This window comes from Triticum aestivum, chromosome 6D (genome assembly GCF_018294505.1).
Source record: "Triticum aestivum cultivar Chinese Spring chromosome 6D, IWGSC CS RefSeq v2.1, whole genome shotgun sequence".
NCBI classification, from domain to species: Eukaryota; Viridiplantae; Streptophyta; class Magnoliopsida; order Poales; family Poaceae; genus Triticum; species Triticum aestivum.
This window is the reverse complement of record NC_057811.1, coordinates 480,383,831-480,455,919: the sequence shown is the minus strand read 5'-3', so window position 1 is coordinate 480,455,919 and position 72,089 is coordinate 480,383,831. Positions and strand designations below refer to the sequence as shown.

The following is a 72,089-nucleotide window of genomic DNA, read 5'->3' as shown; positions in this document are numbered from 1 at the left end:
TCACCGAGGTCTTTCTTTGAAAACCTCCTTTCAAACACTCCTTTATGCTTTCCAGAAAATTCTACATCATTTCCTCGTCGATATGTCATTCACATATACTTATCAGAAAGGTTGTAGTGCTCCCACTCACTTTCTTGTAAATACAGGCTTCACCACAAGTCTGTATAAAACTATATGCTTTGATCAACTCATCAAAGCGTATATTCCAACTCTGAGATGCTTGCACCAGTCCAAAGATGGATCGCTGGAGCTTTGCACACTTTGTTAGCATCTTTAGGATCGACAAAACCTTTTGGTTGCATCATATACAACTCTTCTTCCAGAAATCCATTCAGGAATGCGGTCTTTACATCCATTTGCCAAATTTCATAATCATAAAATGCAGCAATTGCTAACATGATTCGGACGGACTTAAGCATCGCTACGGGTGAAAATGTCTCATCGTAGTCAACTCCTTGAACTTGTCAAAAACCTTTCGCAACAAGTCGAGCTTTGTAGACAGTAACATTACCATCAGCGTATGTCTTCTTCTTGAAGATCCATTTATTCTCGATGGCTTGCCGATCATCGGGCAAGTCAACCAAAGTCCATACTTTGTTTTCATACATGGATCCCATCTCAGATTTCATGGCCTCAAGCCATTTTGCGGAATCTGGGCTCATCATCGCTTCCTCATAGTTCGTAGGTTCATCATGGTCTAGTAGCATGACCTCCAGAACAGGATTACCATACCACTCTGGTGCGGATCTCACTCTGGTTGACCTACGAGGTTCGGTAGTAACTTGATCTGAAGTTTCATGATCATCATCATTAACTTCCTCTCTGGTTGGTGTAGAAATCATTGGAACTGATTTCTGTGATGAACTACTTTCCAATTCGGGAGAAGGTACAATTATCTTATCAAGTTCTACTTTCCTCCCACTCACTTCTTTCGAGAGAAACTCCTTCTCTAGAAAGGACCCACTTTTAGCAACGAATATCTTGCCTTCGAATCTGTGATAGAAGGTGTACCCAACAGTTTCCTTTGGGTATCCTATGAAGACGCACTTCTCCGATTTGGGTTCGAGCTTATTAGGTTGAAGCTTTTTCACATAAGCATCACAGCCCCAAACTTTAAGAAACGACAACTTTAGTTTCTTGCCAAACCATAGTTCATAAGGTGTCGTCTCAACGGATTTAGATGGTGCCCTATTTAATGTGAATGCAGCTGGCTCTAATGCATAACCCCAAAACGATAGTGGTAAATCGGTAAGAGACATCATAGATCGCACCATATCCAGTAAAGTATGATTACGACATTCGGACACACCATTACGCTGTGGTGTTCCGGGTGGCGTGAGTTGCGAAACTATTCCGCATTGTTTCAAATGAAGACCAAACTCGTAACTCAAATATTCTCCTCCACGATCAGATCGTAGAAACTTTATTTTCTTGTTACGATGATTTTCCACTTCACTCTGAAATTCTTTGAACTTTTCAAATGTTTCAGACTTATGTTTCATTAAGTAGATATACCCATTTCTGCTCAAATCATCTGTGAAGGTCAAAAAATAATGATACCCGCCGCGAGCCTCAATATTCATCGGACCACATACATCAGTATGTATGATTTCCAACAAATCTGTTGCTCGCTCCATTGTTCCGGAGAACGGCGTTTTAGTCATCTTGCCCAAGAGGCATGGTTCGCAAGCATCAAGTGAGTCATAATCAAGTGATTCCAAAAGCCCATCAGCATGGAGTTTATTCATGCGCTTTACACCAATATGACCTAAACGGCAGTGCCATAAATAAGTTGCACTATCATTATTAACTTTGCATCTTTTGGCTTCAATATTATGAATATGTGTATCACTACAATCGAGATCCAACGAACCATTTTCATTGGGTGTATAACCATTGAAGGTTTTATTCATGTAAACAGAATGACAATTATTCTCTAACTTAAATGAATAACCGTATTGCAATAAACATGATCAAATCATATTCATGCTCAACGCAAACACCAAATAACACTTATTTAGGTTCAACACTAATCCTGAAAGTATAGGGAGTGTGCGATGATGATCATATCAATCTTGGAACCACTTCCAACACACATCGTCACTTCATCCTTAACTAGTCTCTATTCATTTTGCGACTCCTGTTTCAAGTTACTACTCTTAGCAACTAAACCAGTATCAAATACTGAGGGGTCGCTATAAACACAGGTAAAGTACACATCAATAACATGTATATCAAATATACTTTTGTTCACTTTGCCATCCTTCTTATCCGCCAATTATTTGGGGGAGTTCCGCTTCCAGTGACCAGTCCTTTTGCAGTAGAAACACTCAGTCTCAGGCTTAGGTCCAAACATGGGCTTCTTCAGTTGAGCAACAACTTGCTTGTCGTTCTTTTCGAAGTTCCCTTTCTATCCCTTTGCCCTTTTCTTGAAACTAGTGGTCTTGTTAACCATCAACACTTGATGCTCTTTCTTGATTTCTACCTTTGCTGATTTCAGCATCGCGAAGAGCTCGGGAATTACTTTTGTCATCCCTTGCATATTATAGTTCATCACGAAGTTCTAGTAACTTGGTGATAGTGACTAGAGAACTTTGTCAATTACTATCTTATCTGGAAGATTAACTCTCACTTGATTCAAGCAATTGTAGTACTCAGACAATCTAAGCACATGCTCACTGGTTGAGCTATTCTCCTCCATCTTATAGGCAAAGTACTGTCAGAGGTCTCATACCTCTTGACATGGGCACAAGTATGAAATACCAATTTCAACTCTTGGAACATCTTACATGTTCCGTGGCGTTCAAAACAATTTTTGAAGTCCCGGTTCTAAGCCGTAAAACATGGTGCACTAAACTATCAAGTAGTCATCATATCGAGCTTGCCAAACATTCATAACGTCTGCATCTGCTCCTGCAATAGTTCTGTCCCCTAGCGGTGCATCAAGGACATAATACTTCTGTGCAGCAATGAGGTTAATCCTCAGATCACGGACCAAGTCCGCATTATTGCTACTAACATTTTTCAACTTAATTTTCTCTAGGAACATATCAAAATATAAACGGGGAGCAATAATGCGAGCTATTGATCTACAACATAGATATGCTAATACTATGAGGACAAAGTTCATGATAAATTTAAGTTCAATTAATCATATTACTTAAGAAGTCCCACTTAGATAGACATCCCTCTAATCATCTAAGTGATCACGTGATCCATATCAACTAAACCATAACCGATCATCACGTGAAATGGAGTAGTTTTCAATGGTGAACATCATTATGTTGATCATATCTACTATATGATTCACGCTCGACCATTCGGTCTCAGTGTTCCGAGGCCATATCTGCATATGCTAGGCTCGTTAAGTTTAACCCGAGTATTCTGTGTGTGCAAAACTGTCTTACACCCGTTGTAGATGAACGTTGAGCTTATCACACCCGATCATCACGTGGTGTCTCGGCACGACGAACTTTGCAACGGTGCATACTCAGGGAGAACACTTTTACCTTGAAATTTAGTGAGAGATCATCTTATAATGCTACTGTCAAACAAAGCAGAATAAGATGCATAAAGGATAAACATCACATGCAATCAATATAAGTGATACGATATGGCCATCATCATCTTGTGCCTTTGATCTCCATCTCCAAAGCACCGTCATGATCACCATCGTCATCGGCGCGACACCTTGATCTCCATCGTAGCATCGTTGTTGTCTCACCAACTATTTCTTCTACGATTATAGCTACCGCTTAGTGATAAAGTAAAGCAATTACAGGGCGATTGCATTGCATACAATAAAGCGACAACCATATGGCTCCTGCCAGTTGCCGATAACTCTGTTATAAAACATGATCATCTCATACAATAAATATAGCATCATACCTTGACCATATCACATCACAACATGCCCTGCAAAAACAAGTTAGACGTCCTCTACTTTGTTGTTGCAAGTTTTACGTGGCTGCTACGGGCTGAGCAAGAACCGTTCTTACCTACGCATCAAAACCACAATGATAGTTTGTCAAGTTGGTGCTGTTTTAACCTTCGCAAGGACCGGGCGTAGCTACACTCGGTTCAACTAAAGTGAGAGAGACAGACACCCGTCGGTCACCTTTAAGCAACGAGTGCTCGCAACAGTGAAACCAGTCTCGCGTAAGCGTACGCGTAATGTCGGTTCGGGCAACTTCATCTCACAATACCGCCGAACCAAAGTATGACATGCTGGTAAGCAGTATGACTTGTATCGCCCACAACTCACTTGTGTTCTACTCGTGCATATTACATCAATGCGTAAAACCAGGCTCGGATGCCACTGTTGGGGAACTAGTAATTTCAAAAAAATTCCTACGCACACGCAAGATCATGGTGATGCATAGCAACGAGAGGGGAGAGTGTGTCCACGTACCCTCGTAGACTGACAACGGAAGCGTTGAAACAATGTAGAGGAAGTAGTCGTACGTCTTCACGATTCGACCGATCCAAGTACCGAACGCACGGCACCTCCGAGTTCTGCACACGTTCAACTCGATGACGTCCCTCGAGCTCCGATCCAGCCGAGTGTTGAGGGAGAGTTTCGTCAGCACGACGGCGTGATAACGATGATGATGTTCTACCGACGCAGGGCTTCGCCTAAGCACCGCTACGATATTATCGAGGTAGATTATGGTGGAGGGGGCACCGCACACGGCTAAGAGATCAATGATCAATTGTGTGTTTATGGGGTGCCCCCTGCCCCCGTATATAAAGGAGCAAAGGGGGGAGAGGCGGCCGGCCAGGAGGAGGCGCGCCAGGAGGAGTCCTACTCCCACTGGGAGTAGGACTCCCTCCCTTCCTTGTTGGATTAGGAGAAGGGGGGAAGGAGGAGAGAGAGAGGAAGGAAAGGGGGGCGCCGCCCCCCCTCCCTGTCCAATTCGGACTAGAGGGGGAGGGGGCGCGCGGCCTGCCCTGGCCGCCTCTCCTCTTCTCCAGTAAGGCCCATGTAGGCCCATTAATCCCCCGGGGGGTTCCGGTAACTCCCGGTACTCCGGTAAAATCCTGATTTCACCTGGAACACTTCCGATATCCAAATATAGGCTTCCAATACATCGATCTTTATGTCTCGACCATTTCGAGACTCCTCGTCATGTCCGTGATCACATCCGGGACTCCGAACAACCTTAGGTACATCAAAATACATAAACTCATAATAACCGTCATCAAACTTTAAGCGTGCGGACCCTACGGGTTCGAGAACTATGTAGACATGACCGAGACACGTCTCCGTTCAATAACCAATAGCGGAACCTGGATGCTCATATTGGCTCCTACATATTCTACGAAGATCTTTATCGGTCAAACCGCTTAACAACATACGTTTGTTCCCTTTGTCATCGGTATGTTACTTGCCCAAGATTCGATCGTCGGTATCTCAATACCTAGTTCAATCTCGTTACCGGCAAGTCTCTTTACTCGTTCCGTAATACATCATCCCGCAACTAACTCATTAGTTGCAATGCTTGCAAGGCTTATAGTGATGTGCATTACCGAGTGGGCCCAGAGATACCTCTCCGACAATCGGAGTGACAAATCCTAATCTCGAAATACGCCAACCCAACAAGTACCTTTGGAGACACCTATAGAGAACCTTTATAATCACCCAGTTACGTTGTGACGTTTGGTAGCACACAAAGTGTTCCTCCGATAAACGGGAGTTGCATAATCTCATAGTCATAGGAACATGTATAAGTCATGAAGAAAGCAATAGCAGAATACTAAACGATCGTGTGCTAAGCTAACGGAATGGGTCAAGTCAATCACATCATTCTCCTAATGATGTGATGCCGTTAATCAAATGACAACTCATGTCTATGGCTAGGAAACATAACCATCTTTGATCAACGAGCTAGTCAAGTAGAGGCATACTAGTGACACTCTGTTTGTCTATGTATTCACACAAGTATTATGTTTCCGGTTAATACAATTCTAGCATGAATAATAAACATTTATCATGATATAAGGAAATAAATAATAACTTTATTATTGCCTCTAGGGCATATTTCCTTCAATACGTTGGAGACGTATCATCGCACAATACATATAAATTTCCTCTAGATCAATATCAAGAAATTTCTCAAGGTTATATTCTGGAATATGCTTAGTTATACGTTTGATTTCTTCATAACCCAAAAGCAAACTAAGTTCGTTATGATGTGCAAGGGAAATCAAGTCATCACAATTTTTGGACACGATTCGATCATGAAACAATTTGCATTGGAGATTTAAATGACCGCATTCATTGCAAAGTTCACAAGTATGGCTAAGAAAATTTAAATTTTCAGAACAAACATCTAGCCTCTCTTGCAACCATTTAGTTTCTAAATACTTATGCCTCTTGCAAAATCTATCTTCCGTATTTGGTGTGTACTTGCAAACTCTATGCACTCCACAAAAGTTGACATGCTTATAAGAGACATTTTTATGATGACTAGCGCAATCATCATTAGTACTGTGGATATTCAAAGAGTTCATACTAACAACATTGCAATCATGCTCATCATTCAAATATCTAGTGCCAAACATTCAATTGCATTCTTCTTCTAACACTTGAGCACAATTATCGGAAGCCTATTTTCACGGAAGGCATTAAAAAGATGAAGCATATGAGGCACCCTCAATTCCCTTTTTTGTAATTTTATTTTATAGACTAAACTAGTGATAAAACAAGAAACTAAAAGATTCAATTACAAGATCTAAAGATATACCTTCAAGCACTCACCTCCCCGGCAACGGCGCCAGAAAAGAGCTTCGTTGACGGGGTGTTAGTGCCGCTTTCCTCGCCTCCCCGGCAACGGCGCCAGAAAAGAGCTTGATGTCTACTACACAACCTTCTTCTTGTAGATGTTGTTGGGCCTCCAAGTGCAGAGGTTAGGACAGTAGCAAATTTCCCTCAAGTGGATGACCTAAGGTTTATCAATCCGTGGGAGGCATAGGATGAAGATGGTCTCTCCCAAGCAACCCTGCAACCAAATAACAAAGAGTCTCTAATACAATGGTAAATTGTATAGGTGCACTAGTTCGGCGAAGAGATGGTGATACAAGTGCAATATGGATGATAGATATAGGTTTTTGTAATCTGAAATTATAAAAAAAAGCAAGGTAACAAGTAATAAAAGTGAGCGAAAACGGTAATGCAATGCTAGGAAACAAGGCCCAAGGTTCATGCTTTCACTAGTGCAAGTTCTCTCAACAATAATAACATAACTGGATCATATAACTATCCCTCCACATGCAACAAAGAGTCACTACAAAGTCACTAATAGCGGAGAACAGACGAAGAGATTATTGTAGGGTACGAAACCACCTCAAAGTTATCCTTTCTGATCAATCTATTCAAGAGTCCGTAGTAAAATAACATGAAGCTATTCTTTCTGTTCGATCTATCCTAGAGTTCGTACTAGAATAACACCTTAAGATACAAATCAACCAAAACCCTAATGTCACCTAGATACTCCAATGTCACCACAAGTATCCGTGGGTATGATTATACGACATGCATCACGCAATCTCAGATTCATCTATTCAAACCAACACAAAGTACTTCAAAGAGTGCCCCAAAGTTTCTACTGGAGAGTCAAGACGAAAACGTGTGCCAACCCCTATGCATAAGTCCACAAGGTCACTGAACCCGCAAGTTGATCACCAAAACATACATCAAGTAGATCACGTAAATATCCCATTGTCACCACAGATAAGCACATGCAAGCCATATATCAAGTGCTCTAAAATCCTTAAAGACTCAATCCGATAAGATAACTTCAAAGGGAAAACTCAATCCATTACAAGAGAGTAGAGGGGGAGAAACATCATAAAATCCAACTATAATAGCAAAGCTCGTGATACATCAAGATCGTGTTGAATCAAGAACAAGAGAGAGAGAGAGATCAAACACATAGCTACTGGTACATACCCTCAGCCCCGAGGGTGAACTACTCCCTCCTCGTCATGGAGAGCGCCGGGATGATGAAGATGGCCACCGGTGATGGATCCCCCCTCCGGCAGGGTGCCGGAACAGGGTCCCGATTGGTTTTTGGTGGCTACAGAGGCTTGCGGCGGCGGAACTCCCGATCTAGGTTTCTTTCTGGGGTGTTTTGTATTTATAGGAATTTTTGTCGTCGGTCTCACGTCAGGGGGGTCTCCGAGTCATCCACAAGGCAGTGGGCGCACCCAGGGGGTAGGGTGCACCCTCCACCCTCGTGGACGGCTCGGGACTATTCTGGCCCAACTCTTTTACTTCGGGGGCTTCTTTTGGTCCATAAAAAATCATCAAAAATTGGCACGTCAATTGGAATCCGTTTGGTATTCATTTTCTGTAAAACTCAAAAACAAGGAAAAAACAGAAACTGGCACTGGGCTCTAGGTTAATAGGTTAGTCCCAAAAATTATATAAAACAGCATATAAATGCATATAAAACATCCAAGATGGATAATATAATAGCATGGAACAAACAAAAATTATATATACATTGGAACTCCCACTTAGATAAATTAAAGTTCAATTAATCATATTACTTAAAACTCCCACTTAGATAGTCATCCCTCTTGTCATCTAAATGATCACGTGATCCATATGAACTAAACCATGTCCGATCATCACGTTAGATGGAGTAGTTTTCAATGGTGAACACCTCTATGTTGATCATATCTACTATATGATTCACGTAGAACCTTTCGATCTCAGTGTTCCGAGGCCATATCTGCATATGCTAGGTTCTTCAAGTTTAACCCGAGTATTCTGCACGTGCAACACTGGCTTGCACCCGTTGTATGTGAACGTAGAGCTTATCACACCCGATCATCACATGGTGTCTCGGCACGACTAACTGTCGCAACGGTGCATACTCAGGGAGAACACTTGTACCTTGAAATTTAGTGAGGGATCATCTTATAATGCTACCGCCGTACTAAGAAAAATAAGATGCATAAAAGATAAACATCACATGCAATCAAAATATGTGACATGATATGACCATCATCATCTTGTGCCTTTGATCTCCATCTCCAAAGCACCGTCATGATCTCCATCGTCACCGGCTTGACACCTTGATCTCCATCGTAGCATCGTTGTCGTCTCGCCAACTATTGCTTCTACAACTATCGCTGCCGCATAGTGATAAAGTAAAACAATTACATGGCGATTGCATTTCATACAATAAAGCGACAACCATAAGGCTCCTTGCCAGTTGCCGATAACTTTTACAAAACATGATCATCTCATACAATAACGTATATCACATCATGCCTTGACCATATCACATCACAACATGCCCTGCAAAAACAAGTTAGACGTCCTCTACTTTTTTGTTGCAAGTTTTACGTGGCTGCTACGGGCTTCTACCAAGAACTGTTCTTACCTACGCATCAAAACCACAATGATTTTTTGTCAAGTGTGCTGTTTTAACCTTCAACAAGGACCGGCCGTAGTCAAACTCGGTTCAACTAAAGTTGGAGAAACAGACACCCGCTAGCCACCTGTGTGCGAAGCACATCGGTAGAACCAGTCTCATGAACGCAGTCATGTAATGTCGGTCCGGGCCGCTTCATCCAACAATACCGCAGAATCAAAGTAAGATGTTGGTGGTAAGCAGCATGACTATTATCGCCAACAACTCTTTGTGTTCTACTCGTGCATATCATCTACGCATAGACCTGTCTCGGATACCACTGTTGGGGAACGTAGCATGCAATTTCAAAAAAATTCCTACGATCAAGCAAGATCTATCTAGGAGATGCATAGCAACGAGAAGGGGAGAGTGTGTCCACATATCCTCGTAGACTGAAAGCGGAAGTGTTATGTTAAAGCGGTTGATGTATTCGAACGTCTTCACGATCCAACCGATCCAAGTACCGAACGTACGGCACCTCCGAGTTCTGCACACGTTCAGCTCGATGACGTCCCTCGAACTCTTGATCCAGCAGAGGGTCGAGGGAGAGTTTCGTCAGCATGATGGCATGGTGACGGTGATGGTGATGTGATCCGCGCAGGGCTTCGCCTAAGCACTCTGACGCTATGACCGAAGGAGCAAACTGTGGAGAGAGATGCCGCTCATGGCTTGGAACAATTGTTGTGTCTCCAAGGGGTGCCCTGCCCACGTATATAAAGGAGGGAGAGGGAGGAGGCCGGCCCTAGGGGGCGCACCTTAAGGGGGGAGTCCTACTAGGACTCCTAGTCCTAGTAGTATTCAGGCCCCCCTTCCTTTCCTTCTCATGGAGGGGGAAAGGGGGAAAGGAGAGGGAGTAGGAGAAGGAAAGGGGGGTGGCGCCCCCTTCCCTAATCCAATTCAGCCTCCTCCCTTGTGGGGGGCGCACCAGCCCCTTGTGGGCTGGTTAGCCTGAAGGAAATATGCCCTAGAGGCAATAATAAAGTTATTATTTATTTCCTTATATCATGATAAATGTTTATTATTCATGCTAGAATTGTATTAACCGGAAACATAATACTTGTGTGAATACATAGACAAACAGAGTGTCACTAGTATGCCTCTACTTGACTAGCTCGTTGATCAAAGATGGTTATGTTTCCTAGCCATTGACATGAGTTGTCATTTGATTAACGGGATCACATCATTAGGAGAATGATGTGATTGACTTGACCCATTCTGTTAGCTTAGCACACGATCGTTTAGTATTCTGCTACTGCTTTCTTCATGACTTATACATGTTCCTATGACTATGAGATTATGCAACTCCCGTTTACCGGAGGAACACTTTGTGTGCTACCAAATGTCACAACGTAACTGGGTGATTATAAAGGTGCTCTACATGTGTTTCCAAAGGTACTTGTTGGGTTGGCGTATTTCGAGATTAGGATTTGTCACTCCGATTGTCGGAGAGGTATCTCTGGGCCCACTCGGTAATGCACATCACTATAAGCCTTGCAAGCATTGCAACTAATGAGTTAGTTGCGGGATGATGTATTACGGAACGAGTAAAGAGACTTGCCGGTAACGAGATTGAACTAGGTATTGAGATACCGACGATCGAATCTCGGGCAAGTAACATACCGATGACAAAGGGAACAAACGTATGTTGTTATGCGGTTTGACCGATAAAGATCTTCATAGAATATGTAGGAGCCAATATGAGCATCCAGGTTCCGCTATTGGTTATTGACCGGAGACGTGTCTCGGTCATGTCTACATAGTTCTCGAACCCGTAGGGTCCACATGCTTAAAGTTCGATGACGGTTATTATGAGTTTATGTATTTTGATGTATGGAAGGTTGTTCGGAGTCTCGGATGTGATCACGGACATGACGAGGAGTCTCGAAATGGTCAAGACATAAAGATCGATATATTGGAAGCCTATATTTGGATATCGGAAGTGTTTCGGGCGAAATCGGGATTTTACCGGAGTACCGGGGGTTACTGGAACCCCCCCCCCCCAAGGGATTAATGGGCCTACATGGGCCTTAGTGGAGAAGAGGAGAGGCGGCCAGGGCAGGCCGCGCGCCCCCTCCCCCTCTAGTACGAATTGGACAAGGAGGGGGGCACCCCCTTTCCTTCCTCTCTCTCTCCTCCTTCCCCCTTCTCCTAATCCAACAAGGAAGGGAGGGAGTCCTACTCCCGGTGGGAGTAGGACTCCTCCTGGGGCGCCTCCTCCTGGCCGGCCGCCTCTCCCCCGTTTGCTCCTTTATATACGGGGGCAGGGGGCACCCCATAGACACACAATTGATCATTGATCTCTTAACCGTGTGCGGTGCCCCCTCCACCATAATCCACCTCGATAATATCGTAGCGGTGCTTAGGCGAAGCCCTGCGTCGGTAGAACATCATCATCGTCACCATGCCGTCGTGCTGACGAAACTCTCCCTCAACACTCGGCTGGATCGGAGCTCGAGGGACGTCATCAAGTTGAACGTGTGCATAACTCGGAGGTGCCGTGCGTTCGGTACTTGGATCGGTCGGATCGTGAAGACGTATGACTACTTCCTCTACGTTGTGTCATGTCGGTCTATGAGGGTACGTGGACACACTCTCCCCTCTCGTTGCTATGCATCACCATGATCTTGCGTGTGCGTAGGAATTTTTTTGAAATTACTACGTTCCCCAACAGTGGCATCCGAGCCTGGTTTTATGCGTTGATGTAATATGCACGAGTAGAACACAAGTGAGTTGTGGGCGATACAAGTCATACTGCTTACCAGCATGTCATACTTTGGTTCGGCGGTAATGTGAGATGAAGCGGCCCGGACCGACATTACGCGTACGCTTACGCGAGACTGGTTTCACCGTTGCGAGCACTCGTTGCTTAAAGGTGACCAGCGGGTGTCTTTCTCTCTCACTTTAGTTGAACCGAGGGTGGCTACGCCCGGTCCTTGTGAAGGTTAAACAGCACTAACTTGACAAACTATCGTTGTGGTTTTGATGTGTAGGTAAGAACGGTTCTTGCTCAGCCCGTAGCTGCCACGTAAAACTTGCAACAATAAAGTAGATGACGTCTAACTTGTTTTTGCAGGGCATGTTGTGATGTGATATGGTCAAGGCATGATGCTATATTTTATTGTATGAGATGATCATGTTTTTGCAACCGAGTTATCGGCAACTGGCAGGAACCATATGGTTGTCGCTTTATTGTATGCAATGCAATCACCCTGTAATGCTTTACTTTATCACTAAGCGGTAGCGATAGTCGTGGAAGCATAAGTTGGCGAGACGACAATGATGCTACGATGGAGATCAAGGTGTCGCGCCGGTGACGATGGTGATCATGACGGTGCTTCGGAGATGGAGATCACAGGCACAAGATGATGATGGCCATATCATATCACTTATATTGATTGCATGTGATGTTTATCTTTTATGCATCTTATATTGCTTTGATTGATGGTAGCATTATAAGATGATCTCTCACTAAATTATCAAGGTATAAGTGTTCTCCCTGAGTATGCACCGTTGCGAAAGTTCTTCGTGCTGAGACACCACATTACGATCGGGTGTGATAGGCTCTACGTTCAAATACAACGGGTGCAAAACAGATGCGCACGCGGCATACTCAGGTTAAACTTGACGAGCCTAGCATATAACATATATGGCCTCGGAACACTGAGACCGAAAGGTCGAGCATGAATCATATAGTAGATATGATCAACATAGTGATGTTCACCATTGAAACTACTCCATCTCACGTGATGATCGGACATGGTTTAGTTGATTTGGATCACGTGATCACTTAGAGGATTAGAGGGATGTCTATCTAAGTGGGAGTTCTTAAATAATATGATTAAATTGAACTTAAATTTATCATGAACTTAGTACCTGATAGTATCTTGCTTGTCTATGTTGTTGTAGATAGATGGCCCGTGCTGTTGTTCCATTGAATTTTAATGCGTTCCTTGGGAAAGCAAAGTTGAAAGATGATGGTAGCAATTACACGGAATGGGTCCGTAACTTGAGGATTATCCTCATTGCTGCACAGAAGAATTACGTCCTGGAAGCACCGCTGGGTGCCAGGCCTGCTGCAGGAGCAACACCAGATGTTATGAACGTCTGGCAGAGCAAAGCTGATGACTACTCGATAGTTCAGTGTGCCATGCTTTACGGCTTAGAACCGGGTCTTCAACGATGTTTTGAACGTCATGGAGCATATGAGGTTTTCCAGGAGTTGAAGTTAATATTTCAAGCAAATGCCCGGATTGAGTGATATGAAGTCTCCAATAAGTTCTATAGTTGCAAGATGGAGGAGAATAGTTCTGTCAGTGAGCATATACTCAAAATGTCTGGGTATAATAATCACTTGATTCAGCTGGGAGTTAATCTTCCAGATGATAGCATCATTGACAGAATTCTCCAATCACTGCCACCAAGCTACAAGAGCTTTGTGATGAACTATAATATGCAAGGGATGGAAAAGACTATTCCCGAGCTCTTCGCAATGCTAAAGGCTGCGGAGGTAGAAATCAAAAAGGAGCATCAAGTGTTGATGGTTAACAAAACCACCAGTTTCAAGAAAAAGGGCAAAGGGAAGAAGAAAGGGAACTTCAAGAAGAACAGCAAACAAGTTGCTGCTCAGGAGAAGAAACCCAAGTCTGGACCTAAGCCCGAGACTGAGTGCTTCTACTGCAAGCAGACTGGTCACTGGAAGCGGAACTGCCCCAAGTATTTGGCGGATAAGAAGGATGGCAAGGTGAACAAAGGTATATGTGATATACATGTTATTGATGTGTACCTTACTAATGCTCGCAGTAGCACCTGGGTATTTGATACTGGTTCTGTTGCTAATATTTGCAACTCGCAACAGGGACTACGGATTAAGCGAAGATTGGCTAAGGACGAGGTGACGATGCGCGTGGGAAATGGTTCCAAAGTCGATGTGATCGCGGTCGGCACGCTACCTCTACATCTACCTTTGGGATTAGTTTTAGACCTAAATAATTGTTATTTGGTGCCAGCGTTGAGCATGAACATTATATCTGGATCTTGTTTGATGCGATACGGTTATTCATTTAAATCAGAGAATAATGGTTGTTCTATTTATATGAGTAATATATTTTATGGTCATGCACCCTTGAAGAGTGATCTATCTTTGTTGAATATCGATAGTAGTGATACACATATTCATAATATTGAAACCAAAAGATGCAGAGTTGATAATGATAGTGCAACTTATTTGTGGCACTGCCGTTTGGGTCATATCGGTGTAAAGCGCATGAAGAAATTCCATACTGATGGACTTTTGGAACCACTTGATTATGAATCACTTGGTACTTGCGAACCGTGCCTCATGGGCAAGATGACTAAAACGCCGTTCTCCGGAACTATGGGGCGAGCAACTGATTTGTTGGAAATCATACATACTGATGTATGTGGTCCAATGAATGTTGAGGCTCGCGGCGGGTATCGTTATTTTCTCACCTTCACAGATGATTTGAGCAGACATGGGTATATCTACTTGATGAAGCATAAGTCTGAAACATTTGAAAAGTTCAAAGAATTTCAGAGTGAAGTTGAAAATCATCGTAACAAGAAAATAAAGTTTCTACGATCTGATCTAGGAGGAGAATATTTGAGTTACGAGTTTGGTCTTCATTTGAAACAATGCGGAATAGTTTCGCAACTCACGCCACCCGGAACACCACAGCGTAATGGTGTGTCGGAACGTCGTAATCGTACTTTACTAGATATGGTGCGATCTATGATGTCTCTTACTAATTTACCGCTATCATTTTGGGGATATGCTCTAGAGACTGCTGCATTCATGTTAAATAGGGCACCATCTAAATCCGTTGAGACGACGCCTTATGAACTGTGGTTTGGCAAGAAACCAAAGTTGTCGTTTCTTAAAGTTTGGGGCTGTGATGCTTATGTGAAAAAGCTTCAACCTGATAAGCTCGAACCCAAATCGGAGAAATGTGTCTTCATAGGATACCCAAAAGAGACTGTTGGGTACACCTTCTATCACAGATCCGAAGGCAAGACTTTTGGTGCTAAGTTTGGATCCTTTCTAGAGAAGGAGTTTCTCTCGAAAGAAGTGAGTGGGAGGAAAGTAGAACTTGATGAGATAACTGTATCTACTCCCTTATTGGAAAGTAGTTCATCACAGAAATCTGTTCCTGTGACCCCTACACCAATTAGTGAGGAAGTTAATGATGATGATCATGAAACTTCAGATCAAGTTGTTACTGAACCTCGTAGGTCAACCAGAGTAAGATCCGCACCAGAGTGGTACGGTAATCCTATTCTGGAGGTTATGTTACTAGACCATGACGAACCTACGAATTATGAAGAAGCGATGGTGAGCCCAGACTCCGAAAAATGGCTTGAGGCCATGAAATCTGAGATGGGATCCATGTATGAGAACAAAGTGTGGACTTTGGTTGACCTGCCCGATGATCGGCAAGCAATTGAGAATAAATGGATCTTCAAGAAGAAGACTGACGCGGACGGTAATGTTACTGTCTATAAAGCTCGACTTGTTGCAAAAGGTTTTCGACAAGTTCAAGGGATTGACTACGATGAGACTTTCTCACCCGTAGAGATGCTTAAGTCTGTCCGAATCATGTTAGCAATTGCCGCATTTTATGATTATGAAATTCGGCAAATGGATGTCAAAACTGCATTCCTGAATGGATTTCTGGAAGAAGAGTTGTATATGATGTAACCAGAAGGTTTTATCGATCCAAAGGGAGCTAACAAAGTGTGCAAGCTCCAGCAATCCATTTATGGACTGGTGCAAGCCTCTCGGAGTTGGAATAAACGTTTTGATAGTGTGATCAAAGCATATGGTTTTATACGGACTTTTGGAGAAGCCTGTATTTACAAGAAAGTGAGTGGGAGCTCTGTAGCATTTCTGATATTACATGTGGATGACATATTGTTGATCGGAAATGATATAGAATTTCTGGATAGCATAAAGGGATATTTGAACAAGAGTTTTTCAATGAAAGACCTCGGTGAAGCTGCTTATATATTGGGCATCAAGATCTATAGAGATAGATCAAGACGCTTAATTGGACTTTCACAAAGCACATACCTTGACAAAGTTTTGAAGAAGTTCAAAATGGATCAAGCAAAGAAAGGGTTCTTGCATGTGTTACAAGATGTGAAGTTGAGTAAGACTCAATGCCCGACCACTGCAGAAGATAGAGAGAAGATGAAAGATGTTCCCTATGCTTCAGCCATAGGCTCTATCATGTATTCAATGCTATGTACCAGACCTGATGTGTACCTTGCTATTTGTTTAGTAGGAGGTACCAAAGTAATCCAGGAGTGGATCACTGGACAGCGGTCAAGAACATCCTGAAATACCTGAAAAGGACTAAGGATATGTTTCTCGTTTATGGAGGTGACAAAGAGCTCATCGTAAACGGTTACGTCGATGCAAGCTTTGACACTGATCCGGACGATTTTAAATCGCAAACCGGATACGTATTTATATTGAACGGTGGAGCTGTCAGTTGGACAAGTTCTAAGCAAAGCGTTGTGGCGGGATCTACGTGTGAAGCGGAGTACATAGCTGCTTCGGAAGCAGCAAATGAAGGAGTCTGGATGAAGGAGTTCATATCCGATCTAGGAGTCATGCCTAGTGCATCGGGTCCAATGAAAATCTTTTGTGACAATACTGGTGCAATTGTCTTGGCAAAGGAATCCAGATTTCACAAGAGAACCAAGCACATCAAGAGACGCTTCAACTCCATCAGGGATCAAGTCCAGGTGGGAGACATAGAAATTTGCAAGATACATACGGATCTGAATATTGCAGACCCGTTGACTAAGCCTCTTCCACGAGCAAAACATGATCAGCACCAAGGCTCCATGGGTGTTAGAATCATTACTGTGTAATCTAGATTATTGACTGAAGGAAATATGCCCTAGAGGCAATAATAAAGTTATTATTTATTTCCTTATATCATGATAAATGTTTATTATTCATGCTAGAATTGTATTAACCGGAAACATAATACTTATGTGAATACATAGACAAACAGAGTGTCACTAGTATGCCTCTACTTGACTAGCTCGTTGATCAAAGATGGTTATGTTTCCTAGCCATTGACATGAGTTGTCATTTGATTAACGGGATCACATCATTAGGAGAATGATGTGATTGACTTGACCCATTCCGTTAGCTTAGCACACGATCGTTTAGTATTCTGCTATTGCTTTCTTCATGACTTATACATGTTCCTATGACTATGAGATTATGCAACTCCCGTTTACCGGAGGAACACTTTGTGTGCTACCAAACGTCACAACGTAACTGGGTGATTATAAAGGTGCTCTACAGGTGTCTCCAAAGGTACTTGTTGGGTTGGCGTATTTCGAGATTAGGATTTGTCACTCCGATTGTCGGAGAGGTATCTCTGGGCCCACTCGGTAATGCAAATCACTATAAGCCTTGCAAGCATTGCAACTAATGAGTTAGTTGCGGGATGATGTATTACAGAACGAGTAAAGAGACTTGCCGGTAACGAGATTTAACTAGGTATTGAGATACCGACGATTGAATCTCGGGCAAGTAACATACCGATGACAAAGGGAACAAACGTATGTTGTTATGCGGTTTGACCAATAAAGATCATCGTAGAATATGTAGGAGCAAATATGAGCATCCAGGTTCCGCTATTGGTTATTGACCGGAGACGTGTCTCGGTCATGTCTACATAGTTCTCGAACCCGTAGGGTCCGCACGCTTAAAGTTCGATGACGGTTATTACGAGTTTATGTATTTTGATGTACGGAAGGTTGTTCGGAGTCTCGGATGTGATCACGGACATGAAGAGGAGTTCGAAATGGTCGAGACATAAAGATCGATATATTGGAAGCCTATATTTGGATATCGGAAGTGTTCCGGGTGAAATCGGGATTTTACCGGAGTACCGGGGGTTACCGGAACCCCCCCCCCCCCCGGGGGATTAATGGGCCTACATGGGCCTTAGTGGAGAAGAGGAGAGGCGGCCAGGGTAGGCCGCGCGCCCCCTCCCCCTCTAGTCCGAATTGGACAAGGAGGGGGGGCGGCGCCCCCCTTTCCTTCCTCTCTCTCTCCTCTCCTTCCCCCCTTCTCCTAATCCAACAAGGAAGGGAGGGAGTCCTACTCCCGGTGGGAGTAGGACTCCTCCTGGCGCGCCTCCTCCTGGCCGGCTGCCTCTCCCCCCTTTGCTCCTTTATATACGGGGGCAGGGGGGCACCCCATAGACACACAATTTTCATTGATCTCTTAACCGTGTGCGGTGCCCCCCTCCACCATAATCCACCTCGATAATATCGTAGCGGTGCTTAGGCGAAGCCCTGCGTCGGTAGAACATCATCATCATCACCACGCCGTCGTGCTGACGAAACTCTCCCTCAACACTCGGCTAGATCGGATCTCGAGGGACGTCATCGAGTTGAACGTGTGCAGAACTCGGAGGTGCCGTGCGTTCGGTACTTGGATCGGTCGGGTCGTGAAGACGTACGACTACTTCCTCTACGTTGTGTCAACGCTTCCGTTGTCGGTCTACGAGGGTACGTGGACACACTCTCCCCTCTCGTTGCTATGCATCACCATGATCTTGCGTAGGAATTTTTTTGAAATTACTACGTTCCCCAACATAGCCTCCCTCCTATGGCCCATATGGCCCATATCTTTCCCCGGGGGGTTCCGGTAACCCCTTCGGTACTCCGGTATGTACCTGATACACTCCGGAACCCTTCCGGTGTCCGAATACTACCTTCCAATATATCAATCTTTAACTCTCGACCATTTCGAGACTCCTCGTCATGTACGTGATCTCATCCGGGACTCTGAACAAACTTCGGTCACCAAAACACATAACGCATAATACAAATCGTCATCGAACATTAAGCGTGCGGACCCTACAGATTCGAGAACTATGTAGACATGACCGAGACACATCTCCGGTCAATAACCAATAGCGGAACCTGGATGCTCATATTGGTTCCTACATAATCTACGAAGATCTTTATCGGTCAAACCGCAATGACAACATACGTCATTCCCTTTGTCATTGGTATGTTACTTGCCCGAGATTCGATCGTCGGTATCCTTATACCTAGTTCAATCTCATTACTGGCAAGTCTCTTTACTCATTCCGTAATGCTTCATCCCACAACTAACTCATTAGTCACATTGCTTGTAAGGCTTATAGTGATGTGCATTACCGAGAGGGCCCAGAGATACCTCTCCGATACTCGGTGTGACAAATCCTAATATCGATCTATGCCAACCCAACAAACACCTTCGGAGACACCTGTAGAGCATCTTTATAATCACCCAGTTACATTGTGAAGTTTAATAGCACACAAGGTGTTCCTCAGGTATTCGGGAGTTGCATAATCTCATAGTCAAAGGAATATGTATAAGTCATGAAGAAAGCAATAGCAATAAAACTTAACGATCATTATGCTAAGGTAACGAATGGGTCTTGTCCATCACATCATTCTCCTAATGATGTGATCCCGTTCATCAAATGACAACACATGTCTATGGTTAGGAAACTTAACCATCTTTGATTAACGAGCTAGTCAAGTAGAGGCATACTAGGGACACTTTGTTTTGTCTATGTATTCACACATGTATCAAGTTTACGGTTAATACAATTCTAGCATGAATAATAAACATTTATCATGATATAAGGAAATATAAAATAACAACTTTATTATTGCCTCTAGGGCATATTTCCTTCAACCTTGACCTTGTCAGGAGAGTTTTGGTCCTCTCCATCATCTACCACGGCCTTTGTCATTAGGCACTTGTGAGCGTTGCCCTTGTAGTCTTTCATATAGTTGTAGGTGACAGCATCACCACTCTTGTTGACTAGCCTCAAAGTGTTTTGAGAATCTTGAGCTACTCCGGCAACACCACTAACATCATCCGGATCGGATTCTTCATGTGCAACCATTGCTTTCCCATCTCTCTTCTTGAGCTTGGAGTTCAAAGGATTTGGCAACTTATTCTTGGGAAAGGTCTTGGGAAACCTTGGTTTATCTTCTCTCTTCTCATAAGGGAAATTGTGGGAGAAGTGGTTGGTTTCTTCACAGTTGTAGCATTTTCTCACTTTCTTCTTCTGGAATCTTCCCTTGAATTTTCCCGCGCTAAACTTCTTAACAAAGAGGGCAATGTCTTCATATGAAGGGCTCCCATCGGAGTCAATCTCATCACCATCTTCATCATCTTCTTCTTCTTCACTTTGCTCTTCTTCACATACATGCTTGGCCTTCAATGCAAGATTGATCTTTGATGTTGAGGTACCATGCATGGCAAGATTTTTGTAGCATTTTCCTTTGACTCTTCAAATAGTTGGAAGTGGATATGATGTCATCCGGAGTCATTTACTTGAATCCATGGTGTTGTCTTATGTCCCACACCATTTGGTGATGATATGGAGCAAGAGCATGAAGCAACTTGTCCACCAGAAATCGCTTAGTCAAGTTGAATCCATCTTGTGTCTTGTCACACTCAGAAGACTCGATGTCAGCGGTGAGAGTCATGAGACGCTCAAGGAGCTGCTTGGGAGATTCACCTTTCTCCATACAAAAGTTTTGCAATTGACCCTTGGCAATTTCATATTGAGCAAGCCGGAGGGTGGAGGTACCGGTCTGGTCCTCACAATGCTATCCCATAATTCATGGCACTTGTGATGTGTATGTATGGTCTCCTTTGCTTGTCAATCATACCTATCCTTATGCACATGGTTGTTGTGTCGTTGAGATTATTGTCATATATCTCTCTTGGTGTAAAATTCTTTGGGTCAACAGCTTCGTAACCATACTCCAAGATCTCCAACATCTCATCATTTCCATATCGAAGATGATCCTGCATAGAAACTCTCCACAAAGCAAAATCGGTAGTGTCATCAAGTAATGGAGGTTTGCCTTGAGGGTTATACTTTGGTTTCTCTATTTGAGGTCTTGCATAAAGCCAAGGAACACTGGAGTGTTCATTACTAGGAGGTTGTTGGCCAAGTGAAGGAGTAGGCACGGTTGTCCTCGAGGCCGCACCACCCGAAAGTGGTGCAAGCATCGTGGTTAATGTGGCTAATCTCATTTGGACCCAAGGCCTCAAGAGAAGCATCATGATCCTACTTTTGCTTAGCAAGGGCCCGTTCCAGATCCTTGAAAGTAAAGGACTTGGATTCTGTGGAAGCCGCGCCCTTATCCTTCGGATCCGCGACAAGGGGAGTCCCATCGGGGTTCATCTCGCTCTAGGGCGGTTAAGCCACAAGAATAGAGAACGAGGCTCTGATGCCAATTGAAAGGATCGAGATGGACCTAGAGGGGGTGAATAGGTACAATTACAAATTTTAATTGTTACTTAGCAATTTTAGGCAATAATGTGGGATATGAAAGTGAGCCTAACAATTGCAAGTGTGATGCTAAGAGCTAAGCAAGGTAAACAAGTAACACTAGTAGGTGAGTAAGCAAGCACAACATGATATAAGCAAAGACTAAGAGACAAGTAACCACAAGTAGGAAGTTAGGGTTAGGGATAACCGCAACTCCGAGAGACGAGGATGTATGCCGATGTTCACTTCCTTGGAGGAAAGTTGCATCACCGTTAGAGAGGTGGATGTTACCACGAAGGCACACCAACGCCACGAAGGCTCACCCTATTCTCCCTTTGAGACAACACCGCGAAGGCGTTTCTCAACCACTAGTGGTAGACCTTGGGGTGGTCTCCAAACCCTCACAAACTTTCCGGGGGTAATCACAATGGTTGATTCCTCTCCGAATGACTCCTACCGCCTAGGAGTATCCAACCTCCAAGAGTAACAAGAATGATGGGGAAAAGCTCAAGACTTGCTCAAATCCTGAATTCCTTTCGTGCAAAGAAGGGGTAGGAGTGGATCTATCACTTGCTTGGACAACTTCTCACAAATGCTATCAAATCCCCTTGGGATCTAAGATTTGGCGTAGGACAGTGAGAGAGAGAGTGAAAAGTGTTCTTGAGGATGTTTAAAGTGAATGGTCAACTCTCCCACGGGATAGGTGAGAGATATTTATAGTATGCCTCAATAAGTGGCCGTTGGGACCAAATGAGTACAACAGCGTCAGACGTCCGATACACACCGGACGACTGAGGGCTCGGCGGACACCGAATGTCCGGCAGGGACCGGACGTCCGATGTTTTGGCACGGTATAGAAAGTACCGGACGTCCAGTGGACGCCGGACAACCGATGATTTTGTACTGATCAGGAGGAGTCGGACGTCCAGTGGAAACCAAAAATCCGATGTTTTGGTTCTGGAAAGGAGGTACCGGACGTCTAGTGAATACCGGTCGTCCGACACGCGTCGGTCGTCCGACGGAACCAAGGCACAGAAGATGAGATCCTAAAGAGGATCATTTGAGCAAGATTTTAGCGAGACCCCATGTTCCCCTCTTAATAGTGCGGGATCCCTATACTCAAGAGCAAGCATAAAAAGGTGCCTAAGCCAGTAGACTTGTTTCTTCGTTCTTGAGGAAGATAAATATTTCCAAAGTCATAATCCATACACATGATTCTGAGGGGACTAAAACCTGAGATATACTTGACAAACTTTGTTAGTCCCCTATGAGTATATTGTTATCAACATCAAAATATGATTAAGGGCATGATTGCACTTTCACAACTGGCGCTTGACCTTTCTTTGTCCCAGTTGCAAGTCAGACCTCGACTCCCAACTAGGATCCGACCTTTTTTCCAATTACAAGTCCACCTTCGACTTGCAACTGGGGTTCATCTTTCTTTCTAGTTGCTAATCAATCCTCGACTTGCAACAGGAGGCCGACCTTTCTTTGTCCCAGTTGCAATCTCACTCTTGACTCATAACTGGAACCTGACATTTTTTGTCACAGTTGCAAGTTCACCATCAACTCGCAACTGGGGTCTGACCTTTGTTTTCCTAGTTGCAAGTCCACCCTCGAGTCGCAATTGAGGCCCAACCTTTTTTATCCCGGGTACAATTCCACTCTCGACTCGCAACTAGGCCCCAGGATCTTTTTGTCCTAATTGCAATCCACCCTCGACTTGCAACTGGTGTTCGGCCTTTTTTGGTCCCATTCGAGGTCCACACTAAATTTGTAACCGAGGCCCAACCTTTTTTTGTCCTAGTTGCAAGTCTACTCTCGCCTCATAAATTGGGCCAAACATTTTTGTGTCCAAGTTGCAAGTCCACCCTCGACTCGCAACTGTGGCCCAAACTTTTTTGTCTGAGTTGCATTTCCATCCTCGACTTGCAACTATGGTCCATCCTTTTTTGTCCGAGTTGCAAGTCCACCCTCGATTTGCAACCAGGGCTCAAGATTTTTAGTCCTAGTTGCAAGTCCACCCTTGATTCGTAACTGAGGTCCAACTTTGTTTTGTCTCGATTGGAAGTCCACCATCGACTTGCAACTGGAGTCTGACTTTCTTTTGTCCCAGTTGCAAGTCCTCTGTCAACTCGCAACTATGGCTCGACCTTTTCTTGTCCTAGCTGCATGTCCACCCTTGACTCACAACTAGGCCGCAACCTTTTTTGTCCCAGTTGCAAGTCCACCATCGAGCCACAACTGGGGCCCGGCCTTTTTTCCCGGTTGCAATTCCATTCGACTCGCAACTTGCCCCGACAATTTTTTGTCCTAATTGCAAGTCCACCTTAGACTCTCAACTAGGGTCTGACCTTTTTGTGTCCCAGTTGGAAGTCCACCCTCGATTCCTAATTGGGGCCCAACTTTTTTATCCTAATTGCAAGTCCACTCTCGACTCGTAAATGGGGCCAAACCTTTTTTGTACAAGTTGCAAATCCACCCTCGACTCGCAAGTGGAGCCCAACCTTTTTTGTCCGAGTTGCAAGTCCATCCTCGACTCGCAACTGGGGCCCAACCTTTTTTGTCTGAGTTGCAAGTCTACCCTCGACTCGCAATTAGGGCACAACCTTTTTTGCCCGAGTTGCAAGTCCACCCTCGACTTGCAACTGGGGCCTGAGTTTTTTAGTCCCAATTACAAGTTCACCCTCGATTCTCAACTGGTACCCGACCTTTTTTTGTCCCAATTGCAAGTCCACCGTCAACTCACAACTGGGGCTCGACCTTTTCTTGTCCCAATTACAAGTCCACCCTCGACTCACAACTGGGGCCCAACCTTTTTTGTTCGAGTTGCAATTCCAACCTCGACTCGCAATTGGGACTGGGGCTCGACCTTTTCTTGTCCCAGTTACAAGTCCACCCTCGACTCGCAACTGGGGCCCAACCTTTTTTGTTCGAGTTGCAATTCCAACCTCGACTCGCAATTGGGACTGGGGCTCGACCTTTTTTAGTGCCAATTGCAGGTCTACCCTCGACTCGCCACTAGGTGTCCGACCTTTTTTTGTCCTAGTTGCAAGCCAACCATCGGCTCGTAACTGGGCAAACCTTTTCTTTTTGTCCAAGATGAAAATTCACCATTGACATGCAACGAGACCATTGATATTTTTTTTGCCACAGTTACAGGTCAACCCTTGACTCGCAGCTGGGCATGATGTTTTTGACCCAATTGCAAGTCCACCATCTCGCTAATAAAACAACAAGGACATTCAGGGGGAGGGGGGCTTATAGCAATCACTAAGCGTAGCGGGCTGACTATGTTTGTGTTGTTAGTGAGTGGTTTTTGGGAAGCAAACATGGATTACAGGAGCAATATGGGTTTGGGGATCCGATTTAAGGAGTCTTTCTCGCGGTTTGGATGGTTGCAACCCTTTTTTCTCTTCTTATTTATCTATTTTCTCTATTTGGTTTTCTCTTTTTTTTTTCATGTTCGCTTTTTCATTGTTTTGTTTTTTCTACTTTTCCTTTCCTTTCACTTTTATAAAATTTCTTAACCTTTTTCAAAATTATGAATTTTTTTGAAATCATGATTTTTTTAAATTTATAGACATATTTTCTGAATCCGTGAACAAATTTTGAATCATGAATATAGTTTTTCTAATCCATAAACATTTTTTAATGCACAATCAATTGTTTAGTACGTGTTTTAAAATAATCTAGTGTAGTTTAAAAAATCTTCATTGTGTATGGTTAAAAAGTTTATCGTATATAAAAAGGTTCACTGTATTGCAAAAAAATAGTGTGTATTCCGAAAACGATCTTCATATATCAAAGGATTGTTCACAGTATATTAGAACATTTTTGGTATTCGTTAACACTTTTATATTTTGAATTTTTTTATGTAAATTCGTGAACATGTTTTTTTAAATATGTTTTGACCAAACTTTGTTCCTTACTGAAAATTAATTATATAAATATAAAATTGAAAAATGCAAAAACCAACAGGAAAAAAATGAGATGTACTTGTAAATGTGTAATGATCAGACATACTAGCATCAGTTTTTCCACATTTTAGAAAAAAGCGCTATCAGATTTTTTTCTATGGGCAGCTAGTAACCAGTTCTTTTTAGGGGAACTAGAGACCGGATTTACTTATAGGCCGGCCGCACAGGAAGTGCGAGCTGGTTTTTAGTTTTGGGCATTGACAAATTAAAATCAAACAAACAAGAAAAACAATGCAAAAATGTGGTGGCGCTGACATTATAATTAGACGTGAGGTATTATCTCACATTTAGATGTGACATAGACAGGCCCTTTGAATATCTAGCTTTTCGTTCATTTCAGCCACCTTTTGTTCATCTTTAATATTCCCTCCGTCCCAAAATTCTTGTCTTAGATTTATCTACTCCCTCCGTTCCGATTTACTCGTCGTGGTTTTAGTTCAAATTTGAACTAAAACCACGACGAGTAAATCGGAACGGAGGGAGTAGGTACGGATGTATCTAACACTAAAATGCGAATAGATACATCTATGTAGACAAATTTAAGACAAGAATTTTGGGACGGAGGGAGTATGTTCCTCATTGGATGTAGAGTAAAAAGTACCAGTAATACAACAGTATTTCTGTGAGTAAATTGTTTTTTATACACATCAAGAGAAATGTACACACTCCTTATATCCCAAGAGTGACAAATTGGATAAAATGACCCCTCAAGTACTACTCATTTGCGACTTTCCACCTTTAAGAATCTGTGGAAGTTTGTTCGGATAGTGGAGTATTAGTATTAACAAATATCCTTATATTCAATTGCTACCTCAGAGAATGCAATGACCATTAAGAAATGCACATCAACTCAACTCATGTTTTGACAACTAAGTGGCGTGGTCTCAAACTCTTCACAGAGACCAAGTGTTATAGCCTATTCTTTACATGGGATGCCCAAGAATTGGAGAGCGGTGAATTTGACTAGCAACCTAAACTACCAAGCAATTCGACCAGGCAGGCACTCCACAGGAGTCTCAGTATCCTCTTTGTATTAGGTCAATTTGGAGCTTTGTCCTTCCAGCAGATCAGGGAAATATCCGCCACCACTTGCTCTCACGTTTCTTCTGCTGCTGCTGCTTCTGCTCCTCAATCGCCCTGTAAGATGGTGAAGTAATGGCCATTCAGTTCACAGAAGAACAGGTGTGTGTAACAAATAGCTGATCCTAGATAGGCAGATTTTTAAAATCCAGATAGGCATTCTAAGCTCGCAATCTGATATACTCAAGGTCAATGTCCTAATTTTGCATGAGATTGGTGTAGTTCTCAAAGAAGCATGATGCCTTAATAAGGGAGTAGTACCAAAGGCCCTACATTCTTTACATAAATGGCCAGAACAGCATATGCAACCGCCATGACAGTCCACAGCAAATGCCACACAAAAGAGAGATTCACTCGTATAGTTACACTGATGATCCTGCAGTACAAATGTACAACGTAACCATGTGCTTACCTCTGCACTTGTTTGCATCGCTCATAGAACTCTTTAACAACATCCTTCCCTTGATAAGAAGCAACCACTTCATGAAGATCAGCAGGCCTTACAACATCAAGAGCTGTAATATAAAGGTTAGCGCCGTTAACATTTAAGCACTTTGAGGTCAGACTCAGAAAACAACAAAGATACCTATAACCACATGGTAATGCCGTAATACAGGAGATGTTTTTTTAGGGAATACAGGAGATGTGTTGGTACACTTACACTCAAGAAATGGACTCAGATCCCGCAGTTCAGTGTCATTAGTTTCAAGTTTCCATGGTTTGATATCCAGACAATTTTCAGGTTGCAGGAAAGATTCAAGAGCATGCGCACTTATGTACAGAACTCGTGCAGGATTTCTGTTCAACCTTGACAGATCCTGGTAGCATGACAACAAATATTAAAATGAGAAATATCATACAGTAATAAAATGGAAGGCTAGGTGATGGGTCACATATCAAATAATTGACCCAATGAATAAATAAACAGATAAATACACAATTAAATGGTTCACTTTTCTTGAAATGCCCAACAATGAAAATTATCTACAATAAAAGCGTCGATCTTAATTTACAATAGAAAGAATACTATAATACTATTAGGAGCACATACCTTGAGAAATGATTCAAAGGAGATGATTAGTATAAAACAGCACAAATTGAATGATACTCACTATTAATGACAATGTTTTATTCTTTATTATGGAGTATGTTTATTCCTCAAATAGTAAAAGCCAGGTAGTCTCCATACCCGAAAGTGTATACCCTTCCGGTACTTAGTTGCAGGCCTTGATAATTTGTGTATACGTCCTGTTTGGTCGATCCTTTTAACCACATCCTCCACATCCTACAAATGAAAATGTAGACATTAGGGTATTACATAACAGTCTACCTGAAGGATTAAGTTAAAAACAACTTACCTTCTGCAGTTGATCAGAATATACAACAACTTCATACAGGGTTGACATACGTTGCAAAAAAGCATCAACTCCTGGTCTCTTGAATGTCTTCAAGCCTGTCTCAGGCTTCACACAGAGAGAAAAGCATTACATTGATATTCCTGAATTGCACAAATAGGAAAATACAAAGAGTATAAAAATTTAAAAGGCAAATTATGCATTATCCTATATGATGGAACTAATAGCAACATGGGCAAGATGAGTTGAGTTCAACCCTCAGCCTGCTATGTTATCATAAGGCAATGGAAAAACTCATGAACATGTTACTCCCTCCGTCCCATAATATAAGAGCGTTTTTGACACTATACTAGTGTCAAAAAGGGTATAGTGTCAAAAACGTTCTTATATTATGGGACGGAGGAAGTACATGCCTAGACACAACCAAGCAAATGAGCCATTGTTGTTCACGCGTACGGTAGCACAACAGATACTATTCTCATCGTATCAAATAAAGAGATATAAATCCTATTTATAAAGTTACACATAAATAGTTAGGAAAATAATAGATGGAGATAAGATTAGTTTTCCTTCAATTAGAGATGGCTTCATATTGCGCTGCACTTGTTAGCACATTATCTGACAGTAAGGAAAATAAGCTGCTCGTTGCCTCCAATATGGACTTGGAAGTCCTTTTTTATAATGTAAATATCAGTCCATATATGATAGTACCACATTGGCATCAAATCCTAAGACTGGGTTATATTCTTGGAAAAAATCAACAATCAAATAACATGACTATACCTCCCAATCAGAATATACGAGGGTCTCATTAAGATCAAGAACAAGGGTAAAGACACGCCGCTCCTGCGGATCTAAGTCTGGCAACAGTTTTTCCATGCCCTGTCAGACAAATATTTGGCGTGGTCATTGACATTTGCTAAAAATACAACTGTAAGATAAAAAAAATGAAAATATTGTAATTCGTTACTAACCAAAACATGATCTTCAATTCCGCCCCTAAGATCCAAGTAAAGCTCTATTGATTTAACAGGAACTGCAGTACCAAAATACACATTACTAGCATTAAGTGTCTAGTCATAGTAGTGAATGACCTTTGTGAATAATTAAATTTTGGGATATGCAAAGGAAAAGATGACAAGAATTGCCTAATAATTGTAGAATGACACCTATTTAGGAAGAAATTGTGAAAAGCTAAAACAGCATCTATTGTGGAACAGAGGGAATAACAGCATAGCCATATTCAATTCCAATCTTCGTTGCATTCACTGAGGACAATTTTTTTTAATTTATTACTTACTATAATCTTTGTCGGATCACTGTTCAATCAAGTGTTTGGAACGTGTACAAAAGCATCAACCGAGGGAAGGAGTGAGAGGAGGTAGAAAACAAACAGCAAGAGAGTAAAATTTATAATATGGCAATCTTGCCGTCCAAAAGGAAAAAATATTTCAAGTAAGTAGAAAAGAAGAAGGCAAGTATAATAACAGTAATGAAAGAAGGAAGATGCCATAGCTTGTACCTTTCATAGCTGTTTCGTAAGCCCTAGCCCGAAATTTCTGCACAAACAAAACACAGACACTCTAGTATTAGACATAGTTTGCCACACAACAAGGCTGCTAGCTGAAATCAAGTGTCAATTTCCAATGGCCTGTTTAATTTAACATGACCTGAAATTATTGTAACCTAATATAAAAACGTTTTTGACACTAGTGTAGTGTTAAAAACGTTCTTATATTTTGGGACGGAGGGAGTATATTTGAGAAGAGGAAGACCAACTTTGTGGGTAACCATTGTAACCTAATCAGCAAGTACACATCCAGTCAATGTGCATGCTAGCATCACCATCTAGTCATAAAGCGCATCCAGTTCTTAGTTACGCCTAGTCAAGAGTCAAGTCAAGCTTAACTTTCAGGAAAGTTAACGCACATTTCCATGCTCGTCGACCAAACAAATTGCATCAGCATAACATGCAATTAGTCATGCAAATGTGCAATGGTTTCAAATAAACTCACACATAAGGAACCTAAACATGCCACATCCAACTGACAACAAGTATGAATCAATATGAATGAAGGTTCACATTAAAACATGGAAAATTAGTTGTGCAGAGGTTCGTTCTATGGATCCAAGGAAACTTGCATATCAGGAAACTACAGGAACAGTCAACACATCTAGTCAATATGCATGTGGATATCACCATCGATCTACAAGTTAGGCAAAATTTACAACAAACAGAGCTGCCAATAGGCCAATCAGGTACACCATTGCCCCTAGCGATAGCGAACCTACTCCAGCAAGCATGGCATGACATTGGGTAATTACCTCGAATTCTGACGCGTCCTCCGCGATGGGGATCGGGGTGGTCATCTCCTTCCTGAACTCCAGGGTCTTCTGCTCGACCTCGGCCAGCGAGTAGGCTGAAACAAACGGGAAGGACAAACAAGGCAGGGTCAAGCAAAAAGCAGAACGCGGATGCAAACCTAAACCCCTGAAAGGAAGCGCCATAGAAAAGATCAGGGCCGCGGGAACCGCACCGTGGGTGGCGTAGCCGAGTAAATAGCATAAAACTACCACTTTTCGTCCTATTATTCCAAAAAACTACCACATTTTTTTTGTGACTGATAACTACCGAACCGGCGTCGGCTGTTTCAAAAAACCCAAAACGATTTTAGAGTTTGGTTTCATTTCGGCTAACCGAGACAAATATCGAGCCTACCGAACTTAATTAGTTCGGTTATTAAAACTAAAAACTAAAATTATATATAGAAGTATAAAAAATAAAAATTCAGTTATTTTGGTTTCGTTTTCGTTCGATGTTCGATCCCTCGGTTTTTATGCCCATGCCTAAAAGAAAGGAGGTGTGTGGTACTTTTGCTTATGTGTCACACCATTACCAAACATTGTTGTCCTAAAATAAATATAGTTTATATTGAACTTTTATATTTTATATAATTTTTTATCATGCTACATTTTAATGAGTATATATATTTCTATTTCTTAGTTGGCACAACTAACACATAAAAATGATGAAAATTATCATTTGTACTGCTATTTGTATTTTAATATATATCACTGAAAAGTAGACTTAAATTGTGCAAAAATTAAGTTTTATTTTGTTTCTTTACTTTTCCGATTATCTTGAAATTGGAATCTCTTAAATGAAGAATAAAATGAATAAAATTGCATGCCTTTTTGACTTTATATTCAACAATTGGATTCGTAACATAGTGAACATCCTTCGATATTTTTTTAGATATTTGTCAAAAAGTATGGACTAACATATATCTTAATAGTGGTTCTAGTGTATTATTAGGTAAGAAAATTTATAAGAAGTTCTAGAGTATAAATTAAACTACTGGCATGATGTTTTACCAAAAATGTATGTATGAATTTAGAGTACAAATTGAATTTAGAATTTTTCTGAATAATAGTGTTTCTAGTGAATTATTAGAGTATAAATTAAACTACTAGCATCAGCCACTGGTTGAGTAGCCGAGAGACCTGAGCGGACTCTTTCGATCACACCTCCTAGAGGTTAAGGATGAGCAATTCAGAAAAAACTTGGTGATACCCGTTTTTTAATCTCTTCGGGAGAGGATGGCTCATGGCCCGACTATGGGCATATCATCAAATTCTGTGTGGCGATCTACGACGCATGGGCTTGAGTGGATCAAGTTTCTGTGTCACTATCCTTTGTGCGGAACGCCCGATCCGATCAGATACCTTTCATGAACCAAGTTTGTGTAGCTATGCATTCAATTTTTCTTGGGAACCCGACTCGTGCCACGGGGGATGCCCTGGGTGCTCCTTGCTCTACACAGAACGAATATGTGATGAGTGTCACTTCACTCGGTTTCCATTGGGTGCTGTGCACTCGGATTATCATCATGTTGAACGCATGGATTTTCTGACTCTGAACTGGCTTGGCAGTCGAATCAGAGCGAACTCCTCGACCTGGCTGAACACTTCAGCCGACTGGAAGGAGAATCGTCCAAAGTCATCATTGCAATTCTTTTTGAGCTGTCACGTCAAAAAATTTGGCGTGTTGTTAGACTCCTTCCTGATTGGGTTGTGATAGCAGACTCCTCGGCTTCTGTGATCTGACTGACGAGAAATCCGATAGTCTCTTTGCATGTTGTTGGGTTTAAATGTTGAATGTATGGATTCCCACGCTTGTGATTGATGTTTTGGCTTCCCCTTATTAAATGTTATATACTCAGAAACAAATTTTTTAAGTCATGAACTCTTTTTCAAATACATGAACATTTTTTTGTAAATACAAGAATACTTTTTTTAGTTGAATGAACATTTTTTTTAAATGCATGAACACGTGTTTCTAACTATATGAACATTCTTCAAACCCATGAACACTTTTCAGAAAATACAAGAAGACATATTTCTAACTAGATGAACATTTTTCGAAAGCATGGACATCTTAAAAAAAAATTCATGTACATTTTACAAAATGCTCGAACATATTTTTAAAATACCATGAACATATTTTCGGCAATGCGCACGACATCTTAGTTACAAGGCAGTAACAAAATACAATTTTTTTGTCGTGGCCGCAGATAGTCACAATTCCTAAAACATTGTTATTTTTTCCGGCGGATATGCCCACCACCAAATCGGAATCGGCGGCTAGCCGGCGGGGGTCGAAGAGGAGGCGGCGCTCCCCGTCCGGTCCAGATGGATGGCCACAAGCGAGAGGTGGGGAGAAGGGCGCCGGAGGAGCCGCGGCCTCGGAGCAGAACGCCGCCGCTCGACTGATTAAGGCTAGGGTTTCAGTCAATCAGCCGGCCCCGCCGCCCAAGCTCAACGCCGGCGCGGACAGGATCAGCGCTCTCCCCGACCACCTCCTCCTCGAGATCCTCGAGCGCCTTGACCTGCGCGAGGCCGTCCGCGCCGGGGCGCTCTCGAGACGGTGGCGGCGCCTCCCCAAGCACCTCTCGCGCGTGGACCTCGACGTCGCTCACTTCCAGGGCGCGACGCCGCTCGAGGCCATGGACGCGTTCACGGGTGCGGCGCGGTCGCTGCTCGCCGTGGTTCCCCTCCCCGAGAGTGGCGCCCTCAGGTCCCTCATCCTCGGCTTCTTCATGCCTTCCCCACCTCACCTGAGCACCATAGGCCGCCTCGTCCAGGACGTCGTGAGCTTGGGCCAGACCGAATGCCTTGAGTTTCGCACGTCCCTGCCGCCCCCCGAGCCGCTGCTCGATGAGATTGCGCGGCAGTTCATGTCCTTCTGCCGCGCCTACCCGGTCGCCTTCTCTTGGCTCACGAGTCTTGCACTCGAGCGCCTTGTATTTGACCATTCTGACATCACCGAGCTCATTAGCGCTTGCGGTAGGCTCAGGCACCTCAACCCGTGTGCCTTCAGACTAGTTGATCCGCACTCCGCGCTCTAGATCGACGTGCCATGCTCTGGGATCCAGGAGCACCTGCGTTGGGTGCATGCGGATCGAGCTCATTTCTGTCCCTAAACTTAGGAAAGTTTGGTTCCAATATTGGCTCTCCCATAACCCTCCACTGAGCTTTGGCTATGTTCCTGAGCTTCGCGATGTAAGACTCTCTTGTAAAGCCCAGGCATGGCAGGAGCCATTCGTGCTGAGCGAGTGCCTGTCAAGGAGTGCCAGCAACCTGTCGACACTTACTCTCACTTTCGGGTGCCAAATGGTACAATCATTTCTGCGCACCACTTAAATATCTTCTGCATCTACATTCCATATGTTCTTCTCTACCAATTTTAGTTGTGCATTTATGTTCTTGCTGCAGATTTGGATTCAGCCAGAACATCCGAAGAAGCTCACTGCTATGTTCAGAAACCTGACCTCTGTGTTTCTTTGGGATATCTTCAATGAGTGTGATCTGAACTGGACACTGTTTATCCTTGAAGCTGCACCTGCCCTAGAGAATATTGCAGTTAGTGTTACTTAACCTTCTTTAATTCAGTCCAGATCTTAGCATGTCATGACTTATTCTACAATTTAGAATGATATGTTTTTCGGATATTCAACATTAAAAACATACCAGCAAGTGATCTAATTCTCAACTACTCACCAAGTTATCACAAATACTTACAAGCCACACTGTAATTTTGCAGCAAGACAAACAAAAAAACTGGATTGTATCTCATGTTAAGAGTTCTCCAAAAATTTGTCTTATGTTTTTTTTTTTGAAAAGGAGGGAAGCCTTGGCCTCGGCATCGAGTGATGCACATAGCCCTCTTGATGAAAATTCTTTATTACAAAGTACCTTGGTCGAAGAAAATACGAGGAATATAGTTGTAATTTCATAAGGACTCCGAAGCATATCTCCGTCGTACTTTACCTAGGATTTTATTCATGCATATTTCTCCAAAACTCTATAGGGCAATAAACTTATATTTAATTGCAATTGTTGTTACCTTGTCCTTCATGGGTTGTTGGCGTGTTTAATTAACATGGGTTATTTACATTCTATGTCCTTGCTTGAAGTTATCTCGACATTCATGTATTGAGACACCCAAGAATAGTGCCAAGAATACCAACATGGTGTGGGAGCCATCCAAGGATTTGAAGCACCTGAACTTGAAGGTGCTGGTGATCTGCGGGTGCGAGGATGAAGACAACGTGACAAACTATGTAAGGCTTGTCATGGAACGAGCTGTGGGGCTGTTGTTAATCCAGCTGCGTGGTGAATTCTCATGCATGGTCTGCAACGCCACCAACCTTGACAGATCCAAGGCGGAGAAAGCTAGCAGGCACCGGATTAAGGAGCGACTCACGCATGGATCATCCTCATCTGTGGAGATAATAATCTGATATGGTCAGGGAATGGTAGTCTCATAACGCTCACAGCTTGCAGGAGCTAGAGCAATGACTGCGTGAGGCACATCCAGTAGTGATTCTGATTTCTAGTTATTGATAGCTTAAGAATACTTGATTGGTGTGGACCTTGCGGTGTAGCTAAATTATGTGTGCTGTAATCTGGTCGCATGGTTCTCTCTTTCAGTTTACCGAGTAACTAATTGCCTATTTGTCTACCTAGTATATGATGATTTGTTTGACCTGGGATATTCAAATTCTTGACTTGTTTTTCTTTACAGGAAAAATTCTTGACTTGTTGAAGCTCTCTATTTTTCAGAACGCGTCTTTGCCACCTTGTCTGGACCCAGATTGTGGTCTTTGGGAAACATTCTGGTGGTAGACTTTGCTTTCTGAATTTGTCTTCGTCACTATGACCGAATCAATGGAAGCGAAGGTGGACTGCGATGACGGTGTAGGAAAGGGAAATTGTGAACCTTTTTGTTTCCAGTCTTATATACTCACAAACTCCATGTTGTATGCTCATTTCAGCCAGGAGGGTGTCATTCAAATTCTTGATGGGTTCTCTGCTTGGAATGTGACTGAATGAAAAGGGTGCAAATTAATTAATCGAGTTCTGCTCTTTTATATCTGATGAGTGGAAGCCTGTCGCAATGCTCATGGGAAATGGAAGACAGTAATCTACAGCTTGGTTCAACGTATTGTTACATTCGGCCAGAGATACACAACAAGAGGTCCATGGTGCGAATTTTCGTCAATGTGAGGTTTAACCAGGCCTGGAGATGGTATTTGATGGATGGCACTCTTCTTTTTGCACGCCTCGAAGAAATTTGCAGCTCTAGCAGGAACTTGTACCACATCAATATGCCAACCTGCGCCAGCGGAAAAGAAATCTCTGCTAATTGATTTTAAGATGATCAGAGGTTTTACACTACCTACATTACATTACAGGGGAGGCAAATTTGGCTAGACTGTCTAGAGCCAACTATTGAAACATAACTAAGCTCCCAGCTTGTATGTAAAAATTTGTCAAGCAAAATTTCTTGTGCTTTCCGGAACAAATAAAGCCATCTAAGAGAGTAAAGGTGAAGCATAACAAAGTCCAAATCATTCAAGAGAAAGTTGTCATGAATATGCTCCCTCCGTCCCGAGTTACTTGTTACGAAAATGGATAAAGATCATCTACAACTAAAAATACGTCTAGATATATTCATTTCTGCGACATGTAATTCTGGACAAAGGGAGTATACGTTTAGCTAATAACAAATGAAACTTTGTTACCAACAACAAAATGACTACCAATGACATGTGTGCGGTTCAGAACCAGTTGCTCTTGCAGGGGGTTTGGCAGCTTTAGAATGAAAATGGTGCGATGGGGAGTAATTGATACTTTATTTTGCCAGGAATTTTCGACTATATAATGTTGGCTATAGATAATGTGGCAACAAGATATAGCCATCAGTTGGCTCTATTATTGTCCTTGCTCTTATATGCATGTGGATGGGCTTCCACTGTTGCTTCCATGTTTCATTATTATTTTTATGACCTTTCATTGTTTCTTATTCCTATATGTGGTTATGTGATTGGTAGAATGCTGATTTCGGTGTCCACCACTAGTCTCCTTTCATTCAGCGCAAGTTTTTCATGAGGCTAGTGAACTGAGGTGAGGTGTAATGTTCCACATTTGTAAACTTGTGTACTACATATTCCGAGAGCTCCATGAATGTATTGATTCACCGAATAATGGTACGCCAATAAAGCCAAATTGCCAACCGTGATACGTTTTTATGTGTAGATGTGCTGGATAGAAAAGGTGTAAACAACTGTGCCGTTCAAGAAAAAAAAGTGTAAACGGATCGAGCAGCATGCAGCAAGAGTGCGCTGGAAAAAGTGTTGCGTACGTGGTTTCCGTTGAAAGAATCATGTCATGCAGTTGCCATTCATGTACCCTCAAAAAAAAAAAGTTGCCATTCATGAACTATCGCTCGGTCGTTGGAAGCCCATGATCCCCATTAGTTTGTCATGCGAGACGCATGCATCAACCCACTGTTCTATCTAGCTCGACATAAGCCAGCGAATTGATGGCAGCTTCGAATTGAGTCTCATGTGTCCTAGACAACTCTTTATTTATCATTTCTATAAAAAAAATGGTGTTTCGTTCTTGGACATGGAGTTTAGGATTGTACTCCATGTATCTTTACCAAGAAAATTTTAAAAAATGTGAAGAAAAAACATTTGATGTGAGCGCCAAAAAAAACAGCACTCTGAAAAAAGCTCATTTTTAAACATTTTGGTGCGTACATCTTTTTTACCCAAAGCATCATGAATGTGATCTCTTCACTAAAATGTATACGCGGGGAGAACACTCAAGAATGTCTAACATTTTTTTTAGATTTATTCGGACATGGAGTTTAGGGATTGTACTCCAGGTATAAAATAGTGTCTCTTATGTAGTACTCCCTTCGTTCCTAAATGTAAGTCTTTTTAGATATTTCAAATGGACTACAACATACGGATGTATGTAGACATATTTTACAGTGTAGATTCACTCATTTTGCTCCGTATGTAGTCACTTGTTGGAATATCTAAAAAGACTTATATTTAGGAACGGAGGGAGTATAAAATAGTTCCCTAGTAAATAAAGGAGTACAATCCCATGCAACTCTTTATTTACTATTTCTATAAAATAGTGTCTCTTATGATTTTTTTATGAGTTGTTGGCTATGTGCACTTTGTTATCTAAAGGCCAGGCATTCATTCGTTGCGGTTATATCATTTCAATACAACATCTGAATGAAAATACCCTTTACCAAAAAAAAATTCAGGGTTTAGACTACAATGAACATCATGCCAGGAGCGGTTAAGGCCTACAATATAGATGGAAAACTGTCCTAGTCTAGGCACACTAAATCGTAGCTCAACATAAACAACAAGGAGATATTTCGCGGAAGATAAAACACACGAGGAGATAATGTATGCATGATATAAAAAAAGGGAGATAATGTACCACGTGAGGCGTGACTCACCCTTCCAATAAAAATGAAACCACTTTAGAGCTTAGCTTTCAGCAATATAATGCCATCCACGTTCTGGCTGCAGTCTATACACAGAATGGAAGTCCGCACAGAAATAAACACATCACTTGTCATTACCTACTACGTGCATTACCAACATCAGGGGATCTGGACTGTAGTAGCAACCGTGTCAAAGAAAAATTTCAACCATGTTTACAATTTTTTTGTACAAGCAGGTAGTGTTTTGTCAAGGCTGGTCTAAGAAAAAAAAGGTGTAAACACATAAAAACTCACCTTCCTCTAACAAGCTAACATTCTTGGAACCGTTTCCTGTCGCGACAGAAAGGAGGCGACAGTTTTTCCGGATCCAAGGTGCCCGCCGAGGATTCAGCCGCTCCCCTTCCTCTCTGATTGTCGTCTTGGCGTTGCAAGGGGGAGGGAGCCCTAGTTTCTCATTCGGGCGTGTGTTGTAGTCCTAGGTTTCTATGTTTTCGAGTTTCCTTCGTTAGTGTCATGATGGGCCTGATGCCAATGGTGCTCATAGGAATAATTGTCTTTCCAGCCCGTGCTCCTGCTCGTCGGAGGTGTTGCTGGCGCCAACGAGAGGCTTGTGGAGTCCAAGCTGTTGGAGCAACTTCGATCTGGCATTGTGTCTTGGCGTGATGGCGGGGATGTGCTGCTCTTGGAGTGCGGCGATAAATGACTGCTACGGATTTGTGGAAGACGGTGGATGATCCGGTCATCTGTAGAAGGGTGGGTTGGTGTTGGCCCCGGATCCGGCGTTGAAGAGGCTCAGAGGGCTCCTCCGACCGATGTTCCTTATCGGGCTAGATCCAACCTTCCAGGGTTGGCGGCTATCGTGGTTCGTTAACATCGCAAAGTGTGGGCCAACTTTTGGTGCTCTCCTTCTCCGGCAGCGGCGAAGGTCGTGGGTGCTTGATAGTTGCAACAAGGGCGGTATGTAGCAATACAACCGCTTGTATCCTCCTTGTTTTCTGTTGCATGTATGTGTTTCACCTCTGTATCGTTACTATTATGAATACAAGTATTGTATGCCTACGGGTGTACATCTTCAAAAAGAAAAGAAAAAAGGCGTAAACAGTTGTGCTATTTTTTTGTTAAAAAGCTTTAAACAGTTTTTTTGAGTGGAATTTCTTTAAATAGTTTTTTAGGGTTTTTTTAAAACAGTTGAGCAGCATGAAACAGAGCGAGTGAGCATGCAGTACAAAACTGTGTTTTCCTTTTTTTTTTTTTGAGGAACTTTTTTTTAAGGGGGAAACCAAGTTTTATTCATCAAAAACCACAAATTGTGGGATACATCTTGGATCAAGAGGTTGGCCAAACCAAACGTGGCGCCCCGGACCCAAAGAAAGCGATGACTTGGCTAGACTATGTGCCTCCATATTGGATGCACAAGACTCAAAAATGAAATTACATTGGAAAGAGTTTGCTAGTATTTTTATTTCGCTAATGACAGCTCCAGTGCTGCCCCTACATCCCTTATTGATATCACTGATAACTTGCTTGGAATCGGATGAAATCACAAAATTCTATAGTTGGAGATCTGCCGCCAGTGCCAAACCCTCTCGGCAAGCGATCGCTTCCAGAGCTTCAGGGTCGTCCAGACCTGCAATCACCAGGGATGAGCTGCCAAGATACACGCCGGATTCGTCTCTGCAGACCGCCGCTGCTGTCCCCCTACTACCCTTGCGGACACCAGCATCCACATTAATCTTTGCATGGCCTTGAGGAGGAGCTATCGGCCTTCCGCTCCTGATCGCTACACCAGCACCAGTCACCTGGGGTGGTTTGACCTTCAGCATATCTAGTTCGTCAATAAATCTGGTGATGAAACTGTGTGTAGAGTGAGGACTTTGAAAGATCCCTTCATGAATCGCCTTCCGTCTCGCTGCCCAGATCGCCCAAAGCGTAACCGAGAGCTTCACAAAGAGCTCATGTGACATTGACTCCATCAAAGTGAACAGCCATTGTTTGGCGTTTGGTTCGGTTGTAGCTGCAAGATTTTCAGTGAGCTCCACATCCATCAGTGACCAGATGCATCTGGACATTGAGCACTCTATTAGGGAGTGCCTCCATGAATCGTGAGCACCACAGATGCCGCAAGCACTTGAGCCACTCATATGTCTGTGTGCCCTCACATCGTTGGTAGGGATTGAGTGTTTGGACAATCGCTAGAGAAACATCCTCACCTTGCCCGGCACTTGAGTTTGCCAAAGTTTCTTCCAGGCTCCCTCCTCTCTGGACGTGCTAGAAGGTCCCGCCATGCTTTCCAGCCATGCCTCTCTTCTAGCTCTTGTCGCCACCAGCATACGGTAGGCTGATTTAACAGAGAAATTTCCATTCTTTTTGTAATGCCAGCTCCAGAAATCCGGAACATTCATGGTGCACAGCGGAATTGCCATTATTACCCGAACGTCCATTGGCATAAAAACTTCCGACACCCTCTGTCTGTCCCATTGGGCTGACGTGGCATCTATGAGCTCTGAGACAAGTTCCGGTGGGTTCTGTGAGATGCACCCATACGGTCTCATCATTTCCTCGCGTGGCAGCCAGTTTTCTTCCCAGATTCTTGTCGTTCCCCCATTGCCTATTCTTTTGATCAAACCCAGCTTAAGGGTATCCCGCCCCTCGATCAAGCTCCTCCATATTTGGCTTGGGTGATTCCCCAAATTAGCATCAAGAACCGAAGTGTTTGGGTAGTAGATGCTTTTCAGTAGACGAGCACTTAGGGAGTCAGGGAATTGCAGCAGACGCCATGCCTGCTTGGCCAGCATAGCCATATTGAAAAGTTTGAAATCCTTAAACCCCAAACCCCCCATACCTTTGGGTTGTGTCATAGTCTTCCAGGAGACCCAGTGTGGCTTGCGCTTACCATCTTTACTTCCCCACCAGAATGTCCTGATAAGCATATTGAGATGCTCACATAAACCCCGTGGAAGCTTAAAGCACGACATTGAGAAAACCGGGACCGCCTGTGTCACAGACTTTACAAGTATCTCCTTTCCTGCTGAAGACATAGTATTTTCAATCCAACCTTGAACTTTGGCCCATAGACGATCCTTTAGGTACTTGAAGGCTCCATTCTTTGAGCTCCCCACATCAGATGGCATCCCCAAGTATTTTTCATTTAGAGTCTCATTCGATACACCCAATAGATTCTTGATCTCCAGCCTTAAGGTTTCAGGGACCCCCTTGCTGAAAAAGATAGAAGATTTACTATGGTTAACTAGTTGGCCCGTAGCCTGGCAATACATGTCCAGCACTAGGTTCACCTAAGTAGCGGCCATACCATTAGCCTTAAAAAACAGCAGGCTGTCATCTGCGAATAACAAGTGGTTAACTGATGGCGCCGACGGTGCCACCTGCAGGCCACTCAAATTTGATGACTCGTCTCTAGATTTTAGGAGGCATGAAAGGCCCTCTGCTGCTATTAAGAATAGGTATGGGGATATTGGGTCCCCTTGTCTGATTCCCCGTGTAGGAGTAAATTCCTCAAGCTTCTTACCGTTAAACTGGACAGAGAACTTCACTGTTGTTACCAGGCCCATGACGATATTTATCCATCTTTATGTGAAGCCTAGTTTCACCATAATTACCCTGAGATATTCCCACTCAACCCTATCATAGGCTTTCGCCATGTCAAGTTTCAAAGCGCAAGACTGGTGCTTTTTTGCTTTATTTCTCTTCATGAAATGTAGACATTCATACGCCGTGATGATGTTGTCTGTAATCAGTCTCCCTGGCACAAAGGTTGACTACTCTTAGGAAATTATATCCGAAAGTACTAACTTGAGCCGATTTGAGATCACCTTAGAGGCAATTTTATATAAAACGTTGCACAAACTTATCGGCCGGAACTGAGTTAGCAATGTAGGATTTTTTACCTTTGGGATCAATACTAGGATTGTATCATTAATGCTGGCTGCTGACTCATTACCTTCAACAATCCTCAAAACTGCTCTTGTGACATCATCTCCGCAAATCTCCCAATGGCGCTGGAAAAAGTGTGCTGGGAACCCATCCGGGCCGGGCGACTTCGTAGGAAACATCTGAAAAAGAGCCGTCTTGACTTCCTTGTCAGTATAAGGGGCATTAAGAATCTCATTCATACCCTGAGTCACCTTGCGCGGTACCGTCGAAATCACTTGGTCCATGTTCTGTACACCTTCAGAGGTGTATAGCGTTTTATAAAAGGAAGTCGTTAAGGCTTTCATCTCTAGTATATCTTCTGTCAGCTGGCCATCTTCCCTCTGGAGTGCTTTTATCTTGTTCTTCCTCCTTCGACGACTGGCTCTAAGGTGAAAGAAATAAGTGTTTTTATCCCCGTGCATTAGCCACTCTAATCTAGCTCTTTGGCACCACAAAATCTCTTCACGATGATATAATTCAACCAGTGTTTCAGTTATTTTTAATTCCTCATGATTGGGGCCGGATCTTCCTGGGGCTGCGCGCATCTCCTGTAGCCTGCGGAGCAGTCCCGCAATCTGCAGCCGCACATTCCCGAAATGATTGTGATCCCACTGAGACAGGTCGCCTGAGACACGCGTCAACTTTTGCCAAACTGAGTCCACCGAATCCCTTGCTGCTGCTGTCCCCATCCGGACGCAATTACTGCTGCATGCGAATCATCTCTCTCCCAGCAGAGCTCGTACTTAAATGGTCTCGGTCCGCGTGCACATGCATGCACGTCGCGGAAACTAAGTAGCAATGGGACGTGATCGGAAGTGGTAGCTATTTTATGTTCCACTGTTGCATCTGGGAAAGCCATCAACCACTCCGGATTTGCTACCCCTCTGTCCAGCCGGACTCTGGTGTACGTTCCACCTGTCACCATTCGCTCAAAAGTCCACTTGTTTCCTCTGTACCCCAAATCAGTAAGGCCACAAGTATCAAGAGCATCACGAAACAAATCCATCTGTGCTTGGCTTCTGGCTCCCACTCCATCATGTTCATGTGCATGTAAAACCTCGTTGAAATCTCCCATAACCACCCATGGCAGATTATGTGCTCCCACAATTCTGGTCAGCATGTTCCAAGTTTTGTATCGTTCATTTACCTGTGCCTCACTATAAACAAACGTAACTCTAGTTTTGACGTCCACCATCTCTTCAACGGATACATCGATGTGATACTCAGAGTAACCAAGAATTTCTAGCTTTATTTCCTCATTCCAAAAGATACATAGTCCTCCACTCCTACCCGAACCGCTCACTGCGAAATTTTTACTATAACCTAGTGTCCCTGCTAAATTCTCTACTCGAGAGCCCTCTAACTGTGTTTCAACAATACAAGCTATAGAGGGGGCAAATTGCCTCGTGAGATCACGAAGCTCTCGAACTGTCGCGGGTTTGCCAGCCCCGCGGCAGTTCCAACACAGGAGACTCATTGCGCCTGGCGCGACCCCACTTGGGGGCCCGCCAAACGCGCATCAGGGTTCTTGGTAGGAGCTGAACTCTTTGGTGTAGAAGTCTCGTTTGCACTTGAGCTGGGTTTGGTCCTCTTCGACTCCTGTTTCGAGGAGGGACTTACTGGCACTTTCGGTGGTGGAAGCATTGGGGCTTTGTTCGTCGTGACAGGTGTAGGGGGAAGCTGTGGTTTATGAATAGGCTGCACCAGAGCCCCCCTCTTCCTGTTTTGATCAGCATCTTCCATCATGACATCACGTTCGTGATCCTCTTCTTCCATGTTATCTCCCAATTCCATACTGTTATATTGGGTGGCGCCACGGCCCCGACCACCACTAGAGCGACCTCGGCCCCTTCCACTCCGGTTTCCTCTGCTTTTGCCAGGGCCTTGACCAGGTCCTTTGAACCATGAAGCTTTCAGGTCCTTGAAGACCAGCGCATTCTGTGGCCATACGCCGTCTCCACACTCCTTGAAAAGATGCCCTAAATAGCCACATACCGCACACCAGTCCGGCAGCCTTTCAAATTTTACCCTGAAGATTACACGCTGCATACCTTCCTTCTTCTTGATCACCAGTGAAACGGCATTCTTCAAGGGTTTAGTCACGTCAATCCTCACGCGAACGCGTGCAAAATTCCCTTCAAAGTCCTGAGATTTTGGTTCGGCGTATATGAATTCTCCCACCGTGGCTGAGAGCGCTTTGATCTTTGGATAAAATCCATCGGGCAGGTCATGGATTTGCATCCATATTTCTATTTTTGTGAGATCAATCAGGGAGGGCTTTGTGAAACCATCATAAGGAGTAATGACCACCGCTTTTCCCTTGAACGTCCAAGGGCCATCTTGCATTACCCGTTCCCAGTCGCCTAGGCACAAGAATTGCAGCGTGTACAGATTGTCTTCCAGCGGTCTGATTTTCACCTCCTTGGCCAGATCCCAAGCAACCCTCATGTTCTTGAAAAACCAATATTGGCTGTACGTTTTCTTTGTATGAACCCTAGCAAGGGCCATCCATCTGGTTGATTCTTCAGGGAGTTCCTCCTCCTCAACCACGACATCTTGCAAGTCTCCTTCCTTCAATCCGAGCTCCGCCATCATTGCTTCCAGATCAGCATCTGCCACGCCCGTGGGCGCGCCGTCCTCCTTAGATCTCTTGCCTGAAGAAGCTGGTTCCGCAGGCGGTATTGTCCCCATCACTTCCTCCGATCCCGCCATCGTCGAGGCCCACGAGCCCCAGATCACCGGCGAGGGGAGGGAGGCAGCGTAGATCAGGTTCTCTACGGTGGGGGGTGAAGAAATCGCCGCCGCCGCCGAGAGGAAGCAAAACCCTAACGAGAGGGGAGTCTAGATAGCTTGTTTGGAGACGACGTTTTTTTGAGGAACTGCGTTTTCCTGAGAGCTGCGTGGAATGTCAGGCCCGTAACCCTGGCTGGATTGGGCCGAGCTGAGCCGAATCACCAAAGAAAGCCCTTGGGCCCTGGTCCAGGTGCCGCTGCGCGTTAGGATTGCCTAAAAAAAACTGCGCGAGAGGAAGGAAGGAGGTTTGTCGACAGGAGCAGAACGGCGGGGTACGGAGACGCCGCATCTCCGACGGGAGGAGGAGAAATATTGGCGCAACCTTCTTCCTCCCCCCGCCCCCCCCCCCCCTCCCGGCCTCACATTTGGAGCCAGTACGGGCTCACGACGGGCGGCAGATATGGACGGGGAGCTGGCCAAGACGGGCCGCCACGCCACGCCGTCCGGGCGGAGCGCGGGAGCGAGAGCTTCTCAAAGGTGCGTGCTCTACATGCCAATTGAGCCATACAACCTATGCCCTTTGGCCTTTGTTACGGGATCTCGAGGCGGGGTGTCCTCGGTTGGTGCCCATGAGCAGTGAGCTAGAGTGGGCACAAGGTGTTTGTGAAAATGCTAGTGGCATATTTTACAATTTTTCACAAACCAGTTTATCCTTTCAAGTTTGAAAGGAATCTTTAAGGTGCTTCTGTGCTCCTCTAAAAGCTTATTTCAACATATTTCAAAGAGTAGCACTACGTAGTTGATCAATGTCTCGTTCAAGTGGCGTGTGGTATTTATCGAAAACCCAAAAAAGAGGCGACACATAACCTTGGTATTGATAAGGGTTCACATTCTCCTACATAAGTTTCTCATTTCTGGACCGATGGCACTTGCTTAGTTAAGGGTTATATTGTATACTTTAAGCATTCTGGATCAGTGCTACAGGATGTCTTTTCTTCTAGGTAAGCATTGTGTATATTTTGATGCAATAAAGTGACGTATCAGATAACTTTCACTTTTTCTTACTTCCATACTTGTACTTAAAAAAAGTTCCATAGTAACCAAGACACAAATTGCATGCAAAATTAAGAAATACAGAGTCCTACTAAGGATACCAAAAAAAAAAGCTTAACTTGCCTTCTTTTGTGCATACAAAATTCTTGGTGAGAAGGGTCTTTAATAAGAACATTTCGACCTCTCCCATTTTGCCGTGGGAGCTACTGGAGTTGAAATACATTATCTATATTAAAACAAAGCTTCTTGTTCTTCAATACAAATACCAGTTTCTTATCCGGTATACAGTTGTAAAAAGTGCCTAAAAATATGCAGAAATTGGACTGCTAGGTGCTAGCGTCCCTCCAGTACTGTAATGCTCATGTTATTTGCAGACTTTGCAGTATTTTCTGCTGCTCCATCAGTACCATAGTTATCTTCTGCAAAATACATGGGCTCTTTTGGAGTTGGAAGGGATATATCTCCATTTTCCAGGAAGGACACGATTGATGACACTAGTGGCCGCGCATTTGGTCTGCCTTGAACACATAAGAGTCCGATATGGATGCACCGTGAAGTTTCATTAAGTGAGCAGCTCCCCACAATTGACGAGTCAACAAAATCCTGTGTGTTCCCATCCTTCCATAAGCTCCATGCCTGCATCCATTCTTTACCCTTTCAAGATGCATATATTTTCTATACTTGCAGAAATTCGAACATGTCATTTTACTTACATAGGCTATAATGCTGCTGAAGTCTGCTTTTAGGTGCACAGAGCTGATCTTTGAGCCACTCACAATCTCCAGTAGTAAAACTCCAAAGCTATATACATCAGACTTGACAGAAAACACTCCTTTCAAAACATATTCAGGGGACATGTAACCGCTGTTTGAACACAGAACAAAATTTTGGTCAAGCACAAGAATAATGCATAAAGATAATTCATGCAGTATATCTCTTACTATGTGCCAACGACACGGTTGGTATTTTCTTGCTGCTGATTGCCACCAAATATCCTTGCCATACCAAAATCAGATATCTTAGGGCTCATTTCGGCATCTAATAATATGTTGCTTGCTTTGAGATCCCTGTGAATTATCTTCAGCCTTGAATCTTGATGAAGATAAAGAAGTCCTCTAGCTACCCCTTTGATTATCTCGAATCTCATCGGCCAATCAAGCATTGATTTTCTTGTGGCATCTGCTACCATAGCATCAATTGAGGGATAATATCAGCCATTCTGGTTGATTTCATTACTTACTGAAATTTGTCAAGACGTAAGCAGAACATACCGAAAAGCATGGCGTCTAGACTCTTGTTAGGTAAATATTCATATATCAATAGTTTCTCATCTCCATGGATGCAGAAACCTAGAAGTCTAACCAAGTTTTGGTGCTGCAACTTCGCAATGAGTATTACTTCATTTCTGAACTCCATTACCCCCTGGCCAGAACCCTTACTAAGCCTTTTCACAGCAATTTTTGTACCATCTTCTAATGTCCCCTGAGCACTTGATACTTTTAGTTCAAACAAGAGGGAAACACAGTTATGTTGCTCTATAAGAGAAAATTTCATGTTACCTTGTAAACATTGCCAAAACCTCCATGTCCAAGCATGTTGGAGTTAGAGAAATTGTTTGTTGCAAGTACAATTTCTTTGAAGCTTATAAAAGGATACTTTAAGTTTCCATCGTGAAGTTCAACAGAAGTGCTCGAAGTTCCTGACATCACCTTCTTCAAATTTTTCTTGTTTTTTTGTTTGCCTACCAGGAACATTGATTGCAAACATTATAATAAAGGGACATAGCACATAGAAATATGGAATAACATTGCCCTGCGCAAACATGCTTGGGGGAAATATACGAGAAAAATATGGAACTGTGTTCTACCTCCCAAGTTGCAGATCCAAACAAGCCACACACATATGACTATGAGCAAACTTGACACGACTGGCAGTGTAATTTTTAAAACAATGCTCTTCCGCTTTTTATCTGCCAAAATTCAATCTGTAAGCAAACATAATTTAAAGATTTGCTAAATAGTTAGTTTCACAAGCCAAATATTTCTTACAAGTATGAACTACATGCACATTGTTTCAATTCTCAAGCAATCTATTTCTCACATGAACAATTGCATCACGAGTATGGTAACATTTGGGACATACAAAATGTCTGCCTGATACTTAACACTAAACGCACACAACATGTTTTGTTGAACTGGATGGAGTGGTTGTCATGCCCTATTCTTTTATACACTATAATCAGATGGCATATACAACTTATGCCAGAACGCGAAGGTTTCCTTTTATAGGTATGTATAGAAATGGATTCTATGAACTATTACGAGCAACTACATTTTCTATTAATAGGAAATATACCCTCTGTTCCTAAATATAAGACATTTTGGCAGTTTAAATTGAACTGCCACAACGTCTTATATTTATAAACAGAGGTAGTAGATTGTACACCAAATTCAAGTCCAATGAAATAGGACTCGAACCAGGGTTGTGGGACTGTACACTGACTCTCCCGCCAATATGAGCTAGGCTCACTTCCTATACATTGGCTGAGATTGGATATATATATACACTCTGTAATAACTGTGTTGGCGGCTGGCAAAATGTTTCTGGACACCTCAATGTTTGAAACATGTATTAGAAGCTGTTCATTAATAAATGTTTCAGATGGAAGTGCTTTACATGCTAACTAACTTTATAAACATTATCTGGAATATTGTGAACCACTGCATGCTCATATTTTCATGCTGCATCCAGTGGCTCCTAATCTGCACCCTCCAATTGAATAAGCTATTGTCTTTTTGTATAAAAAAGATTGTAGTGATTCACACACTGCATATATGTTACACCAAACTGTTCTATCATAATGGCATTATAAAGTCTTTACCCTCTAATATTTGCCCGCCACTACTAACTTAAACCTATCTTGTACTCACATTGTACATATAACTCTAGAGGATATTACTGGAGCTCCACTGGGCCCGGAAATAGAGGAGTATATCTAACAGCACAAGCAGAGAAACAGAAACAGTAAACTGTACCACTCAATCCATTAACCCGGATATAGAGGGTTTCCCCTTGTCCAATGAGCTTCTCCATGTCGATCAAATCTCTGGTCCATAATAGGCACCTAGTTTCATCCCCATTGATAGCATCAATGCTCATATTGGTGTAAGTAAAGGCCGTGCAGGAGCAGTTGCTGGTGCATTCTGCTATGCATTCATCTAAGCTTCTATTCTTGACATACAAGAACTGGCTGGGAATCTTCATGGTTGACATATTTAAGAAGCCATCCCCTTGACCACATGTAATTGCTTCCATTCGGTGACATCCCTGTGAAAACCTGCTGGCCGTCCAGTCTTGTTTGTTGTTTGGCTCAAAGCCATCAAGACACTTGCATGTCACAATAGGCTGCGTGTTGTCGCAGTAACCAAATGGACCACAATAACCAAATTTGTTGCATTCGTGGTTAGGTCCTGACCACAGGTCAGTCCATTTGGACATGTTGCTATTCCAGACTCGTGTTTTTATCTTGCCTGAGTAGTCAATCTTCATTTGCACTAATGCGACACTTGGTGGCGGCAGTCCAAAGGAAGCGTAGACCTCATCATCAATAGTAAGCAGTCTATAGTAAATTGTGGACTTGATACTCTCGACATACTGTCCAATTACCAAATTGTTGTTCCATATTGAACCTCGCAGGTATGGGGTTGAGCCATTCCATATAAAACGCTGTCGAAACTCATCAGGGTCTGCACCAGATGAGAAGTTGCCTGGGGACGGGTCTTGGGGGCTTCTCCAAGAGATGAGCCGTTTTAGTGCATGCGTCTTGTGGGTGATCGTGAGGTTCATACCTGGAAGGAGAGTGTCGGTCGGGTAATCAAAGCTTTGCCATAAGATGGTGCCATGTGATGACTGAAGGATAAAATTCCCATTGTTATCAAGCATGGCTTTTCCACCAGTTGCCTCTGACGATGAATTTCCTGCAGCGCTGATGTTTGTCGTCCAGAGAAGCGTACCTTTGGTGTCTGACAAGGCGAGATTGGATCCGCTTGTGAACGCGAGTGTTGCAGAAGAAGGATCAGTTATGGGCATAGCACGGTTGGCAACCCACACAAAGTTGCCTTCGGGTATGTTCTTGTACCATATGCCGACGTAGTAATGTTTTGTGCTGGAGCTGGACAGGGAGAAGAATCCCAGGGCAAAAGTGCCGTCATCGGAGGTGATGGTGCTTCCAACAGAAAGCGGCTTGTCGGGAAGAAGGTGGCTGCCGGATGATGCACAGAACGGGAATAACCAAAATGACCAACAAACAAGCCAGATGATTGTGTGTAGGGGAAGGGGATCCATTGCTGTAGTGAACTGTAGAACTGGGGTATGGAAGCAAAGAAGTGGATGAGTTGCCTTGGACAATGCACATCAGAACTGAGGCAGAGCCAGTCAAGCATTTTATTTGCGCTCCTTTTTCCACAGGAAGCTACTGGGAAAGTGGGAATCTTGGAAGTAGTCAAAGAGAGATGTTTCTAGGAAGTTTGAAAATGTTGGGTTGGTTGCTATCATCTGGACTATCATGGACTACCTTTCTCAGCAAACAGAATAGCCATTTACTTTTCTTTTCGGTGTGACTGCTGGTTTTGTTGTTTGAATGTGCTGATCACTACAATTTTACTTGGAATAAACCCCTTGTCGGTTTTGATATGTTACCTTAGATGTTTTTTGAAAGAAACTTATCTTTTGTGCGTATACATATGAGATCATGGGTCTTTACGTCAGACATCAGTGGTGCAGAAAATTCTGTGGTCTTTCCTTTGGACTTGCTTTACCTAATGTTTGACCATGTGAGTTATAACTGGATAAGTTAAAAACATGGACATATCACCTCATAAAGAAGCGCATTTTCTGTTCTTTCGGGCTTCAGAAGAACACCATTGGACCCTGACCGAATGTACAAAGGAACCATGTGCTTGTTGCTTAAAAATTACATTAGGATGTGAGGTCAAACACTATGGGTGGAATAACGTATATAACCCTGTTCCCTGCGATTATATGATTTGCCAGCTACGCGATTGAGTGTGCAGTCCTGCCCGCATTTGCGCCCCTGGCTTTGCAAGGAAAATGTAATTTTTAGCTGTCGTGTGCAACTGCATATCTGTAAAGAGCGTATCACCTGTTTAGTGTCTACTCATGCTACTCATTATGTTACTGCAGATATTCACGGTGCATTTCTTCCATTGTAAATGTATTACTAATGGAGGTGAAAGCTCGACCATATACTCATTGAGATGGCAAGGCTGGAGAAGCTCTATAAAATGCACACATGTATAGGGGGGTGGGGCATAAATACTAATTTTGAGCTGTACTAAGGGGGTTACTACTGGAGCTCCACTGGACCCGCAAAATAGAGGCTATATCTACTAGCGCAAGCAGAGAAACAGAAACAGAAACAGTAAACTGTACCACTGAATCCATTAACCCGGATGTAGAGGTTTTCCCCTTCTCCCATGAGCTTCTCTGTGTCAATCAAATCTCCAATCCATAATAGGCACCTAGTTTCATCCCCATTGATAACCTTGGTGCTCATATTGGCATAAGCATACGCCGTGCAGGAGCAGTTGCTGGTGCAATCTGCTATGCAGTCATCTAAGCTTCTATTCTTGACATGCACAAACTGATCGGGAACCTTCATGCTTGACATATTTAAGAAGCCATCCCCTTGACCACATCGTAGTGCTTCCATCCGGTGGCATCCCTGTGAAAACCTGCGGGCCGTCCAGTCCTGTTTGTTGTTTGGCTCAAAGCCATCAAGACACTTGCATGTCACAATAGGCTGTGTGTTGTCACAGTAACCAAATGGACCACAGTAACCATATTTGTTGCATTCCTGGTTAGGTTCTGACTGCAGGTCAGTCCATTTGGACACGTTGCTATTCCAGGTTCGTATCTTCATCTTGCCGGAGCAGTCCATCTTCACTAGCACTAATGAGGAGACACTTGGTGCTGGTACTCCAAAGGAAATGTAGACCTCATCATCAACAGTTTGCAGTGTAAAGTAAATTGTGGACTTTATACTCCCGATATACTGCCCGACTACCAAAAAGTTATTCCATACTGGACTTCGCCTGTATGGTGTTGAGCCATTCCATACAAAACGCTGCAGAAACTCATCAGGGTGTGCACCATATGTGAAGTTGCCTGGGGATGGGTCTTGGGGGTTTCTCCAAGAGATGAGCTGTTGTAGTGCATGCGTCTTGTGGGTGATCCTGAAGTTCATACCTGGAAGGAGAGTGTCGGTCGGGTAATCGAAGCTTTGCCATAAGATGATGCCCTGTGACCGAAGGATAAAATTCCCATTGTTATAAAGTGTGGCTTTTCCAGCAGTTGCCTCTGATGATGAATTTCCTGCAGCGCTGATGTTTGTCGTCCATAGAAGCTGGCCGTTGGTGTCTGACAAGGCGAGATCAGATCCGTTTGTGAAGGCAAGTGTTGCAGAAGAAGGATCAGTGACCGGCATAGCACGGTTGGCAACCCACACAACGTTGTCTTCGGGTATGTTCTTGTACCATATGCCGATGTAGTACTGTTTTGTGCCAGAGCTGGAGGGGGAGAAGAATCCCAGGGCAAAAGTGCCATCGTTGGAGGTGATGGTGCTACCAGCAGAAAGTGGCTTGCCGGGAAGAAGGTGTCTGCTGGATGATGCACATAATGGCAATAGGGAAAATGACCAACAAACAAGGCAGATGACTGTGTGTATGGGAATGGTGGGATCCATTGCTGTAACGAACTATGGAACTGGGATATGGAAGCAAATAAGTGGATGAGTTGCCTTGGGCAAGGTAGATTAGAACTCCGGGAAGAAGCAGAGTCAGTCAAGCATTTTACTTGTGGTCCTTTTCCCATAGGAAGTTTCTGGGAGTCTTTGAAGCAGTCAAGGATAGATATTTCTAGGAAGCTTGAAATGCTGGTTTGTGGTTGTTATCATCTGGGCCATGATAGACTAGCCTTTCTCAATAATGAGATTAGCCATCTACCTTTCTTTTAGATGTGACTGCTGGGTTTTCTTCTTTGAATGTGCTGATTACTACAGGTTTAGTTGGATTCCATGTTTTTATGAACTGAACAAACTCATATGTTTATGAACAGAACAAACTCATATAATTCTAGTTGTTTCAATTTTGGTATTTTTACCTTGGATGTTTTTTTTTTGAAATGAACCAATCTTTTGTGCATATACATATGAGATTGTAGGTAAATGTGAACATCAGTAGTGCAGAAAATTCCATGGTCTTCCCATTGGACATGCATCACCTATTGTTTGACCATGTAACTGGAGAAGCTAAAAACATGGACAGATCAGCTCATTAGGAAGCACACATCTTATTTTCTTTTGGGTTTCAGAAGAACACCATTAGGCCCTGACTAGATTTAGAAAGGGACCTTGTTGCTTAAAAATGTGAGGTCAAACTCTCTGGGCACTCGTTCTGGTCTCTGCAATTATAGGAGTTTGCTAGCTATCCATTTCAGCTTGCAGTCGTGCCCACGTTTGCGCCCCCAGCTTTGCAAGAAAACGGATTTTTTAGCTGTCTGAATAGTGTTTAGTGTCTCCTCATTTATCTGAAAAGAGTGTATCACCTGAAAAGGATTTTTTTAGCTGTCTATGCATTTATGTTATTGCAGATGCTCACACTGCATATCTTTCATCATAAAGGTATAACTCAGAAATGATTTTTGCGCTGGAGGAGGTGATAGCACAACCACCTACTCGCTAAGATGACAAGGCTGCGTCAGGACCCAAGTATGTGTTCTCTGAAGAATTCAACACTGCATCGTCGATTCAGTTAAGTTTGAACGAGACAACTCTGGTGCTTCTCCTGTCCCCGTACCGCTTCGCTAGTTATGAAGACTCAGATGGCGTCCGATCAGCACCTAACGGCTGCGAGAGCGTCCTGTGTCGCTGTTGGCTTTCCGGCGAGCCTTCAGAGAGCCAACTACTCCATTTTGCTTTTCCTTCTTTTTCCTCCAAGTTGTAAGGCTATAAAGTCATTTCAGTTATTGTTTCTGAATCTTGATCTTCAGACCAACTCGGGTCTGACAGGCTGGAGCAACTCTGTATTTCCATGCATGGGTAGCACTGCAGCAACTCAGAGATCTATTATTTACAGAGTTGTTTCAGTGGATATTCTTATGCTCAGACTGATCAGGACATCAATCTGCAAGTGATTATCTGACGTTGTTTTGCTGAGGCATATGAGTGTAGATAGCATCGTTGTTCTAACAATACACATGTATTTATGTGTGGCAGATAGTTGACTTCAGTTTGCAGAGAAGTTGGAAGCCGACTTCAGGACTTACATAGCATGTGGCATAGCTGACTCTCTAGCTGCAGTGATTGTTCTTGGCAAGGGGCATGAGTTTACTGCTGACCGGTAAGTCGTTTTGTACCCCTTGTGTACTCAGTGTAGGATCTTCCAAATTATGCATGTGTTCAACATTGTTGTATACTATATTTTGTATATGAAAATTTACAGAGAGTAAATACTCTCCGTAGCTCGTGCTTTGTGTCCCCTTTCTCGTAGTCACCTTCGATTCCGGTGACGGCACAAGGTGCGGCAGCTGGTGCTTGCGGCGACGCTGCTGGGGCCAGTGGGTGGAGTGGCACGGTCGCCGACGGAGAAGCAGCGACATCCGCAGCGGCTGGCGCAAAGTCTTCGAGGTGATGAACGACATTGCTGGTCTGAACTTCTGTATTAGCCGAAGCATCAAGTAACAACTGTCATCTGTTCTAGGCAATTAATTACGATATATGTTCAGCAGATTACCGGAGTTCAGTATCCTCTGCTGCCAGTAAAATTTCCGATGAATTCCTGTGGACTGCTTTGAAATTTCACTTGAATTTGGGACCTGTTTCGGTGTGAAATTTAACAAAATATAATCTACTTAATGCAGGAAATTTCATGGGCCTCAGTTTTTTACTAGCTTCAGTGTTGAGTATAACAGCTCGTGCTACAGTAAAAGAGTTCAGAGTATAGAGGTGACAAAACTACAACTCTGAAACCTGACATCAGCAGAAGAGTTCAGAGTATAGAGGTGACAAAACTACAACTCTGAAACCTGACATCATATCTCTCTGAACCCAGCTGTTTCAACTTAACCTAATGCATGATCTATCAAGTTGTAATATTCAAAACTCAAAAGAAACCAAGTCGTGTTTCTAGTCGTGCTTTGAGAACACTGCAACGCCTCGGCTGTTTCTGATCCTCAACCCAAAGGAGGACGTAGAACGCTCGTCCCACGAGCACACCAGGCCTTCCCTGGATGCCGGTTTCCAATTTTCCAACTTGGATGTGAATTCGGTAGGACCACTCACTGGTCGCTGATGAGTATACAGACGCATACACATACCCTAGACTGTCGCCATCCACGTATTTCTTGTCGTTCTCAAAGACAATAAGAGCCACAAAAAATGAGGCCGAGTTGCTGGCGTCATGGTTGCAACCTTCCGTTGCACAGAGCACCGTGGCGGAATATCTGACCCATAGTCAGGGTCTAAGATGTCAGGATCTGGTAACTATGTCCGGCTCCCCGACGCGGGATCCCATACAACCATCTTGAATCTCTCCTCTTTCTCTTCCTCATCTACCTCGTCTACAACACACGCAACAAGAACGCGGCCATGGCAGCAGCCGAGGACATAAGTGTCCTGGCGATTGGGCTCGTTGTGAGGGCGGAAGTTGTTGATGGGGAAGAAGCACTTCACGTCGTCCCTCCAGCTTTCCAGGAAGCCTGGGATCAGAGGTATTTTGTGCACGATCAGGTAGCGGTTGCAGAAGGCGTGGACGGAGAGAAGGCTACACCACGCTTTGCTGGCGAGGGAGGCGCGGATGAGGACAGGGGGCTCTTCCGGCAGGGTGCGAATGAGGATCTCCTCCACGAGTTCTTTCATATCCCACAACTCCCGAACAACTGGCGGTGCCATCATGGTCGCAAAGTTTTTCCGCCAATGTACATGTCAACATCAGAAAAACTTTGCAACCATGATCGCGCCGCTGGTTCTTCGGGAGCTGTGGGATATGTAAGAACTCGTGGAGGAGATCATCATCCGCATCCCGTCGGAAGAGCCCACTGTCCTCATCTGCGCCTCCCTCGCCTGCAAGGCGTGGTGTAGCCTCCTCTCTGGATACGCCTTTTGAAGCCGCTACCTCACTGTGCACAAAACACCTTCGATCTTGGGCTTCCTGGAAAGCTGGAGGGACGACGTCGAGCACTTCTTCCCCATCAACAATTTCCGCCCTCGTAATGAGCCCAATTGCCTGGACACTTATGTCATCGACTGTTGCCATGGCTGCGTTCTTGTTGCGTGTGTTGTAGACGAGATAGATGAGGAGAGAAAGAGGAGAGACTGAAGATAGTTGTATGAGATCTCGTGTCGGGGAGCCGGATAGAGTTAACAGATCCTGACATCTTAAACCCTGACTACGGATCAGACTATTCTGCCACGGTGCCCCGTGCAACGGAAGGTTGCAACCATGGCGCCTGCAACTTGGCCTCATTTTTTGTGGCTCTTATCGTCTTTGAGGACGACGACAAGTACGTGGATGGCGACGGTCTCGGGTATGTGTATGCGTCTATATACTCAACAACGACCGGTGAGTGGACCTCGCCCATTCACATCCATGTTGGAAAATTGGGAACCGACATCCAGGGAAGGCCTGGTGTCCTCGTGGGACGAGGGCTCTATGTCCTCCTTTGGGTTGAGGATCAGAAGCACCCGAGTCGTTGCAGTGTTCTCAAGCACGACTGGGATAGACAGAAGTGGAATCTCTTGTACTATTCAAAACTCAAAAGACCAAGTCATGTCTCTCTATAATGAATGCAACACAAGAAAAAGTTGAGGGTGTATGATGACAAAAAAAGTGAGTAAAAGGGTACATGGCTCTAAAGAATGTAATACTATATATTCAGGGCAGATAAACACAAAACATATACACTTGGTAACAGCACAACTCCAGAACAGCTTAAGCAATATCACCTACAATATCACATGCCTTGCTAAAAAGGAGTATAAATCACATATTGTGTAATAGACCATAGCAAAGGAGTTTTAGTCCTACAACCAATATCACAAAAGTATGTCTGGCCAGATGACGAACCCCACATGCCAAACCCTGCGCTATGATCACAACATGGCCGGGCACGATGGCCGGACACCACAGAGCATGGGGTAGAGTAGGGCAGGGACCAAGTAATTACCTGAATCACAATCAAACGAGAGGCGGTTGCGGCGCGGCAAACTCGCCGGCATCACGTAGGGACAGAACTGATGCTGATGCTCATTGACAAGTCTAGCACTTCCGCACATACTAGAACCCCAGGAATCAAATAGTCATGTCAGTAGCAGATACAATCGTCGCAAAATTAGCACTTCGTGGCTAAATCTATAGAAACGTGACACTAATTATCATTGCGGAATCAAAAGAAGCACATATGTTTGCATCTATTTGGTTAATTTGCAACCTGTGACTTGGGTCTAATATATACTCCCTCCGTCCCGTAATATAGAAGAGCGTTTTTTTACATTACACTAATGTAAAAAAACGCTCTTATATATTATGGAACAGAGGGAGTAGTGGGTTTTATTTCAATTCAGTTCCTGTGATGTACTCCCTCCGTCCGAAAATACTTGTCGGAGGAATGAATGTATCTAGATGTATTTTAGTTTTAGATACATCTATTTTTATACACCAGGCAGAATGAGAATATACACCTCTGGATGACCGAAGAACCAAAAGAGATGCTGGTATAATATTGGGTCTCCCCCTCCTGCAGGATCAAAAAAGGTTGTATTAAAGTTTCGATCGGTTAATAACATTGTAATTGCCCCCGCCAGTACCGGAAGTGATAATAAAAGTAGGAATGATGTCACTAGAACGGACCACACAAAAAGTGGTAATCTATGCATAGTCATTCCAGGTCCACGCATGTTGAAGATAGTTGTTATAAAATCGATAGAACCTAAAATTGATGAAATACCTGATAGATGAAGACTAAAAATTGCTAAATCAACTGCTCCTCCAGAATGGCTGGTAATACCACTTAAGGGCGGATAGACTGTCCACCCAGTGCCGCTGCCCACTTCTACTAAGGCCGAGCTTAATAGGAGCAAGAGACTTGGTGGCAACAACCAGAATGATATATTATTTAATCGTGGAAATGCCATGTCAGGTGCACCTATCAGAATCGGAACAAACCAATTACCAAATCCACCTATCATCGCCGGCATAACCATAAAAAAGATCATTAAAAAAGCATGAGCCGTTATTAAAACATTATAAAGTTGATGATTCCCACCAAGAATTTGATCGCCGGGTCGGGCTAATTCCATACGAATCAGTACGGAGAAGCATGTGCCCATCACTCCTGCAATGGCACCGAAGATGAAATAGAGAGTCCCAATATCCTTGTGGTTAGTAGAGAAGAGCCATCGAACCATATTTGTCATTTTTATTTGAGAAATAAAAACTTTCCTTATCAAAGAGGGGCCGGGGGGCTGGAAGAGAAAAGAAAGAGGGGCCCGCCCGGGGGCTGGAAGAGAAAAGAATCAGAATTACTGAGCTACCCCGCTCTTTTTTTTCTCTAATTCCCTTCTAAGATCCTCCGACTTAAACAAGTCGAGAGCATGCTCGTGCTCAGCTCTTTCGAGACTTGCCTTGCTCTTGGGGATTTCTTCCCATAGGATCCTCTGTTCCACTTCCAGGCACCTCCTTGCGGAGCTTTCCGCCTCAAGGAGATCCCGGTTGTGGGAAACAACATCTCTAAAGAAAACAGATCCTCCCTCATTCTCCCGCAGATCTTGATAAGACGCTTGGAGAACAGTGAAAGAATCAGTTGCGTGAATATGGTCCAGATAGGAACGAAGCGCTTCATCGACCAAGTAGGGCTCGATCGGTAGATAAGGCCCTATTCTTTGATAAAGCGCCACAAATTCCTGAATGACATCTTGTCGCATACTAGACAACTTTTCTTCCATTAGGAAGAGCTTAAGCCGTCCAGGTATGTCCTCCAGAGGGGTATTGTGATTAAGCTCGTTCTGAATGAACGTAACCCATCCAGGATCCTGCTCGTAAAGGCTCAGATAGAAGTTTAGCCCTGCTAAATGAGCTAGAGCTTAGGGATCCTGAATCTCTGGAGGAAGAGTAATAATGAAGGAGGCTCCGAAAAGATTGCAAATTGGGAGAAGAATAATCGAAATAAAACACACTATAAATAAAAATAGACAAATAGAAAATAAAAAAAATCGTATATATAAGGAAACTTAATACAAAAGTGCAAATAGAAAGCAGTAAACCTGCTAGTGGAGAAGAGCCATCGAACCATATTTGTCATTTTTTATTTGAGAAATGAAAACTTTCCTTATCAAAGAGGGGCCGGGGGGCTGGAAGAGAAGAACTTGAATACTAAACGCTGCAAGAGAAGAACCTTAATACTAAACCAAGTTTCGGGAACTTCTTGGTGACTTGATTGGTTCCCTTCCCCCAATTTGCAAAGGATGATTCCCGTGAAGGTGATCTCGATCACCATTCTATGATATTTCTGGATGCTTTTGAGAAGCTTTTCCTTTTACCTAATGCCGGCTACCGACAACTTACTTCATGCTATTACTAACACTTATGACTGAGCCGCACTTGCTTTCCAAAAGAAATTGAAACTATCATGCCTGAGACTAGCCAATAGAAGAAAGAGCCACAAGCAAGCCATAGCAGCATCCTTTTTCTTCGCTTTCTTCAACAATGCGAATCTACCTCACTCCTCATCATAACTCAAATACAAATTCGAGTTCCAAATTGATATTTCCTCACGTAAGCAATAAAATGTGAAACCAATATTCATCATGAAACTTCAGACACTGATGATTGTGAGGTTCTGGAAGAGAGACGACGTAGGCTGAAAAAAAGTAAACAGAAAACCACCCCTTAAACTCATTTGCTCAACATTCTTTCCACAACAACTAGAAAAGTGGAGAAAATCCAATAAGGGGAGGTCCCGGTGAATACGAATCAATTGGAAACCGAACCCCGCATTCATGTCTCTAACAAGGCTGTCTAAGCTAAGCGGCCATGGACCCATGGACCCGGGGAATCTGAACCATTAGGTAGAGTTTCAGCTGAAAGAAAACCAGGTCAATCTTCCGATCGCGAGTCTTTACAAGCTTGAAACAACTTAAGCACAGGCGGGAGTCGCCCCTTTTAAAGTCAGTATTTATGCGACGCTGAACTAACGAGCGGATACCTAACCTTCGAAGGAGAAGAAAAGACGGATGTATCTTTCATTCATATCGATCAGATGTGCTTTGCTCAGGACTCCCATTTTACCATTGCTTAAGCCATATTACATAAAGCATAGTGAGTGATACGCAATGCTGGTACCACCATGTTTTTTTCCTCACTCTGTGTAGCCACACTCGTTTGTCCATTTCTACTTATTATTTATGTTAAATAGTATCCGTTGGTTGTAGAAGCACTGGCGTTCAGGGATTGCAAAATCCATAATATCAAGAAGCGGTAGGAACCTGGCTAACTTCGATGCGGATAACGCGCTGTAGAAGAAAGTGGATCAACCAAAGTAGACCTTGATCGAAAGGCACCACAAGGCGAACCAATAGAGTGTGGTGTAAGCGGTGAAGCAGAATAGGAATTGGAACTGCTTGAACTAGAAAGGGCTTCCGCTACCGCGCTACCTCGGGAGCTCCGGAAACGGTATACTCGCTTCACTCATCTGTAATGGTATCCTTGAAAGCTAGCTAAAGTGGGTTCTAGACAAAGTTCTCCTAAGCAGGGCGGAAGGAAAAACAAGAGCAGTATAGCTCTACATTACGCTTCGGGGGCCTCGTCTTACTCACTCACCTTCTACTAATCGGACCGTGACAAAACAACCAGCCCAGCAATAGGCAAGGACTGGCTGAAATCCCTTTCCGGATCCAGTCTATCCGTATCTGCTGTCCCTTCCGCTTTCTGTGTTGATGGAGCTCGGTCAGATAGTTCCGGTATTGCGAAGGAGGGCAACGCATTGGGATCGTCCAATCCCTTCTGATCGGTTGTCATATTGAATTGCAAATTCTCGTATAGTAAGAGTTCCTTTGGTTTCCTACCTAGCACATTCTCTGTTGTCTACGCCAATATTTTACCTGCGAGTAGAGTGTGGCTGGCTACATACGGGGGAACTCAACCTACCTTTCGAAGGGTAGACCTTTACAGATGAGTGAAACGAGGATTTAGGTATATAAGGAGACGACCCGCCAAGCGAGCCAGCCTGATACCGACTTTCATTGATAGGCCATGAAACATAGAGAATGGGAACTTGTTCGCACGTACCTCGACCGCAGGTCTGAGAATGACGAGTGTGCTTTCGCCCACAGCTTCTGTTGCTTAACCGGCTCGTGGTGTTTATGGTCCTGACCCGGTACAGCCGCTAAGCTCATTTTTCATTTCCAAGTGTTGTTACTAGCCTCGAGAGAGATGTTTCACAGGATTCACCTGCAACTGATAAACCTGGGGGATAATACCGAAACAGTCCTTTTTTTTTCTGATCATAGAGGAGCTGTATGAAGCTAAGGTTTCATGTACGGCTTTGCAATAGCGGTGGGAGCTGTGATGTTATTATCGACTATGATTATCTAACCGTTCAAGTACAGTTGATATAGTTGAAGCACAACCAAAATATGGTTTTTTTGATGGAATCTTTGGCGTCAGCCTATAGGCTTTCTAGATTTTAGAATTTCTTCTTTGGCCGAATGTGAAAGATTACCCAGAGGGGGAATTAGTTGCAGGTTATCAAACCGAATATTCCGGTATCAAATATGGTTTCTTTAATCTTGTTTCTTACTTATCCTTATTAGTTTCCTCTTTATGTGTAACAGTTCTTTACTTAGGCGGGTGGAATTTCTCTATTCCCTACATATCCACGGTTCTCCCAGTGTAGGAATCACACTAGTTATCTTGACCTTGATTCGGTCAAGCAGTTTTTCCTTACTATACTCTAGTACGAACAGGAAAAGAATCTGTGTACTCAACAGTGCATTAGTAATTATCTGGGATTTATTTAGCTCTTAAAACCAAAACGGTGTCTTGACTCTCAAAAACAGTGCGTGTTAATATCCATGTAGATAAAGATAGAGATAGCAACGAACTGGATGCATAGTAAAAAAAACTTGTGACTTGTTCTCGTAGGCTAACTAACCAAATCATAGGATCTAACACGAGACCGGATAAACACCGCGCCCCCGCCGCGTCTATCTATATAAGCTAATCCCTCGACCTCAACCGACTCCCAAATCTCAATTGCTTTGGCTCTCTCTCTCTCCCTTCCTTTCGCCGCGTGCGCCGTCCAATCCAAACCAATCCCAAGTCCCCACCCGCTCGCGGCGAGCAAAGCAAGATTATTTCCCCGGACGCGGCCCGCAACGTCGTCGGCAATGTCATCTCCTTCGGCCTCTTCCTCTCCCCTGTGTAAGCCGCCGCCGCCATCCCCCTCGTCCGCTTGTCTAGTCTACTCTCTATGGAAGGTGGTTGGTAATTAGGGTTTGATTCTGATGAGGGGGCGCTTGCTTTTTGCTTGTACATGTGCAGGCCGGCGTTCTGGCGGATCATCAAGAACAAGGACGTGGAGGAGTTCAAGTCGGACCCGTACCTAGCGACGCTGCTCAACTGCATGCTCTTGGTGTTCTACGGCATCCTCTGCGTCATATTCGGCTCGGCAATGTACGCCTCCCCGCTCACCATCATGGTACGTACCCATCGATCCCGCTCTTGATCCACGTGCATAGATGTCTTTTTAGATCTATATTGGTAGATGTTAGTGATATTGTGGGTTGCGTGCAGGGTAAAGTGATCAAGACCAAGAGCGTCGAGTACATGCCCTTCTTCCTGTCGCTGGTGAGCCTCCTCAACGGCGTCTGCTGGACGTCCTACGCTCTCATCAAATTCGACCTCTACGTCACGGTCAGTAATATCTCCATCTTCAGGTTCCAACCAAATCTTATATAACTTGAGAGTGTCTCTCTAACCGTGCCGGCTCTTGTCTTCGTTCGTGCACTGCAGATCCCCAATGGCCTCGGTGCGCTGTTCGGCCTCCTCCCCGCCTGCTACTACAGGCCGACCCCCAAGAAGGAGAAGAGCGTAAAGCTCAAATATGATTGAAGGCTCCTGGCTCCTTGACTGCAATAACAAGTGCTAGCTACAGTAAGAACAAGGGAATCTAGAGACCGAGACTGAAAGAAAAGGCTAGGCTACTTCTATTCGTTATTCGTTTCCCATATGATTTTCCATATTTTACCATAAAAAAAAAGATGTTTTTAGCCATTTATTGTTAGTACTGAAATCAGGCGTAAAGGATTTTACGGGGGGTAAAGAAGTTATTTCAACAACGTTCCTGTCATCAAATCCTGATTCAAGAAAGCCATGCCAGCTGTGTTGGTCGTTCCTCCGATTCAAAGTTCTCTTGGATTCCAAAAAGCATCGCTACCCGCATACTGAAGTTGCTTAAATCTATTGAATTCCACCTCTGCACCTCTTTCTCGGGGCATAGGTGAACCTATAATTGATAGTAGAGCGTATGCTAAATCCCCAACCCTCATGATGCACTTCGTTTGATTCACTCTGCTTATCGTACCACTTAGAGCTTTCAAACCCTTTTCTTAGCGCTGCGGTAATATGTTGTTATTTAGAAATAGGAATGGTATGTTTAATAGCTCGCATATGTGTGTTTCAGATTCTATAGTACTCGGTTCTTCTGTTCGACGAGTTCTGATTTTCCTAGGTCTAATAATATGTTTACTGGTTCGTTTTCACCAGAGGAGGCAGCTAGAAATCCTGTTTTGTCAGTAGGTTGGCGTACAAGGAGGATAAAGGAAAGCCCGTTTGTAGTTCAATTCGTTAGAACCAAATGGCACGTTGAGAAACGAGAACTTCCACATGCCAAGCATCATTACCGTACTGGTGACTTCACCACCTGTTCAACTATTAGCTTTCTTGCCTTATCACAATCGAATGAATTGAGACAACCAGAGCAACTGGAACTACTACATCTGAGAGAGATGAGGAACCTAACCTACGGTGAAAGCCGAAAGCCTTACGCATTGCTTTAAGAATGGGTCTAGCGGGCGTATTGAATCCGTGACCCCTATCTCTTCACTTCTGATCGATTAGGGAGGGGTGACGCCTCTTACTCGAATACGCCTTTTGGGGGTGCGCGTTGTCCAACCGGCTAGTCGGATCCTTCTTCTATAGAAATTGGAAACAGAAATCCCTGTTATAGCAGAGGTTATATTCCACTTCTGAAACGATCTCATTAATGCATAAATAGTAAGAGGTTATTTAATGGCGGGAATCATAATTCGAAGATGGCGGTAAAGCATAAGACTGCGGAAGCGAAATCACACTAATCTAGTTGGCCAAAGCAAGGGAAGTTCATCTCTTTCTTATTTTGCCTACGGCGCATAGTGAAAGGCATTCTATCGATCCGCCATTAAGCTTCGATCGATCGCCTACTTTCATTCCTAATCTATCTCTAATGCTTCGCTTGCAGCGAGAAAACAGATGCGTAACGGCTTCCGAGTAACAAAGAGCTGGTTTTGCCTACCTCTTGAAGGCTCGAAAGGCGGGTAAAGTGACAAATAGGCTAGATTGTCCTATTAAAACAGACCTTGTGCCAAATAGAAGGTAGTCCCTTGATCCATCCCTGTGGACGAGATACATCGGTTGAGATTCAGCAAAACGAAATCAGCTGCATGCATAGACGCCAAAAAAGGAGATCAAAAGAATCTTTCGAATCGATATAAATTATATAATCTGTAGAAGTACAAGATTTGGAAAAGAGGGCTCAGACACGGTCGCGAGAATTCTTCTTGTTCCCGGTCAATGAAATTCCTGAATTCAAGTACCTCGACTTTCCAATATTGATAGTTCGCGAAAGAACTAAGATCTTCAAGGCTATACCAACTGAGCTATCCTGACCATTTATGGAATCTGGATTCCCCGGTTTTCCTCCTGATCTTTCTTTCCCTCTTCCCATAAACATTGATTCTCTCTCCTAACCACTCTTAAATATGTGAAATACACGGAATCGATCCAAAGCTACAAGCAAGGGAATCAACTCTTATTTCCGTAAAGGAAAAATAACCCCTTTCCTTTATATATATATATATATACAAGGAACAAGTAGCCTTCGCCACCTATTCCTGAATTAAGGGAACGCGAGAAAGATTTCTCTATGTCAATTCAAAACAAAACAAACGGACGACTGAATCTAAAGTCTACTAGAGAGAAGATTGGCTCGAACGTCAACTACTGATTGCTCTATCCAACCAGCACAAACCGTTTGCTATGATATTGTTTTGCTCATATTGTTTTATTGCCCGGGCATTGCTACGGAAGAGTGAAATGAAAAACTCTTCTTGAAGAAGAGGACTCTTCCGCTTGATCTTTTGATACGGTGAGGGAACAGGTTTTATGCGTTCTTTGAGCAAATGGGGAAACAAACTGCTGATACAGAAATCTTTCACTTTTACTGCCGAAGGCACAAGAGAGACTATAGCTAGGAAGGATAAGCAAAGGAATCCAGATTCAATCGATTGTTTGAAGCCAAGGTCTTGAGCTAGTCCATCTTTCTATACGAATTTATTTAAAGAATACTTCTATTATGATCTACTACGAGAGTGTCAAGCTGTCTTGGAAATAGGTAAGTCGGGCACATATTCTAGTTCCGATTCTAGGCTATCTATAGAAGAATGGAGTGTTATAAATTCTACTATTTAAGCTGTTGGTGCAGAGGTAAGCAAGTCAGTCTCGGGTGGGAAGTCAGCACTATCAACTCAGGCGGGTCTTCAGTCCAAAGAAAAAGAAAGCGGTGGTCTGTACTTGAAAATAGGACTCTACTTTTTGATTGAAATAGGACTGTACTAGCATCTGCAAAAGGCAAAGCATGACCTATCGTGTAGTACTTCGGGTGTCGATCCACAGGGAAAAAATGGGAGAACTGGTTGGTTTGCACAAGTTCAAATATCTTGGCCTAACCTAATTTGTAGAAACCTGCGGCCTAAATTAAAGACTAATTCTAAACTAAAGAAAATAGAAATCGCCTAAGGCGCGTGCGGCCAAGGTCTTCCATAGGAGCTCGAAGGAAGAGGTTCTGAATAACTATACAATTTATAAGATGCAGTGGATTAGCTAGACATTGAAAAGCTGCCACTCTGAGGGAATTTGTTTGCATAAGCTACAGGTGCTATAAAGCAATCATGTACTGAGTACAAAGCTATTCCATTATAGTGAGCAGTATCAAATACGTAACAAGCAATAGAAACATCCTGGCAGGTGTATAGAACTAGCAAAGTGGTTTAGGAAAGGGCATATGAATAGGCAGTTTGGCAAGTGAGTAGTTTAGGTCCTTTAGACCAAAGAAAAGGCCGGGAGCATTTAGGTAGGCCTATCACTCAATCGGCGGCAGCCGATCGACTTATACTAACCGTGTTGGCAGAGCTACTCAATGACTCATTAGATCCACGAATTTCCCCATCTGCGCAGGGCTTCCGCAAGGTTCTCGGCCCTTCTTCCGTGCATTAACTCAATGGCCGTCTATGGATTATATGGTTCAGGTGGACGTGGTCAAGTGTTTCGATAGCATAGACCATCGGTTACTACTTGAACATTTGTCTAAGCTCTTAGGTACAGATAACGCTCCTCTCATTGACCTCATCAATTGCTTTCTCAAGACACCGATACTTTCTAAGAAAGGGAATGACTACTCAAACAGTGAAGTCGGCCTTCCACAAGGATCACCGATCTTGCCTGTTTTGATTCAATCATTCCTGCATCAACTCGACTTGCAATTCGATGCTATGGCCCAAGAGGAGAATGGGGATTCTACCAAGTACGTCTATTTCGCTCGCTACGCAGACGATATACTATTCGGCATTCCTATCGTAGGTGTTGGCGTCATGTCTAAAGTCTTCTTTCGAAGGCTGCAAGAAGTTCTTGACCGTATGTCCAGTAAGCTACGCTTGAAATTCACGTCTATTGTACTGCAACGATGGAGGGCTCCCGCAGTCGAGGAGGGCAAAGATAGGTTTGCAAACCAGATTATTGGCTGTTACATTAAGACACATGAAATGCTAGATGTTATATGCAGCAAGGTCAAAACTGGGCTTTTATTTGTCCCTATAGAAAGATTATTCACCAAGCGCCAGGAAAGCTTTAGCTTTGCCATAGAGTGACAGTCGGGGGGGAGCAAGAGAGAGGGAAAGAGGCAAATGAGAAAGAAGAAGGAGCAGGGTCGAGTGAAAGAATTGGTACATTGGGTTCCCCCCACCGAGCGGAGCCAAAGGAAAGACAAGGGTTGAGGTAATCGCTATGAGTGTTCAGGCTATTCCGCTTATGCTCGCGGATGCGGATAAGAAGCTATCAAAAGGGGATGATAGCAGCCACCCATATGGGCAGCTAGAAAGAGAACGAGGAAATGTGAATCACGATCCTTATTTGGTAGAGGAGTCGGGGGACATTGGTTCAAATCCAATTCGTGAATATCAGAAAGCATTGTTTCTCATTGAACTATATACGATACGCGCGCATGAGGAAGGGAGAAATTAATTGCGTTGCAGTCATTTTCCATCAGATTCTTACGGATGTAGTGCAAAGTAAATGTTTCAGTCAAAAGTAAGGTGCCGACTATGATGAATGCCAGCCCGATCTGTAGCTGATCTTTGATCCCGAGCTTGAGCTTCTCTTTGATGTCGGGTGAATTGAATTTCATATATGGAGAAATGTGTCGCTAGTCCAAGTCCGCTATAGAATTGTTTGTCTATCACTTCGGCAACGAAGGTCATTTCTTTAGAAGATCGATACTGGTAGTTGCTTGCGGTGTCTGAACAAGTTTCGAAAAAACTACTGTGTCTGCATTTTCCTAAAGATTGCTGTGAGGCTGATAGTGATATCTTTCCAATAACTGACTCAGCAGGTTCAATTGAGGTATCATTCGATTGATATTTTGAACCATGTAGTGGTTAGGATCCTCTTATTGCCGTCAAGGGCTATTTTGGTTGATTACAACCAGAGAGTTATGAATATAAATAGAAGACCTGATTCGAGACAACAGGAAGTTCCCGTTTGCAGATCTACATTTCTCAGGTTCAGGCTATTCGTGGAGTCGATCACCACCACTTGAGATAGACGATCAACTTCATTAAAGAAGCAGTCATCTCTATACAGGAAGCAGCATGTTTTCTATGGTCCTATGAAAAGGTTCCAGTGGGTTTCTCTTGCTGAATCGTGGTAAAACACCAGCTTTCATTCCTCACTGCAAGCTACTCCTTTTGCGGCTTTTTCTCACTCTTTGCCTGGGCCAACGATAGATTAGTCTCTGGGTCGGTCAAGTGATAAATTGGCGAGATTAGTTAAGGAAACTGGGACTTCTGATTGTTCGCGAGGGATGGCTGAATAACCTACTTTGCTTCCCATTTAGGGTAATAGGATGCCACTACTTGACCTTGCTTGCCCAGACACAAGATAACCTATAGTTTGGGTACTGCCCTTCGTGGTGCTTGCTTTCCTATAATCTGTAAAGCTTTAGCTTTCAGAGAAGAGATTTCAGTATCCGATTGCTTTTCTGACTGGAATTCTCTAGTTCACTTCACTTCTACGCAATGTCATTTCTTGATTCAAAGTACTTATTTTCTGATTGGAATTTCGATCTCTTGGCAACAGGTTTCGCTTCTGCTGAGGACAAATTGAACAAGCTACTTCTCAAGTCCGGGTGGGCTTTTGAATTCAGAGAAGGGAATTCCAGTTCTGATTCTAGTCTCTGTGCTCTGTTCAGTTCAGTTCAAGATGGGAAAGTATTGCTTGTTTCCTAGAATCCTAAAAGGGGTGCTTGTTTTCCTCGTCCGGGCTCTCCTCTCCCCTTTCTGTCCCAACCTTCATTCCTGCTTTTCCGCCAATTCACTAATTTCAATAGTTCAGATCCAGCACTTATATCCCATATATATATATATATATATATATATATATATATAGAATCAGGTATCTGCTTTCCATGGTTCCTGATTTTGGTATCTTTCTTGTCTGCACTTGATGAAATCCCTTTCTTTTCTTCTTGGCATACATATTGGATTCTTGTTGATCCAATCGGAACTCTTGAATTGAGGGGTGGCCGTGAAAGAATCACTGTTTTGATGATATGAATGAAAACAAGAGATTTCATTCTTCATGGCATATTTCAAGACTAGGGTACCTGCATTCTAGGTCTAGGACTTGTTGCTTCGGATCAGTTCCCTTTAGAAGCAGTTTTCCTCTTCTTCAATCTCGAATCCCGAAGGGGAGGCTCTAGTTGCCAAGTAAGAAAAGATCTCGGTAGTTCAATTCATGCATGTGAAAGCTTATCTGCCAGATACAGATGATACTTGCCACTACTTGACCGAAACTGGGACTTGAGGAGGAATGAAATTCTAAGGGAAATCAATCAACTAATTGAAATAGTGATATCGGTATCGGAACTCTGGAGAAGGGCCCGGCCTAAGCGCCCTCTTGAGACTTGGACTCGAAAGAGGGAAAGATTAGTGGGTCAATAACCAAGTTCCTCGATTGGATTCCAGTATCTGATCAAGCCGAAGTAAGCAAGTTCCGGATTCGAGTTTCTTTTCTGACTGGAATTCAAGTAGGATTCCACATCCACTCGGTATTCTAGCTGTACCAAGTCTTTTTCTTCACTCTTTAGAGGGAAAGTATGCTTTGGATTTGCTCAGTGATACAGGTATGCTTGCCAACCCTGCTGCATTGTCTTGATCTCTCCCTGGGATTCGGAACTTGGATCTGGGAAAGGAGGCTTAAGAAGAATATGACTCCATATTAGTAGTAGTATGTTGCACTAGACTCATATGATTAGGAAGCGATAGAAGTTATCGAAAGCAAAAAGGATAGGGGCAAGAAAAGGGTTTGAAAGTTCATTCTCACCCCTACAAACTTTCTTTTCTTCTTGGCGTACAGAATTCTCTGCCTTTAGTCACCCTTAGCGCGAACCATCTTCTTTTCGAAGGACGGAGTCGAGACTCCTATCTATTCGTAACACTTGCACGATGAACTATTCGTCCCACTATCTCCCTTTCCATGAGACCTACTATACCCCTTTTCTACCTATACCTGGCTAGACTCGTGTACCTCGATTTACGTACATTCACCTAATTTACTAACGTTATTGCCTGCAATCGAGCAAATACCAATAAGACATTGATCTCTAAGGAGCTGTTACGAAGTGTCGCAGTCGCTGCTAACGGTAGGATTTTCTATCACGTTTTTTTCATTAACGTGCTTGCACCCACTAGTTTACTGCTTGCTTTAGCTTAGCTTTCCCGAAACCATCAACTCTAGCTTTTTGAGCAGGTTTTTACCAATCTGGTATCCGCTGCTGATCCATATTCTAAGATACCCGCTTTCTTTATGACAGTATAGTATCCTGTATGCTGACAAGATCCATGAAGTAAAAAGGAGGGATATGGACTCCATCCTATAAACTCAATATATAGAGGCTACTCCGGAAACAGGAAGAAACCACACTCAACATACAACACCGACTCGTCTTAGACAGGCTTTTATAAATACTCCATTATACTATTATGTACTTGACTTGCTAGGAATTGGATGAAACTATTAATGCATCCCATTATCTATTTCTTCATTCAGCTATGAGAGCTAGAAATTGACAGAATTTATCCATTCTACTTCCTCCACTTCTTTAAAAGCTTCTCCAATCACACTTATTACAATCTCACACACTTCTTCTTCTTCTTCCTGACCTTGAGCGCAGCGCTGAAAATCCAGTATAGATTTCGTGATATATCAGGTATAGTGGTTTGAACCAGCTCATGCTTCAGTCCAAGTGTTTGCCGTACGCCTTCCTTAAAGGGCTTAGTTTAATCAGTAGTGGTCCTATCACGGGTGTCACATTCATTTTGACCTATCCGGGAGACCCTATTTGATTAAGAGATCCATGCGATGCCAGAATCCGTCACTAAAGCACCGTATTGAGAAATAGATACCCAGCTGAGGAGTAGATGAGGGGCAGTGAAATCCATCTAAAGAATGCCGTGGAAATGCTACTTGTTGAATATAAAAAATATAGGATATCGAAAGGTGATGCGAGCGCTAGCTCATCTTAGAAGTGAGGTGAAAGATTTCTTTGATTTCGCGATCGATCCTATTTTGCTGGTGAGAAAGCAGAAAGGATTGGAAAAAGTACCAACTTCTTGTAATTCTGTATGCCAGCTCCTATCATATGTGCTAAGAGGGCGTTAAGCGGCCTGGGACTCTTATTTATGATCTTGTTTAGGATTGGAAGAGCGGAAAAGCTAAGGTACATCAACATGGGTTCTATTCTCGTCTTTCAAGTACCTACCCTGGTATCACCTATGTAGATTGGTGGGGCTTTAGGAGGGACTCCAAAGTTGACTGTTGAATCTCAGTATGTATGGCCAAGGCTCACTCATTCAACCCGCGAGAAAAGCGAGTCTTGAACGAAGGAAGAATAGTTGCAGGATCCTTGGTTCGGTATGATCGTTCTACCAATTCATACTAGCTACGATCTTTCCCTGCTTAGAGGATCCAGCAGTAAGGGACCTACCTATGGCCAGTAAAGAAACCACCTATGGCTGGCTCCTCGGACAGCTTTTGGAGCTTCTACTTCACCGGTGTAACACAAGTGGTTCCTAGGCTTTAACTAACTAAGTGCTGGCAGTGATTTTAGGTTGGTTTCATGGTTTCTTCATTCTTGTAGCCTGTGTTGCATGTGTTTGCAGTAGCTTTGCAGATTCAGGACTATTGGCAACAGCCGTTGACCGTCTATCTTCTTCCCAGTTCCCAGATACAAGATTCTAGGCTTTGAGCAATGCAAAATGCTTGATAGCCAGGAAGGCATTTCACTGGGGTTCCTTTGGTGGAACTAATTCTTTCTCTCTTTTCTTCATATCATAATTGAATTGATACCTGAATTCAAAGAAGAAATCAAGAGACAACGTTCCTGTTCCAGTTGGGGTCCAGACGACTTTCATACACACGGATCTTTCCTTTCTTTTGGTCATGCGCAGGATTCAACTCAACTGAATACATTACATAACATATTTTTGATAGATCGATTCTTCTTGTCCGCAAGGGCAATAACGTTCTAAAGATGGGTATGATCGGTTGCACAACCATAACTCAAAATGGAGTATTTCTTGACTACTTATACAACTCTTTGGGGTCCAAAGATACTCTAAAATACTCATCAGGTTCGATACGATATTAATAGTGCTTAGCACTAACTTCCTTCGACCGAACACCACCACTGGCTTGTACTTAAGAATGGGTCTT

At 43.4% G+C, this 72,089-nt stretch overlaps 2 protein-coding genes, 1 long non-coding RNA gene and 2 pseudogenes across 5 annotated transcripts; 2 read left to right on the top strand and 3 right to left on the bottom strand.

Moving 5' to 3' along the window:
* Positions 1-26,437: 26,437 nt before the first annotated feature.
* Positions 26,438-30,866, bottom strand: LOC123142769 (mitochondrial import inner membrane translocase subunit TIM50). Its single transcript, XM_044561530.1, has 11 exons — positions 30,811-30,866; positions 30,716-30,756; positions 30,504-30,598; positions 29,701-29,737; positions 29,153-29,214; positions 28,962-29,060; positions 28,182-28,286; positions 28,013-28,108; positions 27,485-27,641; positions 27,236-27,338; positions 26,438-26,880 (listed from the first exon to the last, which is right to left on the bottom strand). The coding sequence occupies exons 1-11, from the start codon at positions 30,864-30,866 to the stop codon at positions 26,811-26,813; spliced, it is 921 nt and encodes a 306-aa protein (XP_044417465.1). The 3' UTR covers positions 26,438-26,810.
* Positions 30,867-32,767: 1,901 nt separating this feature from the next.
* Positions 32,768-34,098, top strand: LOC123146153 (uncharacterized; annotated as a pseudogene).
* Positions 34,099-44,935: 10,837 nt separating this feature from the next.
* On the top strand, positions 44,936-53,928 carry LOC123146154 (uncharacterized). Its single transcript, XR_006472628.1, has 2 exons — positions 44,936-45,198; positions 53,414-53,928. It is a non-coding gene; the product is annotated as an uncharacterized lncRNA (long non-coding RNA).
* LOC123146148 (G-type lectin S-receptor-like serine/threonine-protein kinase B120) lies at positions 45,844-52,598 on the bottom strand. 3 transcript variants are annotated; one of them, XM_044565738.1, is made up of 8 exons: positions 49,728-50,058; positions 48,750-49,562; positions 47,582-47,683; positions 47,274-47,455; positions 46,986-47,196; positions 46,656-46,893; positions 46,428-46,578; positions 45,844-46,350 (listed from the first exon to the last, which is right to left on the bottom strand). In XM_044565738.1, exons 1-8 carry the CDS (start codon positions 50,056-50,058, stop codon positions 46,048-46,050), a joined length of 2,331 nt encoding a protein of 776 aa, XP_044421673.1. In that variant the 3' UTR covers positions 45,844-46,047. The 3 variants fall into 3 exon arrangements, with proteins under 3 accessions (XP_044421673.1, XP_044421671.1, XP_044421672.1); XM_044565736.1 differs by lacking the exons at positions 48,750-49,562; positions 49,728-50,058 and adding an exon at positions 51,166-52,598; XM_044565737.1 differs by having other exon boundaries at positions 48,750-50,058.
* A 4,399-nt stretch (positions 53,929-58,327) lies between the features above and the next one.
* On the bottom strand, positions 58,328-59,725 carry LOC123142166 (uncharacterized; annotated as a pseudogene).
* Positions 59,726-72,089: the final 12,364 nt, after the last annotated feature.

Bases quoted from the DNA above. Each gene is read 5' to 3' on its own strand.
- LOC123142769 (XM_044561530.1), bottom strand. From the start codon at position 30,866: ATGAAACCAAACTCTAAAATCGTTTTGGGTTTTTTGAAACAGCCGACG. The intron at 28,109-28,181 runs GTAAGTTGTTTT...TTTCATTTGTAG, and splicing joins ATTCTGATCAACTGCAGAAG to GATGTGGAGGATGTGGTTAA. The intron at 27,339-27,484 runs GTAAGTGTACCA...TTTATATTACAG, and splicing joins TCTGAGTCCATTTCTTGAGT to CTCTTGATGTTGTAAGGCCT.
- LOC123146148 (XM_044565736.1), bottom strand. From the start codon at position 52,477: ATGGATCCCACCATTCCCATACACACAGTCATCTGCCTTGTTTGTTGG. The intron at 47,684-51,165 runs GTACAGTTTACT...GAATTTTGGCAG, and splicing joins CCGGGTTAATGGATTCAGTG to ATAAAAAGCGGAAGAGCATT. The intron at 46,894-46,985 runs GTATGTTCTGCT...CTATGGTAGCAG, and splicing joins TCTAGACGCCATGCTTTTCG to ATGCCACAAGAAAATCAATG.